General features: G+C 30.1%; 2 protein-coding genes across 5 annotated transcripts; one reads left to right on the top strand and one right to left on the bottom strand.

Annotated features, from left to right (window-relative positions):
* Positions 1-18,163: 18,163 nt before the first annotated feature.
* Positions 18,164-19,731, top strand: LOC139843703 (GLABROUS1 enhancer-binding protein-like). The gene has a single exon (XM_071833845.1). The coding sequence runs from the start codon at positions 18,232-18,234 to the stop codon at positions 19,420-19,422; it is 1,191 nt and encodes a 396-aa protein (XP_071689946.1). The 5' UTR covers positions 18,164-18,231; the 3' UTR covers positions 19,423-19,731.
* Positions 19,732-21,803: 2,072 nt separating this feature from the next.
* Positions 21,804-27,140, bottom strand: LOC139843701 (2-oxoisovalerate dehydrogenase subunit alpha 2, mitochondrial-like). 4 transcript variants are annotated; one of them, XM_071833841.1, is made up of 9 exons: positions 26,802-27,140; positions 24,952-25,116; positions 24,686-24,868; positions 24,433-24,590; positions 23,916-24,015; positions 23,711-23,834; positions 22,785-22,924; positions 22,492-22,677; positions 21,804-22,154 (listed from the first exon to the last, which is right to left on the bottom strand). In XM_071833841.1, the coding sequence occupies exons 1-9, from the start codon at positions 27,030-27,032 to the stop codon at positions 21,987-21,989; spliced, it is 1,455 nt and encodes a 484-aa protein (XP_071689942.1). In that variant the 5' UTR covers positions 27,033-27,140; the 3' UTR covers positions 21,804-21,986. The 4 variants fall into 4 exon arrangements, with proteins under 4 accessions (XP_071689942.1, XP_071689944.1, XP_071689943.1 ...); XM_071833843.1 differs by having other exon boundaries at positions 23,738-23,834; XM_071833842.1 differs by having other exon boundaries at positions 23,711-23,822.
* Positions 27,141-72,089: the final 44,949 nt, after the last annotated feature.

Raw genomic sequence — 72,089 nt, 5'->3', positions numbered from 1 at the left:
CCGAGTGTGTGGGCCATATCTTGACAAATTTGTTATTGTTTTCATCGATGACATACTCATTTACTCAAAGAATGATCAAGAGCACGAAGAATATTTGAGAAAAGTGCTAGAATTATTGAGGAAGGAACAACTGTACGCAAAATATTCAAAGTGTGCATTTTGGTTGGAAGAAGTTCAATTCCTCGGTCACATAGTGAACAAAGAAGGTATTCAAGTAGATCCGGCAAAGATTGAAACCGTTGAAAAGTGGGAAACCCCGAAAACTCCGAAGCATATACGCCAATTTTTAGGACTGGCTGGTTACTACAGAAGTTTCATCCAAGAATTTTCCAAAATAGCAAAACCCTTGACTACATTAACGCATAAAGGGAAGAAATTTGAATGGAAGGATGAGCAGGAGAAAGCGTTTCAATTGTTGAAGAAAAGGTTAACTACGGCACCTATATTGTCATTGCCTGAAGGGAACGATGATTTTGTGATATATTGTGATGCCTCAAAGCAAAGCCTCGGTTGTGTATTAATGCAACGAACGAAGGTAATTGCTTATGAGTCTAGATAATTGAAGATTCACGAGCAGAATTATACGACACACGATTTGAAATTGGGCGCTGTTGTTTTTGCATTAAAGACTTGGACGCACTACTTATATGGGGTCAAAAGTATTATATATACCGACCACAAAAGTCTACAACATATATTTAATCAGAAACAACTGAACATGAGGCAGCGTAGGTGAATTGAGTTATTGAATGATTATGATTTCGAGATTCGTTACCACCCGGGGAAGGCGAATGTGGTAGCCGACGCTTTGAGTAGAAAGGACAGAGAACCTATACGGGTAAAAGCTATGAATATAATTATTCGTACTAACCTTACTACTCAAATAAATGAGGCGCAACAAGGAGTTTTAAAAGAAGGAAATTTGAAGAATGAAATACCGAAGGGATCGGAGAAACATCTTAATATTCGGGAAGACGGAACCCGGTATAGGGATGAAAGAATTTGGGTACCAAAGTTTGGAGATGTAAGAGAAATGGTACTTAGGGAAGCACATAAAACCAGATACTCAATACATCCCGGAGCGGGAAAGATGTACAAAGATCTCAAGAAACACTTTGGGTGGCCGAGTATGAAAGCCGATATTGCTAGATACATAGGAGAATGTTTAACGTGTTCTAAGGTTAAAGCTGAACATCAGAAACCATCAGGTCTACTTCAACAACCCGAAATCCCAGAATGGAAATGGGAAAACATTACCATAGATTTCATTACTAAATTGTCAAGGACTGCAAGTGGTTATGATACTATTTGGGTAATAGTCAATCGTCTCACCAAGTCAGTACACTTTCTGCCAATGAGAGAAGATGATAAAATGGAAAAATTGGCACGTTTATACTTGAAGGAAGTTGTCTCCAGACATGGAATACCAGTCTCTAATATCTCTGATAGGGATGGCAGATTTGTTTCAAGATTTTGGCAGACGTTACAGCAAGCATTGGGAACTCGTCTAGACGTCACAGCAAGCATTGGGAACTCGTCTAGATCAAATGAAAATGAAATACCCGCACCTATTTCCAGAAGATACGTCAATACCTCCAACTGCTTATAAATTTCGGGACGAAATTTATTTAACGGGTAGGTACTGTAGTGACCCGAACTTTTTCATGTTTATATATATTAAATGAAGTTGATATTTACATGATTAAATGTTTCCAACATGTTAAGTAATTAAACTTGTTAAGACTTGATTAATTGAAATAGGTTTCACGTAGACAATTGACCACCCAAGTTGACCGACGATTCTCGAACGTTAAAACTTGTAAAAACTATATGATATATATATATATATATATATATATATATATATATATATATATATATGGATAAGTATATAGCTAACATGATATTATGAAAAGTAAGTATCTCACTAGGTATATTAACAATGAGTTATAAACATAAAATGAGACTATTGAATTATGAAACTCGAAACGATATATATAACGATTATCGTTATAGCAACGCCTTACTTGTGATGACCCGGGAATTTCCGACCAAATTTAAACTTGATCTTTATATGAATTCGACATGATAAGAAAAGTCTATTTAATTGAATCTCAAAGTCTTTGAACTGTTTACATAGATATACTTAAACCTTTGACCGATCGCCGACGATTCACGAACCTTTAATTAGAAATAGAAATGTACACATAAATAATTATATATGTAAATACTTATAGTATAAATTCAATATACTAATGAACTGTATAAATTTTAATTATTATGAAAAATAACTTAGGATAATTAAAATTGTTATTTAAAGATGTTAATTAAATAAAGTATATTAAAAATAAATATTAAATTGAAATAATATACGATTTAGTTGATTGAGATAAATACGTAAAATAATATAAGGTATAATGAGACTTATTATTAAGATAAATCTATATATATACAAGTATATAGATATGGCTTTGAAGATTGGTAACACTCAATTGTAAATCGATTAATATTAAACGAAGTTAAATAAATAAATACTTGTATTACAATATTATAAATTTTAATGAAAAATATAATGTTATATGTATAGATAATATATAGTCATATTAACTGAAAACGTTATGTGATATAATAAATTCTATTACTTAAACGATTTTAAATCACAAACTTTGAAATAAAAGTTATTTTGGAAAACTAAATATTATATTACTAAATAAATATTACTAATATCTATAAAAACTTATAGTTCTAAATGAATATATATATATATATATATATATATATATATATATATATATATATATATATATATATATATATACATAAAGTATATGGAACATAACTATTAATTAATTTTAACACTCGTTTGTCACCTCCTAAGATATTAAACAAGTTAATAACAATAAATTATAAATTAATGTATACAGATTATATATGTAATTTATGTATAAAATTATAATAAGTAGATTGTAAATCTTTTAGGTAAACATTTATAATATCTATTTTATTTATTATTCAGTTAAAAATAATAATAATTATTATTAATATTATTATTATTAATGAAATTATTATTATTATTATTATTATTATTATTATTATTATTATTATTATTATTATTATTATTATTATTATTATTATATTATATAATAGATATTATATAACTTGAAAGGATATGTAATTATCTGTACCACTTTAACTTCTTGTTCTTCCTTCTATTAAACTCATGAGAGCAATCAACCTCCACTTTCACTATAAGACACGATAAAAATCAATTCATCTGAGCTGCCACTTCTTTGAGTATTATTAATACGCTGTATATACATATATGCTGAAAATTGTGGAGTTGAAACAGAAAGAAGGAAGAACAAACCGGTAACCTCTGTTCGTGTTCTATTTAAAAAAAAATAATCGACAGCCAATCTCTGATCAATCTTCAAATTCTGTAAATGCTGAAGTGTTTTGAATTGCATCGTGATTATTTCTTCAAATTATCAAGTTTTAATTCGCTAAATCATACTCGAATTCGAAGAGTCAAACCTTTATTTTCAAAAGTCAAACGAGCGTTCTTAGATCAAATTGGAGTTTTAGATGTTGTTTCTGTTGAAATTAAGGATTCAAAAAGTTTTTATTGATGATATAGAACATGTTTCATGTTATAATTATTTTGTAAAACGTCCTTGAAATTGAAATCATTTTTTTTTGTTCATACAGCGACGAGGCTGCAGTAGGTATTTTTTTTATTTTTTTTCGTGTTTTCTTTTTTCTGATAAATCAAAACACTACATATGCTTCGTTCTTATTTTCATTTATAAACCCAAGTTCCTAATGGGTAGCTATGGTTAATTAATGGGTTGCCCGATTGGTTTGAAGAAGAAGGAAGTAAAAGCACAGAAAGGCTGGTTAAATAAGTTTAAATATGAATTAATTTCGAAAAGAACAGACGGATTGATGGTAGAGGGTGTTAGCAGGTATCCAAGAGGTCTTGGGTTCGATCCTTGCTTGGTGCCTTTTTTTTTAAAGGGGGGGCTCCTAAGGTAGTACACTTGTATTATTTTTGTTATTTTTATTATTATTATTATTATTATTATTATTATTATTATTATTATTATTATTATTATTATTATTATTATTATTATTATTATTATTATTGTTAATTGTTAATACTAACTACTACTATTAGTAATGTTGTTGATATGATAGGTGTTAATATTATTAGTATTATTATTATTATTATGATTATTATTATTAATAATAGCATAGTTATTGTTATGGTTATTATTGTTAGGATTATATTAGTGTTAAAAAATTATTTTATTATTACTACTATATGAATAAGTATTATAGTCATTATTATTAATATCATTATTATTATAAATACTAAAAATTTCAATTCAAAAACTTATTAGTATTATCAATACCAATATTATTATTGTTAGTATTAATATTACTGTTATCATTATTGGTATTATAAGATTTATCATTAGTATTAATATTAGAAAAAGTTAGGAGTTATTATTATTATTAGTAAAAGAATCAATATTAAGATTATCACTAGTAATAAGATGGTTATAATTATTACTATTAAGTATTTTGTACTAACAACAAAAATTATTATTTTCACTACCATTATTACTAAATTATTCATTTTATCAAAAATTACTTATATTATCATTAGGAGAACTATAATCAAAAACTATCATCAATATTATTAATAACAAAATTATTAACTTTAATATTTTTATTAGTAACATTAGGTATTGTCATTATTATCAATTTTTTTTTTTTTTTTTTTTGGTATTATTATAACTACTAAGTTAACAAACAAAAGAAATATATATATTTAATACATATAACGTAACTAAATTTATATTTTTATATATATAATAATGAATATACATTAATAACAAAACATATAAGTTACTAATAAAAATTATATCATTAACAATAATGAAAATATAATTGTTCGACTACAAGGATATGTATTAATATATATACAAATGATATAGGTTCGTGAATCCGAGGCCAAGCCCTGCACTGTTCAGTTATTCAATGTCGTTATATGTATTTTTACTACAAAATACAATAGGTGAGTTTCATTACTCCCTTTTTAAATGCTTTTGCAATATATATTTTTGGGACTGAGAATATATGCGCTGCTTTTATAAATGTTTTACGAAATAGACACAAGTAAACGAAACTACATTATATGGTTGAATTATCGAAATCGAATATGCCCCTTTTTATTAAGTCTGGTAATCTAAGAATTAGGGAACAGACACCCTAAATGACGCGAATCCTAAAGATAGATATATCGGGCCCAACAAGCCCCATCCAAAGTACCGGATGCTTTAGTACTTTGAAATTTATATCATGTCTGAAGGAGGATCCCGAAATGATGGGGATATTCTTATATGCATATTGTGAATGTCGGTTACCAGGTGTTCAATCCATATGAATGATTATTTTTGTCTCTATGCATGGGGCGTATGTTTATGAGAAATGGAAAATTTGAAATCTTGTGGTCTATTAAAATGATGGAAATGATTATTTATGTTAAACTATTGAACTCACTAACCTTTTGGTTGACACTTTAAAGCATGTTTATTCTCAGGTATGAAAGAAATCTTCCACTGTGCATTTTCTCATTTTAGGGATATTACTTGGAGTCATTCATGACATATTTCAAAAGAAGTTGCATTCGAGTAGTTGAGTTCATCAAGATTATTATTAAGTCAATTATAGTTGGATATATTATGAAATGGTATGCATGCCGTCAACTTTTGATGTAATGAAAGTCTGTCTTTTAAAAACGAATGCAATGTTTGTAAAATGTATCATATAGAGGTCAAGTACCTCGCGATGTAACCAAATGTAATGTATTCGTCCAGATGCATTAGGACGGGTCCCTTCAGTTGGTATCAGAGCGGTGGTCTTAGTGAACCAGGTCTTGTATAGGTGTGTCTAACTGATAGTTATTTAGATGCATTAGTGAGTCTGGACTTCGACCGTGTCTGCATGTCAAAAGTTTTGCTTATCATTTAGTGTCGAAAAATTATTTGCTTATCATCCTTAAAGTCTAGACATGTCTTACTGCCTCTATTGCATAGACAGTGTATAGAAAAATTCATATCTTAGCGTATCTGCTAATTCATATCTTAGTGTATCTGCTAATTCATATCTTAGCGTATCTGTTATTGTTACTTTTGCCTGACAGATTTCGTAGATTCCTCCGTAACTTATGGGATTTTAGTATTATATATGCATATGTAAATTATGTATTGCAGGGTACTAATCTACATCCTATAATCTATTTCTTATCGAAAAATCCTTCATCTGATTGTACTAGATGAATCCCTCAACCAGTTCGAATTCCTCGAATTCCGACAACTATTCCGATATGAAGTTTCACCTAAGCTCCGAAAGCAGTGTCCTAGAATGAATCAACCAATTCATTGGATGGGTTCGTAGCCTACTAAATCATTGGAGACGAAAAGAAGGCGATCTTTTTCATCAACCAAATTCACGTTTTGACGAAGAACCTGAAGCATTCACCGGCGAACCAATCCGAAACACTATGTTCGCCCTCATTACCCGAATATATCGCCGTGATTATATACTATCTCAAATCCAAAACCTTATTCATTCGCTCGTTTCGACTGACAATCATCCCGGAATAATATAAGAAGTCAACGAGTTTCGCGCCCGAGTTGTAGCCTTGGAAAATATGGTGCAAAACATACCAGCTTCAGCAACATCACCGACACCAACAGTACCATCAATAACGGCACCAGTACCATCAACAATCCTTGCCTCAATATCTCATTCTGTACCAGGAGCATAATCATCGTTCTACGTATCGTTCCATCTATTTTATCTTCATTCGACATGGCGATTATGTAATCTCTAATGTTTTATAGATTATGTATCTTAGTTCTAACGGTAAATCAAATGAGATTAATACTATATTAACTCATTAAATCTATAATTACATCTGAAGAAAATATATATTTAAGTATTTTTTCATAAAGATTGTAATTAAAAATTCTTTTGTACAAACTGTTAATGGTGAAAATATTTTAACGGGTTGGTAATACCCGAGGAATATTTAGATTTCACATTAATAAGTTACATTGTACATTCTTCAAATCTGCTTCAACAGTCATTTACTATCCTACTTTCATCCACATATATACGTCTCCGTTCACAACAGAATAACCATTTTCATTCAAATACATATTTGAATTTTGACCTATCAGAATCCAACAAGTGGTATAAAGAAGAAAACATTTGACAAAATAAAATTTGTTAGAAACAAACAAATTAACTATGAGAAAATGTTGTTAAGAATCTACGCTAATTGTTCCTAGCTAACTGATTACATTTTATTTATCGTAATTTAATTATCGCAATTTACATTCTCGCAATTTTATTTATTGTCATTTAATTTCTGTTATTTACTTTACGCACTTTATTTATCGTCATTTAATTTATGTTATTTATTTTTACGCACTTTAAATATCGAGACACGTATACACGGTTTTGACATATCATATCGACGCATATATATATATATATATATATATATATATATATATATATATATATATATATATATATATATATATTATTTGGAATAACCATAGATACTCTATATGCAGTAATGATTGAGTTCTCTATACAGGGTTGAGGTTGAATCTACAATAATATATATACTTTGAGTTGTGATCGAGTCTGAGACATGTATACGGGTCACGATACGTATTAATTAATTTGAATATTATATATTAAGCTATATACGAAATATTGGACTATCAACTGTGGACTGCCGATATTGGACAATTAAAATGAATTAAAATATTGATTATAACATATGAAACTAAATAATTCTTCAAGTTTGTCACTTGATTTCATCTTAAACCTCATTGTATCTTGACGATTACAATCTGCGTTCAAACTCTTCATGATTCTTGAAAAATATCTCAATCGAGAGGATAAATCAACCGCACTTCATTTACGGAAGGAAAGATTTATGCATATAGTATGCACCTGAAAAACACTCAGAACCCGAGTAAACGTATAACACATATCTGTGCTAGCTCCTTTGGCATTGTTATTATCGAAAATAACTTTGCAATCCCTTTCCAAATTAGCCAATTTTGTCACAGCTTCAGCAAGTCAACTTCGACTTTTCGTTCGAAACAACAATATTATAACCTTGATATTTATATGCGTACTCTTTTATTGTTACCGGGGAACCTTTTATATTCCATCATATTACCAGCAGACGTACCAGCAACCTCGTTGCTCCTTGGTTTAAATCTCTCCGACAAATCACTATATTTATCTATTGAAGTCTCGTCATGTACTCATCCGCATCTTGTAACTAGAATTGCCGTACCAAATACCGAGAATCAGCAATCAGTATTTTGAAATCTCGCAGCATGTCTATATCAACAGTTATATGTAAACATATAACATTTATCTCTTAGAATTATGATCTTCCATTCTGAAATGCTGAAAAGCACCCAGTCTACAAATCAATACTACAAATTCTGAAAAACCTGAATACAGCAGCACAAACTGTACACGACCTTAACTGTCGAAAGTTTGATGATAAAGAATAGAGTATTGGAAACACTCAATAGAAAATTTAGTACCGAAAAGCGGATTATGCGAAACTATGAAGGAAGCCGTGGACAAATCACAAAGAAAAAGTTTGACTTCAAAGAATTCAAATGATTCTGTTTTTGATGAAATCTTTAGCGAATACCTTGCCTCCGAATCTAAACCCTTACGGATAAGTCTTCTTCATCATCCATCGATATTAGAAATTCCAAGATAGCATCATATCTTTCATTATAAATATCCTCCATATTTCTGAAGATATTTTCATAACTATTTTTATCTGAATCCATTAATCTCTTCGTGCTATCAGTGTACATCATATAGAAACTGTTAGTTTCTATATTCTGAAAACTTTTGAGATTAAAATATGAACGTTATTGAAGTAATGTTGGGAACTGATGCATGAGTTAGTAAAATATAATGACACTTGATCAACGTGATTATATTACAGTAAGTCATGTTGAGCTTCTAAATGGAACATGATGATTCACAGATTATAACGTCAACATGTGTCATGTTACATAACTCTTTCATTCTGATTAATTTCCAAACATATCAAGAAAATATATTCTTGATAGTCCCATCTTTTCCTTGAATTCTGGTAAGTTGACAAGTCAAATTGTGCTATTACCGTTTCTTTCTTAGAACATTAACAATGTTCATTCTGAAACTTATATCTGCGAATTCTGGACCATTACAAGAGATGCCCAATCGCAAGAAGAAGAAACGAAGGGACAAAGCTCCGAAACGGAAATTGGAGTATAAACCGCAGCAAATAGGGGGAAGTATTAACTGGGGATGACAATGATTATAGAAAACAGAAGCAAGGACTTCGAAGTATAAGGGAAGATATAAAGCCCGATAACAACACATAAATTACAAACCGTGGATATTAATACGAATAGCAATATAAAGACACGGTAGAATTAAGAATAGTATCACCCCAAGGTAATAGTAGAAGTAACCAGATTCTTCTGGTGGAAGATTAAAAAGAAGGATGATAGAAATGATAATTAAGAAAATATCAAGGAGTAGGACTGGATGAAGCATTTTCCCAATCTTTTAAAAGTAAGAATTAAGAATGAAAGAATAGGAATGATGAAAATAAGGGAACGGAAGAAGTTCATTTATAGTGGAGATACCAGACAAAGCAATCGATATAGATCATCGCATTTAATTATAGAGATCTTTATTTCCTTACTCGCCGAAGAATCAAATCTTTTAGATTTCGAAGATTTCCTTTAAATCTCTTGAATTCCGGAATTCAAACGTGACCACGTCAAAAGTTAAGACGCACCCTATTTCTAAATTCATCCATGACTACGTCAAAAATTATGACGCACCTTATTTTTCTAAATTCAACCCTGTTTACGTCAAAAGCTAAGGAAAATCTTATTTTTCTTCAATTCACTCTTTTGCGATAGCTTCATTCATATCCTTAGAATAATCGAATTATTTGATCATTATGATGATAAACCTCTAATTATCAACTCATATTGGTCATGAAAACATTTTTATTGTTAGCCATTACCGCCTCACTCAAATTTCGGGACGAAATTTCTTTAACGGATAGGTACTGTGATGACCCGGGAATTTCCGACCAAATTTAAACTTGATCTTTATATGAATTCGACACGATAAGAAAAGTCTATTTAATTGAATCTCAAAGTCTTTGAACTGTTTACATAGATATACTTAAACCTTTGACCGATCGCCGACGATTCACGAACCTTTAATTAGAAATAGAAATGTACACATAAATAATTATATATGTAAATACTTATAGTATAAATTCAATATACTAATGAACTGTATAAATTTTAATTATTATGAAAAATAACTTAGGATAATTAAAATTGTTATTTAAAGATGTTAATTAAATAAAGTATATTAAAAATAAATATTAAATTGAAATAATATACGATTTAGTTGATTGAGATAAATATGTAAAATAATATAAGGTATAATGAGACTTATTATTAAGATAAATCTATATATATACAAGTATATAGATATGGCTTTGAATATTGGTAACACTCAATTGTAAATCGATTAATATTAAACGAAGTTAAATAAATAAATACTTGTATTACAATATTATAAATTTTAATGTAAAATATAATGTTATATGTATAGATAATATATAGTCATATTAACTGAAAACGTTATGTGATATAATAAATATTATTACTTAAACGATTTTAAATCAAAAACTTTGAAATAAAAGTTATTTTGGAAAACTAAATATTATATTACTAAATAAATATTACTAATATCTATAAAAACTTATAGTTTTAAATGAATATATATATATATATATATATATATATATATATATATATATATATATATATATATATATATATATATATATATATATATATATATATATATTTTAACACTCGTTTGTCACCTCCTAAGATATTAAACAAGTTAATAACAATAAATTATAAATTAATGTATACAGATTATATATGTAATTTATGTATAAAATTATAATATGTAGATTGTAAATCTTTTAGGTAAACATTTATAATATCTATTTTATTTATTATTCAGTTAAAAATAATAATAATTATTATTAATATTATTATTATTAATGAAATTATTATTATTATTATTATTATTATTATTATTATTATTATTATTATTATTATTATTATTATTATATTATATAATAGATATTATATTAATTGAAAGGATCTGTAATTATCTGTACCACTTTAACTTCTTGTTCTTCCTTCTATTAAACTCGTTAGAGCAATCAACCTCCACTTTCACTATAAGACACGATAAAAATCAATTCATCTGAGCTGCCACTTCTTTGAGTATTATTAATACACTGTATATACATATATACTGAAAATTGTGGAGTTGAAATAGAAAGAAGGAAGAACAAACCGGTAACCTCTGTTCGTGTTCTATTTTAAAAAAAAAAATTGACAGCCAATCTCTGATCAATCTTCAAATTCTGTAAATGCTGAAGTGTTTTAAATTGCATCGTGATTATTTCTTCAAATTATCAAGTTTTAATTCGCTAAATCAAACCCGAATTCGAAGAGTCAAACCTTATTTTCAAAAGTCAAACGAGCGTTCTTAGATCAAATTGGAGTTTTAGAAGTTATTTCTGTTGAAATTAAGGATTCAAAAAGTTTTTATTGATGATATAGAACATGTTTCATGTTATAATTATTTTGTAAAACGTCCTTGAAATTGAAATCATTTTTTTTTTGTTCATTCAGCGACGAGGCTGCAGTAGGTATTTTTTTTTTTCGTGTTTTCTTTTTTCTGATAAATCAAAACACCACATATGCTTCGTTCTTATTTTCATTTATAAACCCAAGTTCCTAATGCGTAGCTATGGTTAATTAATGGGTTGCCCGATTGGTTTGAAGAAGAAGGAAGTAAAAGCACAGAAAGGCTGGTTAAATAAGTTTAAATATGAATTAATTCCGAAAAGAACAGACGGATTGATGGTAGAGGGTGTTAGCGGGTATCCAAGAGGTATTGGGTTCGATCCTTGCTTGGTGCGTTTTTTTTTTAAAGGGGGGGCTCCTAAGGTAGTACACTTGTATTATTTTTGTTATTTTTATTATTATTATTATTATTATTATTATTATTATTATTATTATTATTATTATTATTAATATTAATATTATTATTATTATTATTATTATTATTATTATTATTATTATTATTATTATTATTATTATTATTATTATTATTATTATTGTTAATTGTTAATACTAACTACTACTATTAGTAATGTTGTTGATATGATAGGTGTTAATATTATTAGTATTATTATTATTATGATTATTATTATTAATAGCATAGTTATTGTTATGGTTATTATTGTTAGGATTATATTAGTGTTAAAAAATTATTTTATTATTACTACTATATGAATAAGTATTATAGTCATTATTATTAATATCATTATTATTATAAATACTAAAAATTTCAATTCAAAAACTTATTAGTATTATCAATACCAATATTATTATTGTTAGTATTAATATTACTGTTATCATTACTGGTATTATAAGATTTATCATTAGTATTAATATTAGAAAAAGTTAGGAGTTATTATTATTATTAGTAAAAGAATCAATATTAAGATTATCACTAGTAATAAGATGGTTTTAATTATTGCTATTAAGTATTTTGTACTAACAACAAAAATTATTATTTTCACTACCATTATTACTAAATTATTCATTTTATCAAAAATTACTAATATTATCATTAGGAGAACTATAATCAAAAACTATCATCAATATTATTAATAACAAAATTATTAACTTTAATATTTTTATTAGTAACATTAGGTATTTTCATTATTATCAATTTTTTTATTATTTTTTTTTTGTATTATTATAACTACTAAGTTAACAAACAAATGAAATATATATATTTAATACATATAACGTAACTAAATTTATATTTTTATATATATAATAATGAATATACATTAATAACAAAACATATAAGTTACTAATAAAAATTATATCATTAACAATAATGAAAATATAATTGTTCGACTACAAGGATATGTATTAATATATATACAAATGATATAGGTTCGTGAATCCGAGGCCAAACCCTGCACTGTTCAGTTGTTCAATGTCGTTATATGTATTTTTACTACAAAATACAATAGGTGAGTTTCATTACTCCCTTTTTTAAATGCTTTTGCAATATATATTTTTGTGACTGAGAATACATGCGCTGCTTTTATAAATGTTTTACGAAATAGACACAAGTAAACGAAACTACATTATATGGTTGAATTATCGAAATCGAATATGCCCCTTTTTATTAAGTCTGGTAATCTAAGAATTAGGGAACAGACACCCTAATTGACGCGAATACTAAAGATAGATCTATCGGGCCCAACAAGCCCCATCCAAAGTACCGGATGCTTTAGTACTTGGAAATTTATATCATGTCCGAAGGAGGATCCCGGAATGATGGGGATATTCTTATATGCATATTGTGAATGTCGGTTACCAGGTGTTCAATCCATATGAATGATTATTTTTGTCTCTATGCATGGGGCGCATGTTTATGAGAAATGGAAAATTTGAAATCTTGTGGTCTATTAAAATGATGGAAATGATTATTTATGTTAAACTAATGAACTCACCAACCTTTTGGTTGACACTATTTGCTCATTTTAGGGATATTACTTGGAGTCATTCATGACATATTTCAAAAGAAGTTGCATTCGAGTAGTTGAGTTCATCAAGATTATTATTAAGTCAATTATAGTTGGATATATTATGAAATGGTATGCATGCCGTCAACTTTTGATGTAATGAAAGTTTGTCTTTTAAAAACAAATGCAATGTTTGTAAAATGTATCATATAGAGGTCAAGTACCTCGCGATGTAACCAAATGTAATGTATTCGTCCAGATGGATTAGGACGGGTCCCTTCATTACTAAATACATATGTATCATATTATGATATATTCATTGTTGGTGATTTGTGTCACCAATATGATTTAAGTGTAATGGGATTAATTTGTTAACCAAAATAACCTTGATAAATATCGAACAAGTTTGGAAAAGTGTGGAGTGCACACTTGTTTGAACTTATCTTGATTATGACGGGGGTTTGGGGGCAGCGCCCCTGACAGCAGGGTCCAAGGGGTGGCAACCCTTGGCGGGGTCCAAGGGGCAGAGGCCCTGGCTGGGATCGAGCTGTCAGGTCAGCTCGAAGATTTTTTTGTTTGGGTTAATATCGCATTATTAAAAATGTGTTAAAATTTGATTTAAAGCTTTCAACAACATTAAATGAGATCGTTAACTTAAAGCTTTCAAAAACAACACTTACATGTAACAACTAACAATGACTTAACGACTAAGTTAAAATGAATATACATGTAGTGTATTAAGATGTATTAGTACACTTTTGAAAGACTTCAAGACACATATCAAAGTACTTCTACTTAGCAAAAATGCTTACAATTACATTTCCATTCATTCTCATCAACAATTCTACTCGTAGTCATTCAGTATTCGTACCCGTATTATACATAGCTTCTAGACGTACTTACTATGAGTATATACCAATAGGAACTAGAATGAAATTTCACTCTTGATTATGTCATGCATGACTAATCAAATTTAACTTCTACCATAAACTAGTCAACTAACTAGAGCTCCTTTTAACCCCACTCACCACTCATCATTCACCACTCACCAATCAATCCATTTCACTTCCAATTCTCTTTCTAATTCTCTCTAAACACACATACACACACACACACTCTCTTAGGAACGAAATTTCCAGTAAACTAATCATCATCTTCATCAAAAATTACTTCAAGAATCAAGCTATAATCATCATAGGAAGAACACTTCACGAACACTTCACGAACACTTCGAAAATCCTTTCAAGTTTGCTAGTTTACTTTCAATCTTGCAAATCCATTTCAAGTAATCATCTAAGATCAAGAAACCTTTGTTAATTACAGTAGGTTATCTTTCTTATTCAAGGTAGTATTCATATTCAAACTTTGATTCGATTTCTATAACTATAAACTATCTTAATTCGAGTAAAAATCTTACTTGAACTTGTTTTTGTATCATGATCCTACTTCAAGAACTTTCAAGCCTTCCAAGATCCTTTGAAGCTAAATCATTTCTTGTCACTTCCAGTAGGTTTACCTACTAAACTTGAGGTAGTAATGATGTTCATAACATCATTCGATGCATATATATATAACTATCTTATTCGAAGATTTAAACTTGTAATCACTAGAACATAGTTTAGTATATTTTAAACTTGTTCGCAAACAAAAGTTAATCCTTCTAACTTGACTTTTAAAATCAAGTAGACACATGTTCTATATCTATATGATATGCTAACTTAATGATTTAAAACTTGAAAACACGAAGAACACCGTAAAACCGGATATACGCCGTCGTAGTAAAACCGGGGGCTGTTTTGGTTTGGATAATTAAAAAATATTATAAACTTTGATTTAAAATCTATTCTTCTGGGAAAATGATTTTTCTTATGAACATGAAACTATATCAAAAAATCATGGTTAAACTCAAAGTGAAAGTATGTTTTTCCAAAATGGTCATCTAGACGTCGTTCTTTCGACTGAAATGACTACCTTTACAAAAACAACTTGTAACCTGTATTTCCGACAATAAACTTATAATTTTTCTGTTTAGATTCATAAACTTAAGTTCAATATGAAACCATAGCAACTTGAATCACTCAAAACGGATTTAAAACGAAGAAGTTATGGGTAAAACAAGATTGGATAATTTTGCTTGTTGTAGCTACGTAAAATTTGTAACAAATTTATACAAATCATAACTAACTAACTTATATTGTATTATACATGTATTCTAACATATATTATGTAATCTGGGGATACCATAGACATGAATACAATGTTTTGACATATCATATCGACCCATCTATATATATATTTCGGAACAACCATAGACACTCTATATGCAGTAATGTTGGAGTTAGCTATACATGGTTGAGGTTGATTTCAAAATATTATATATACTTTGAGTTGTGATCTAGCCTCAGACTTGTATACACGAGGTCGTGGATTGATTCGAGATAATATATATTTCTTTATTTCTGTACATCTAACTGTGGACAACTAGTTGTAGGTTACTAACGAGGACTGCTGACTTAACAAACTCAAATCATTAAAACGTAATAAAAAATGTTGTAATTATATTTCGATCATACTTTGATACATATGTACATATTTGTTATAGGTTCGTGAATCGACCAGTGGCCAAGTCTTATTTCCGTCAAAGTAAAAATCCGTGAAAGTGAGTTATAGTCCCACTTTTAAATCTAATATTTTTGAGATGGGAATACATGCAGTTTTGTAAATGTTTTACAAAATAGACACAAGCACTTGAAATTACATTCTATGTTGTATTATGAATACCGAATATCACCCTTTTAGCTTGGTAGCCTAAGAATTAGGGAACAGACACCCTAATTGACGCAAATCCTAAAGGTATATCTACGGGCACTAACTCTCCCCATACTGAAAAATGGTATGCTTTAGTACTTCGAGTTATTAATACAGATGGATTTATGTTTTGGGGATATTCTATATGCATTTTGTTAATGTCGGTTACCAGGTTTTCAACATATGAATGATTTTTATACAGATTGTATGTTATTGAAAGATGAAATCTTTTTGTCTATTATTACGATTTGATATATATATATATATATATATATATATATATATATATATATATATGTTAAACCTATAACTCACCAACATTTTTGTTGACGTTTAAAGCAGTTTATTCTCAGGTGATTATTAAGAGCTTCCGCTGTTGCATGCTAATTTATGGACAAGAGTTGGAGTCAGCATGCTTGTATAATAATGTTTAAAAACTGCATTCGAAGATTTAAATTGATGTGTAATATTATTGTAATCCATTATGTAATAATCGTGTGAAAACGCTATATTTTAGATTATCATTATTTGATAATCATCGTAATATTTTTAAATCTTTATTGATAAAATAAAGGTTATGGTTTGTTTAAAAATCGAATGCAGTCTTTGAAAAACGTCTCATATAGAGGTCAAAACCTCGCAACGAAATCAATTAATATGGAACGTTTATAATCGATATGAACGGGACATTTCATGTGGCAATGGCAAGCAAGTAACAACGGTTTATATACGTCAAAAGCTCTCTCTGATTTGGTAAATGATAAACTATTATGCGCAGGTACACACGAAACATTGCGTAATAATTTGGTACCAAAAAAGGTTGAAGTTTTTGTATGGCGTGGAAGGAAAAAACGTTTGCCGGCGCTAGTGGAATTGGATAAAAGAGGTATCGATCTCCACTCAACGCGTTGCCCAATTTGTGATGACAATGTTGAGTCGGTCGATCACTCTCTTTTCCTTTGTAAACTAGCTCGTGATATTTGGCTCAAGGTACGTAATTGGTGGGGTATTGGTGGAATTACAACAAATATAGATGACTTCTTTCATGGAAAATCGAGATCAAAATGTCGGGTTTGGGGGAAAAAATTTGGCAAGCAGTGGAGTGGTCGTGTGGTTACCTCATTTGGAAGAATCGTAACCAAAAAGTCTTTAAAAACAAGTGTTGGAATTCCCCAGTTGTATTGGATGAGATACAAATCAAAAGTTTCGAGAGGATCGCAAGAAGATGGCAAAACGAAGTCGATTGATTGGCATACGTGGTTGCATAATCCTCAAGCTCTACTCTCCTAGTGTTGTTTATTTGTTAGGTTGCTACCTTGACATCGTAGCAAATTGACTCATTGTAATGTCGTGTAATTTGTAAATTTTTAGTTTTCTTGTGATCTGCATGGGCTACATCTTGCTGTGCAGAATTTGCTTGTATGTACCAAGTTTTCCTATGATGATTAATAAAAGTTCGGATGCCTTTCGGAAAAAAAAAAAAAAACAGCAGAGAATTTTAAAATAATCAATCTATTAAAAAAAGTCCTTATATACTTGCTACCAAACTATAACAACCTATCGCTCAATACCTACCGCAGCAGCACTTTTATTCCCTAAAAAACTTTACAAACCCTAGTTTCGAAAAGAAAAAAAATTCAATGGCGCACAAACGCCAACCTGAATCAAACCCATCATCATCCGATGAAGAAGAAGAAGCTTCCGGTTCAGAAGAAGAACAATTCTCCGGTTCAGAAGATGAACAATCCTCCGGTTCAGAAGATGAACAAAAACATGAGAAAGCCCCAGTTACACCATCACAGGCACCACAATCCATCAATAAGTCTCAAGATCAAGATCAATCATCGGAAAACGAAGATTCTGGTTCCGAAACCGATTCCGATTCTGATTCACCACCGGCAAAATCTGCCGTTGCCGATCCTAAAATTAAACCTATCTCTTCAAAACCTATGGTACGTGATGAAAAACCTAAAACTGACTTTAAAAACCCGAATAAGTCTAAAACTGGATCCGTTACCGCATCAAAAAATATCACAACGGCCGTTCCGGCGAAGCGTGCAGCACCTGTGATTGAAAAAGAAGCGAAGAAGGCGAAGAGTAATGCAGTAACGGATGATGATTCGAAGAAGCAACTGTTTCAGAGGTTATGGAGTGAAGATGATGAGATTGCGATATTGCAAGGTATGATTGATTATAAGAATGAGAATGGTGAAAGTCCTGTTAATGATATGGGTGCTTTTCATGAGTATATTAAGAAATCGTTGCATGTTGATGTTAGTAGAGCTCAATTGGTTGATAAAGTTAGGAGGTTAAAGAAAAAGTATGTGAATAATGCTAGTAGAGAAAAGAGTAGTAGAGAAAAGAACGGTAAAGATAGAAGCTTTTCCAAAAGTCATGAGCAGAAAGGTTATGAATTGTCGAAATTGGTATGGGGTGGTAGTGGTGGTGATAGTAGTAGTGGTGTTGAAACTAAAAAGATTCAGAGTCAAAAGAATGGTAATAATATTAAGGGTAATGCAGCTGCTGCTGCTGCTAGTGCCAGCACTGTTGCAAAATCGAATGGGGTGGTAGTTAAGGAAGAGTCGGTTACGAAAGATATTGATATTAATCGGTTTGTTCAGTATGGGAAGAACAACAACGGTAGTGCGGTTTTGGAGGAGGAGATTATGAAGGGTGGGATGGAGTTAGTTGAGGGTTCGAAAAGGGAGGAGTTGGAGAACAAGTGGAAGGAGTTGAAAAAGCAGGAGCTGCAGCTTTATGTGAAGCGAGTTGATTTGCTTAAACAGCAAGCGCAAGCTGTTTTGGAGGCTGTTAATTCATCTGATAATTAAAGGTTATCAATGGTTTTCTGTTGATGATGATGATGATGCTAGTGGCTGGGGAGTATCAGATATGTTTTTCAATAACATGTGGTTATTTCAGATATATGTGGTTGCTAATTTTTTTCCCCCCTATTTATTGCTTGATATTATGAACTTGATATTTTAGCTTATTTAAAACAAATAAACATGGTTCCTTGTGTTTGGTTGATTTTGTTTTGGTTTAACAGCAGCAGACAGTTTTTAGAATTCGTATGATGCGTTGGTGGGTGGCGGTTTGCTGTACTTGTTTCTGTTGCTTTATTTATATTGCTTAGATTATCTTGCTTCTGGTATCTTGCTTTGAGTATCTTGCTTTTGGTATCTTGCTATAGAAGTAGTATCTAATAGTAATTCTTAGCTGCTTTGATATGATTAGGTGATTTTCGTTGACGACAACTATAGGATGATTAGTAAATCTCATCCAACTAGGCCGACGACGACTACTTCCTGACTAGTTGAAATTTAAGGACTTGCGAGTTATTGTTAACAAATTTGTATATAAATCTAATACCTACTTTCTCCTTCCATCTTTTTTCTATATCAGGCTTTCTTAAGCTGTAAGCAATTGTATCTTCGAATGAAACATTAGGTCAAATCCAGTTTGGATCACAGTTTTCAGGGTTAAGCTGACCTTTCCCATGCATTTTCTTTTCTTTTCCCATGCATTTCTTAGGGCAGTAACACGATAGTGAATGTTGCAATGTACCCGCAAGTTTTCTGAATTTCGCAGAAAAACAGAGTTTTCTGAAAAACGCTTTGCTATCTAGTGAAGATTGCAATGGTAGATGGCCCTTGTAGCCAAGCTTTCCGGTCCCTATATTTTGCACACACATGCAACAAATAATTGCCATCAAAAGCTAATTACAAATATAACTTTAAACTGTTATATTTGCACGGGTCAAATGGCTGAAATCAAAATAACCAGAAAATGGTTGACATGTCGTAAGTTGTTACATGCCAGAAGGTTTTCTTTGTTGCTACCTGCGAAAAGTATACTTTAATATACGAGACCTAATTGGTAATCGTGTTATGCGAAAAGTATACTTTACTCTAATATACGAGACCTAATTGGTAATCGGGTTATTTCGTGATTATCTCTGACTCTTTTTCTAACGCTTTTAGTGATGTTTGAACTGTATTGAATGAGATAAATTATTATTCCGTGTAATTAATATACTCCGTATTAGATCATGAAGTAAATAATACAAATCGTGATTTCTACATAATCTTGCTAAGTTTACCACATTAGTATCTGACATCAGAATCGTGCCCTTTATGGCTAGTCATTCCGAAGAACACTTGCCCCCTCGTCCCCGTCTTACCGCGACTGTTGACACGGAGTTAGCGAGGGCTTCTTCCTCTGGTCATAATTGTGCACCCGAAAAAAGAACCTAATAAGCATCATTGCCCTTTCTCACTCATGTGATATCCCTTTTGGCTTGCCTTTTCTTCAATCATGTGATATCCCTTTGGCTATATAATCTTGTGGTTTTTGGGAATTTAAAAACCGATTTCCTCCCTAAATTCTCTGATCTATATGGTAGGGAAGTTCATTTTCTTTTTGGAGTGGTGATAAATAACTACGGAGTAAAATAGAATGAAGGAAATAATACAAATCCTGATCTGCTACATAATCTTGCATACCACATTAGTATCAGACATCAGAATAGATCATAAATGCCTTGTTTGAACTGTATCACAGTAAATGTGATAAAAATTACTCCCTCTGTGTTTGACTTTTTGTCGGATTTAAGATATAGTTATGAATTGTCTAATTTGCCCTTCCTTAATGTAGTTATAAAAAGTATCTAATAAATTAATTAATATATTTAAAGTTGAATTTCTAAAATTAAAAGGGACACAATTGAAACTTTACTGATATTTAATGATTATTTAAAGTAATGGACAAAATTTTTGGGATAAATCAATATAGAAAGGTGGACAGTTTTTTTGGGACGAAAGGAGTACACATTTATTAGAAAACGAATGAAATAATACAAATAGTGATGTTTAAAGTATATTGCATGTGATAAATAATTACTCGTAATTCATTAGAAAACGGATAAAATAATACAATATAGTAATGTTTGATCTGTATTGAATGTGATAGTAATTACGTAGTATTTTATTAGGAATTTTCAAAAGGTAGAAGGATTTTTTTGTTCAGGCTACCGGGACGGCGAGTAATCTGATCCGTACGCCGCCTAGTAGGAGCTGTTTCCAACCCATCTTGTTAATATTGTGATTAGGAAATGATAGAATAATACAAATCGTGATTAGCTACCTAATCTTGCTAAGTTTACTTCACTAGTACTCCTCAAACATCACAATGAATCAAAGTTCTTGTTTGTACCTTCAAAAATCCAAGTCATCCAGTAGTTAAATATAACGGACATTTGTTGTGGACTTGTGGTAATGTTTTGGCATTTTCTTCACCAATTGCAAAGTAGACTTCTATTTATTTTTGTACATTGGTTGTCTTTTAAGGAAATGACACATACCATAGTTCCATTCACTAATAAATAAAGATTGTTTTACAGTGGAACATCAGAGGGAAAATCCTGTACATGTTTCTTGACGGTTTTCCTTAACAAAGCCTCTTGCGCAGTGAGGTTCTTAGGGGGGACATCGTATACATCGTTGAACATGTCTGCAACCGGAGGTTTTTCTATCCTTTCTGCAACCTGAATCGCTTGTGCTAGCTGCACAAACATGATCAAGAACTTAATGAATATCATCAACTCCGCAAAAAGATACGCTCTCCGTCCCTAATTTATTTTGTCCACTATTCCTTTATGACATTTCAAATTGATTGTCCACGTCCATAAATAGATAAGATATTATGCTCTTACTATATATATAAAAGACAAACAAATTAGTAAAAAGTAAGAGGTTAAACTGTAAACACGATACAAAGTACGATGTAATAATAATCTCTCTTAAAATGTGTGTTTTTTTTTTTTTAATTGAGGACAATAAAATTGGGATGGAAGGAGTAAATTATATAAAAAAGGTCATACATAAAGTCAAATCTTTTACCTGCTTCCTTATACTGCTATAATGTTGGGATTCAGCTTCATCAGTCCACCAGCCTTTGCTTTCAATCCATTTCCTAAATCTTTTTACCGGGTTTTGATCATCTCGCCACCGTTGTATTTCCTCAACTGGACGATATCTCGTAGAATCATCTGATGTCGTATGGTGTCCTGCTCTATATGTGAGCGCCTATCAGTTAAAATAAACCATTGCTGCGTTAGAAATTTCATACCAAATTTGCATCCGAATATATACAATAAAGTGTTTGACCTCAAAATAAAGTTAAACGTACAAACCTCGATTAAGACAGGGGTTTGTTCGGTAATAGCCATTTTACGTGCCTCAGAAACAGCATTATAGATTGCAAGAGCATCATTACCATCTACTCTAATGCTAGGAACTCCGTATGCCTTCCCTTTAACAGCAACACCATCACCTACCATTGACCGTTTTGACCCAAAAATCAGTTATTGAAGCTATATGGAAGTTGAAAATCAAATGAAATGGATATATATATATATAGGGGCAGGATCAATGGGGAAGTAACCAATCGGGGGGAAGCGGGGGAAGCAAAAATTTATTTTTTTTTCGTTTTTTTTTTGAAATTTTTTTTTTCCGGCATTAAGATCACACAAAAATATGAACATTATGAACATTTAGAAGAGACACTTCGCGATGAATGTTATTATTTAGGCGGGAAAACGATCGACAAAAATAACATTCAAGATAATATTGTTCGTGAAGATTGTGAACGTTTTTTTTTTCATGTTTTGTGAAGTAAAAATTAATAAACCCAAAACACCAAACCCTAAACCCTAAACCCTAAACTCTAAACCGTTCGTGTTAAAAACTCAATCTAAATCCTAAATCTAAACCCTAAATCTAAACCCTAAACCCTAAATTTCTAAACCCTAATATCTAAACCCTAATATCTAAACCCCAATAGCTAAAATCTCAAAATACGCTCGAAAAACACGATAATTGTTATATATCACTTCTTCGAGCGTTTTCCCGCCAAAATAAAAACATTTATCACAAAGTGTCTCTACTAAATGTTCATATTTTCATCTCATCTATAATGTTCGTGAACAAAGTTTTTTCAAAAAACGAAAAAAAAAAAAAAAAAGTTTTTGCTTCCCCCGAATGGTTACTTCCCTCTTGATCCTACCACTATATATATATATATATATATATATATATATATATATATATATATATATACTTCGAAATTGTTGATCGACTGGCGTACTAATGGCCCATCCATTGTTTCGACAGAAGAAAATTACTGGGACCTCCATAACCGCTGCAAAGTTCATAGCACCATGGAAATCTCCCTGTGGTTTACATTTAAAATTGGGATAATTAAATTTTGAACTTCAGTAAGTGTATAATTAAAATATGAGGAGGATACTATATTGTGCATTCACCTCACTAGTGCCTCCATCACCGAAATACGTGATTGAGCATGAATCTTGTTTTTCCATTTTTAGAGAATATGCAGCACCAACTGCATGTGGGATTTGTGTTCTGAGTAGTACACCAAGATTGAATAGTGGTTAATTGTCAAACTAATACTTGAATGAATGTAAACTATTTATTCAATGTGAGGGCCAGGTGGATTCAGTAAGTGCAACGGGTTAAATGGGTAAAAATTTTATACAAGTCAAAATGGGTGACCAAAATACAGTTTGTCCATATATCTTCACTTCTATTGATAATGATAAATGATAAATACTGTCTCAATACTTCAGAAATGTTTACCAAAACATGTGGTATTTCAGTAATAACCCAGGAGGTTTTATGTACAAATAAAAAATCCAGTTTTGACCCATTTGTCCGGGATTCTTTAAAATAACCAGAATCAACCCATTCACAAGTAAAAGGTCCAAATTGACACAACTTCATTCTTACAGCACAAAATGGAAAGTAAAGTCGATAACTTACGCAACTGTTGATGCCACGGTTATGTAATTAAGCTTTTTAGACCCGTAATGAATAGGCATCTGCCTTCCTTTACCATAATCATATTTGTTTCCAAACAACTGATGTGCAAACTCTTGTAAACTAAATCCTCTCCACAAAAGAACACCAGGTTCCCTATACTGCATTATTTATTTATACAATACAAAACCTAATTATCATTTCATGATTGGTTGCACGTGCAAATTTTAACGGAGCTTTAAAAAGAATTATAAACCTGTGGGAAGACAAAATCGTTGTTATTAAGAGCTGCTGCCGATGCAATGTTGATTGCTTCTTCGCCTGTTGTGGTTGCATAAAACGATATCCGTCCTTGTCTTTGTGCTTCATAGAAGATAGTATCCATAACTTCAAGTGTTAACATGTTTGTATACAATTTGACTGCAAGTTCTTTGTTTATCTGTATATTCAAAAATATATAAATATTATTAGTTTTAAGGTTTCGTCATGCGAAGGTAATGAAAGATTGTTTTGGTGGCTTACACCAAGTGAATCACTATCGGTCAACATTTGACCATTGTCATCAAGTACGCGATAACAATGGACCCGTTCTTTGGTAGCACCGGATGCGAATGTCAGTTTGGGTGTAAATTTGACTTTTCCACCTGGAAAATCTAGCACCTGCTGTAAAGGAGCTTCAGCAGGCAACTGCATAAAAAAATAGACATATTCATAAGCATGTAAATTAGTGACATTTCGATGAAGTTTGACTTTGATAGTCTAAAAAGTCAATTATTAAACCTGAGACCTCTTGTAAAATTTTACAGAGATTTCACAAACTGATGTAGCATCATTCATGGTCAATTCATATTATTTAAAACTATTTCTATTACTTTCATCAGTTTGTGAATATTTTATAAAAATTGTGTGAACATATTTCTTATCATTCTAATGTAGGCATAATAAAATATAAGACCATTCCTAACCGTGGCGATGATATCACGGGCAGTTTGGCCAAAAAGTGCAAAAAAAGGTGCAAACTGACTGTGATTAGGCAATGCCATTTTTTAACCGTTGTGTCAGTTTTTCTTTGTTAAATATTGGGTATGGTGATGTGGTAAAATCTGATTGGAAATGGGTTTGAAAAAAAAATATATAATTAATGAAATATTGTGATTGGTTGGGACAACACAAACACACCTTCCCATTTGTGTCACTTTGGTGACTGACTGACGGATATTGAACTAACTAATGCCCTGTTAGGGGGCGTCAGTTTTCGTTAGTTGTCAATCATCTGACGGGGTAGGAGTGACACCGCTAGGAATGGTCTAACTTCCATAAAATGGGTCATATGTTATGACAAAAAGGATGAATCAAAAGGATCTTTGTAAAGTATATTGCAACTATACTAAAATTTAGTCAACAATAAAAATGCACTCTCCGTCCCTAATTTTGTCCGGTATTCTATTTTGGAATGTTCCAAATTAATTGTCCACTTTGATAAATAGAAAAGAATAACTTATATCCTTAATTTATGTGGATATGATTAAAAGGAGAATGAAAAATTAAGAGTAAAACTGGAAAGTTAGAAAGTCAAACTTTGGGTGTTTTTGTCTGGGACAATGGTATTAAATTGGGATGGAGGGAGTATTTAGCAAGGTTGCAAAAGACGCGAGACGGGGTCGAGACGGCCGGGTCCTAAAAGGGTCGAAGGGTCGAGACGGTCGAGACGGAGGTCTAGACGGATGTTGACTAACGTTGACTTTTTAAATTAAAATGTTATATATATATATATATATATATATATATATATATATATATATATATATATATATATATATATATATTGTACATTACATTATTCCAAACATAAGCATTTCACACATGTTTAAATACTTCAACATTTCAAACATAAAAAAGAAACCTTAAGTAATAGCACAGGGTTTAAATTTTTAAAAAAAAAAAAAAAAAAAAACTTGAAAAAAAAAAAAAAAACCCGTTTTTCCCCGTCTCGGACCGTGTTTGACCGTCTTTTGACCGTTTTTGGCCGATTTCCGTTTTTTCAAACGTTTTATGTATAAACGGGACGGGGCACTCCAAAATCCGTCTACACCCCGTCTACACCCCCGTTTTTTCCGCTTTTTACAACAGTGGTATTTAGGGATACTGGTTCCCATCTCACAAGTCAAACATTGACCAAAAACTAGTTGACTTGAAAGTCAAATCTTTATCAATACCTCAAATCAGAACATATAAGATCTATTTTTTTTTTTATCACCTAATAAAGTAATAATCCACACAAATTAACTTAATTTGAACAACACAAAAACTAATAAGAAGTCAAACTTAATTTAATAATAATGCAAATAACAAATGATGTAAAAAGTACAAACCTCATCAACACTGGTAGTAGAATGCAATCGCCTCGAAACATAGATCGATTTGAAAGAATGATTGAATACAATAGAGACATTTTTATGTGAGTAATATGCATGTTCTGAAACCGGCAATGGTGAAGATGAGACATTATTATGAATGTAAGAAGTACGATTAGTTGAAGTTTTATTTGATTTGAGAGTTTGGATTATAAAGCTTCTGGATTTTGTTAAGCAGAAAGAAGCCATGAGAGAGATTATAAGAACAAGACGTGAAAGTGTAGTGTTTGGTGTTGTTTCATGTTTTGGTCAGTGTCTTCTAGCTACACTTGTTGATTAGGAGTATTACTGTATATGGCTAGGATACCAAATCTGTAGATACATCTGACATGTATTATTTATTATTCACCGATTAAATTTAATATATACATTTAATTTTTGTTGTGGCCTTCCTTCTATTTCTCGATTTTATTGTCTCCTTTTTGAAGATTAAGACATTTGTAAAGTTTTTATTTTTTTACGAAAATAAATATATAATATAGTTAAAGACAATAAACACTTGAATGTGAATTCAATCTATGAGTGATTTGAAATGATCGATTCATATAATAATTGAAAAGTTAAATGATGGGCAGATAATAAACCTTATAATATTAATGTAATCAAGAAATGGGTCATAATCAAGAGGGAATCACTTTTTTGGGAGAAAGTAATATTTTTCATTTTTTTGAATTTTTGTTCAGCATCAAGTTTAGGTGAAAATATGATCATTTAATAAAGACACTTTGTAATGAATGTTATTATTTTGGCGGTAAAACACTCGAAGAAAAAATGAAAACATTCAATGCATTGGATGTTTTGATTCTGAGTTTATTTGCATCGTTTTGTTTTCATGTTGTGTGAAGTTTTATTTTCAAAATTTAGCCGATTTAGAGTTTAGGGTTTAGGGTTTAGTGTTTTGGGTTTGGTCCATAAACCTAAAACCCTAAACTCTAAACCGTTCGTGTTAAAATATTTAATCTAAACCCTAATTTCTAAACCCTAAACCCTAATTTCTAAAACCAAAACGCTAATTTCTAAACCCTAATAGTTAAACCCTAATTTTTAACCCCCTAATATCTAAACCCTAATTTCTAACCCCTTAAAAAAAAAAAAAAACTCAGAATCAAAACATTCAATGCATTGAATGTTTTCATTTTTTTCTTCGAGCGTTTTACCGCCAAAATAATGACATTCATCACAAAGTGTCTTTTTTAAATCTTCATATTTCAATAGTAAATTTTATGTTTTGACCCGTCAAAATCGCTATTGACGCAATACGTTATTCACCGGTTTCATTACGAGGTATTGACCTCTATATGATACGTTTTGTAAACATTACATTCTTTTGTAAAGGCACACCATAAATGAATATCTAAATTCAAGGTTTTCGACATCTGATGATTTCTACATATAGACAATCACCGTAAATAATAGTTTACAATAATACGTCAGTTGACAATGCAATCAAAATAAGATACATGGTGATGATTTTGTGAAAGCAAAGTTTTCTCGAATAAAGCATGTATGACTCCATGCACTTAGCTTGTATAACGTATAAGCAAACAGCGGAAGACTTCTATGGACCTGAGAATAAACATGCTAAAAAGTGTCAACACAAAGGTTGGTGAGTTCATAATTTTAATATTGCTCATAATCTGTATATAAAGGTGGACAACAAGATTTCAGTAGTTTAATCCAAAATATTTATCAAAATATTCTACGAAATTGAGCACTCTGGTAACTAATGTGACGACCCGAAAATTTCCGACCAAATTTAAACTTTAATCTTTATATTATTCAGACACGATAAGCAAAGTTTGTCAAGTTAAATCTCAAGAATTTTAAAATGTGTTCATACATTCATTATAACCTCGACCAAATTCCGACGATTCACGAACCGTTATATATAAATAGATATGTATATGTATATATATATTATAACTTGAGAATATTAATAAAGTATTAAACGTATAATACTTTACACGAACGTATTTGTTTCAATATGATTTTCGACGAAAAAAATATATTAAATGATTGAATTATCAGAAACATTGAATTATGATTACAAGTCTCTGTTGAGAGGTCCACTATGATTTGAGAAAATCTATTCCTCTTAACGATATTCAGAATAATTTGTAAAGCTATTTATAAATAAAAACAAAAAGTGTCATTTACGAAAGTTAGACAAAAGTTAGTGGAGAATTGGTTTCCATAATATTCTATTAATCTATTTTCAAACGTACAAAGACGTTTTCAGTTTAAAAAGAACTTTATTATTAAAACGTATATAACTTTTATAAATATCTAGAATCACTTTTGACAACTCATTACTTAACCAGTATAATAAATATAACGATATTTATATTTTATTTCATTAAATATATATAACGATTTAAATTAATATTATATATATTTATACGCGTATTATACATACATAGTTTTTTATACTTTTACTATACTTTAACTTTACCTTTACTTTACTTTTACTTTACTTTAACTTTAATAATTCATACTTTAATAATTCACTTTAATAATTCATACTTTAATAATTCACTTTTATAATTCAAAAATCTATTATAAATAGAATTCAATAGGTTTCATTATTTCATAGAAACTTGAAAATATATTTCTCTAAATTGATATATATATATATATATATATATATATATATATATATATATATTTGCTCTGTATTATTTCAAGATATTATTAGTATACATAAAATATTACGACGGAGTGCTGTCCGAGTGATTTCAAAATAGTTTTTTTGAATGAGTCGAAGCTAAGGAAATTATGGGTTATAGCTATGGAGGTGATGGGTATGGTTTATGGGTATGCTCGTGAGGTCAATCTAGTGTTTATCATCTCCGTTGCGTCTACGTACTTTCCTGCAATATTGAATCTCAATATTGATACGTTCGTGAATTCGAGGCCAACCTTGCACTTATTAAATGACGTTATATGTATTTTTACTACGAAATATAGTATTGTGAGTTTCATTTGCTCCCTTTTATATATATTTTTGGGACTGAGAATACATGCGCTGTTTTTATAAATGTTTTACGAAATAGGCACAAGTACTAAAACTAATTCTACGTGGGTTTAAACCAGAAATATACCCTTAGCTTGGTAACATCAAACTACTTGTCTATGTACGGTAGGCGCGAATCCTAAAGATAGATCTATTGGGCCTGACAAACCCCATCCTGACTATGGGATGCTTTAGTACTTCGAGGTTATTTTAAACACACCTGATCTGGTGTACTTCAGAGGGTAAAACATGAACGTTAAGGCTTGTTACCGGGTGCCTACAACTTATAGAATACTTTTATACACTTGCGAGTGTATATATATTTATAAACGGAAATCTTGTGGTCTATTAATATATTGAAATGATTGTTATGATAAACCTGTGAACTCACCAACCTTTTAGTTGACACTTTAAAGCATGTTTATTCTCAGGTATTAAAGAAATCTTCCGCTGTGCATTAGCTCATTTTAAGGATATTACTTGGAGTCATTCATGGCATATTTTGAAAGACGTTGCATTCAAGTCATTGAGTTCATCAAGATTATTATTAAGCCAATTATAGTTGGATGTATTATGAAATGGTGTGCATGCCGTCAACTTTCGTTGTAAAGAAAGTTTGTCTTTTAAAAACGAATGCAATGTTTGTAAAATGTATCATATAGAGGTCAAATACCTCGCGATGTAATCAACTATTGTGAATCGTTTATAATGTATATGAACGGGTCCTTTCAGTTGGTATCAGAGCGGTGGTCTTAGCGAACCGGGTCTGCATTAGTGTGTCTAACTGATAGTCTTTAGGATGCATTAGTGAGTCTGGACTTCGACCGTGTCTGCATATCAAAAGTTTTGCTCATCATTCTTGTCGGAAATTACCTGCTTATCATTCTTAGTCTAGACACATCTTATTGCATTGATTGCATGAATAGTGTATAGACAAAATTCATATCTTAGCGTATCTGCTAATTCATATCTTAGCGTATCTGTTACTGTAAACTTTGCCTGACATATTCCGTAAATTCCTCCGTAATCTACGAAACCTTTTGCTCTATATAATTAGAATACCACCCGATAGCCGGAAAATCATTTCATAACGAAAAATTCTTTATTCAATCGTACGAAATGGAATTCGTCATTAGTTCAAGTCCCTCGGATTCTGAAATGGAATCCCACTCAAGTTCCGAAAGCAGTGTGACCGGAATGGATCAACCAATTAGTCATCATCTATTCTGGATGAATTGAGGATGGGTTCGTAGCCTCCTTAATCATTGGAGATAAGAAGAAGGTGATCCCTTCCATCCACCACATTGCCCTCTTAGCGAAGAACCTGAAGCACTTACCGGCGAACCTATCTGAAACACCATTTTCTCTCTTATTTATAGAGTATCTCGTCACGATTACATACTACACCAAATTCTAGATTTTATTTATCCGCTCGTCCGAACCGACAATCACCCCGGTGTAATAGAAGAAGTCAACGAGCTTCGCGCTCGGGTAGTGGCTTTGGAGAATATGGTGCAAAGGTTACAAACACCAGCAGCAGCACCAGCAGCATAAACAGTACCACCATCAGCAACACCAACAGTACCATCACCACCACCAACAACAACATCCACATCCCACACCGCAACATCACAATATGTATCTCAAACATCAACGTCATACGCCCTGTAAATATCCAGGAATATCAACAACAACAAACGATGAAGTATTAATTCATAAACTTCATTGAAGAGATATCTCTGCGGCAGTTATGTAATCTCCAAAATCTTAGAGATTATTTAATTCTGACCGTAAATCGGATGAGTGAACGGAGATGGTAGAGTAGAAACTTTGATCAAAAATGGTGTACGATTTACAAGCTAGAATTGTTTTACCAACAACATCAACAGGACCGTAGCATCATCAACACAGTCAGTGCCGTCAGTATCGTCAGAATCAACAGCACCTGTAACATCACAAACTCTGTCAGTTCAAGAATCATTGTGGACATCATTACGAATCAACAACAAATATATTGTATCAACGAGTTATGAAGTATTAACTCATTTCCAATCGAAAGATTTATATGTATATTTTATATGTATAAATTTTTAAACCATAATAAATCTTCCCGTACTAAGCTATTATGTGTGAATCTTAACTACTCAGTTAATTCATATTACAAATATGCAATGATGTACGTCCTTCGTCCGCAACTTAACCATCGTTAATTACAATCTCTGTCTCAATTCAATAAAAAATCCAATTTATAATAAATCAAGTGTATTATTCGAATATATGTTTGATTTTACGCTTTCATCATCGATGTACTCGAAACTTTTCAAATAACATCATTCGTACCTTGCGAAGTTCACAAGAATTTCACGAAAACCAACAAATAACAAAGTAATGATTCATAATTTCAATATTATTGAAGAAATACTTATGCAATTTATAAAGTTTTAGGGATTACTCAATTCTAGTTCCAACCATAAAACAAATGAGTTTAATTTAATATTAACTCATTAAATCTATATTACATCTAAAGAAAATATACACATATATTTTCATAAAGACTGTAATAAACTTCTTTTGTACAAAATATTAATTGTGAAATTTTTTTTAACGGGTAGGTAATACCCGAGAGATATATAAATTCACAATTAATATATTACATTTTTCGAAACTGATTCAGCAATCATCAACTATACTCCCTACTTTCACAACAATATCCATTCTTTCATATAAATCAAAACAATCATACTCATTCAAATTCAATTACATATTCTGATTTTGAAATCGCATAATTCAATTCGAAATATAACCAGTATCATCACTCTTAGATTCCTATATCTTTCAAAGCTATACTTTGACTTCAAAACTGTGTTAGAACATCATATGTATTAACGATTACAATATGTGCTCAAACCCTTCGAAATTCCTGAAGACACTTCAACTAAGGAACAATCGAGATGATGATCCAACCACATGTTACCCACAGTTATACACCTGAAAAACTCTCAAAACCTAAGTCATAGTTCGACACGTATCCGTGTTAGACCCTTTGGCATTTACTAGCTAAAATAACTTTTCAATTCCGTTTCAAAATAGACAGTTTTGTCACAGCTCCAGCAAGTCATCTTCGACTTCTCAATCAAAACAGTCTTATTATAACCTCGATAGATACGTTGCCCTTTCGCCAACGTTACCGGGGAATCGTTTATATTCACCACATTAGCAATAAACTTACCAACAACTTCATTGATCTTTGACTTTCCAAAAAAAAAAAATCATTATAATTATCGAAACCCTATCATATACTCATTCGTACCTTATAATAAGAATTGCCATACCAATTATTGAGAATCAGCAATCAGTATTTTGAAACCTCGCAGCATGTCTACATCAACAATTACATATACACACAACGTCTACCTCCAAGACTTACATTCTTTGAATGAGAAATTTCTGAAAAACACCCTAAACTGCGAAACCAGTTCTCGAAATTTTGAAAAATGCTGATGAAGCAGCAAAAACTGTAAACGACCTTAACAGTAAAAAGTTGGATGATAAAGGATAGTATATTGGCAAAGCTCAGAAAAAGAGAAGCTTTGGAACTGTAAAACGGATTGAGCAAAGTATGAATGAGGCTGTGGACAAATCACAAAGGCTGAACCTGCCTTCAAAAGAATCCAAATGATTCAGTACTTGCTGAAGTCATTAACGAATACCTTGCTCCTGACTCTAAACCCTTGCGGACAATATCCTTCATCATCCTCTGATATTAGACATTCTAAGATATCATCGTATCTTTCATTATAAATATCATCCATACTTCTGAAGATATTTTTATAATTATTCTTATCTGAAATCATTTACCTTTTCGCGCTATCTGTATTATATCATAAAAGAAACTATTTTAGTTTCTAAATTCTGAAACATTCGAGTTTAAAATAGGAATATTCTTGAAGAAGTGTTGGGAGCTGAAGCATGAGTTAGTATAATATAATGACACTTGATCAACGTGATTATATTACAGTAATTCATGCTGAGTTTCTAAATGAAACATGATGATTCACAGATCATAACGTCATCATGTGCTATGTTACACGACTCTTGTATTCTCTTTGATCTCTAAATATCAAGAAAATATTTCTTGATGATTCGGCCTTTTCCGAGGTATTCTGATAATTTGACAAGTCAAGATCGTGTCATTACAATTTCCTTCCTAGAACATTAACAATGTTCATTCTAAAATTTATATCTGCGAATTCTGGACCATTACAAGCGGTGCTTAATCGCAAGAAGAAGAAACGGAAGGACAAAGCTCCGAACTAGAAATGGGAGTATAAATCATAGAAAATAGAAGAGAGCATTAACTGTGGATGACAATGATTATAGAAGAAGCAAGGACTTTGAAATATAAGGGACGATATAAAACCCAACAACAACCCAGAAATCACAAACCGTATATATCAATGCATATAGCAATATAAAGACACGGGAGAACTAAAAACACTATAAAACCAAGAGTATAGTAGAAGTAAATAGATTCTTCTGGAGGCAGATGAAAAAGAAGAGCGACAGATATGAAAGTGAGGAGTATATCAAGAATCAGCACTGGATGAAGCATATTGACAAATACTTTAAAATATGAGTTGAGAAGGTGTGAGTTGTAAGAAAACAAATGAGGTGGATTTATAGTGAAATATCCGACAGAGAAATCAAAATGGATTATCGCATTAATTCGAAGAGGATCATAATTTCCTTAATCGCCGAATAATCAAATCCAATATAGATTACAAAGATTTTCTTTTCGGAGATAAATCGTGATGACGTCAAAAGATACGACGAATCACTATTATCTTATTTCATTCATTTACGATAACTTCACTCATACGCTTCGAGTAATCGAATTATTTTATCCATTCTTCTTGAACATGATAAAACTCTATAATCGTTATAATAACATTCTCATTGTTAGTCATGACGACCTCTATCAAATTTCGGGGACGAAATTTCTTTAACGGGTAGGTACTGTGACGACCCGGAAATTTCCGACCAAATTTAAACTTTAATCTTTATATTATTCAGACACGATAAGCAAAGTTTGTTAAGTTAAATCTCAAGAATTTTAAACTGTGTTCATACATTCATTATAACCTCGACCAAATTCTGACGATTCACGAACCGTTATATATAAATAGATATGTATATGTATATATATATTATAACTTGAGAATATTAATAAAGTATTAAACGTATAATACTTTACACGAACGTATTTGTTTCAATATGATTTTCGACGAAAAAAAATATATTAAATGATTGAATTATCAGAAACATTGAATTATGATTACAAGTCTCTGTTGAGAGGTCCACTATGATTTGAGAAAATCTATTCCTCTTAACGATATTCAGAATAATTTGTAAAGCTATTTATAAATAAAAACAAAAAGTGTCATTTACGAAAGTTAGACAAAAGTTAGTGGAGAATTGGTTTCCATAATATTCTATTAATCTATTTTCAAACGTACAAAGACGTTTTCAGTTTAAAAAGAACTTTATTATTAAAACGTATATAACTTTTATAAATATCTAGAATCACTTTTGACAACTCATTACTTAACCAGTATAATAAATATAACGATATTTATATTTTATTTCATTAAATATATATAACGATTTAAATTAATATTATATATATTTATACTCGTATTATACATACATAGTTTTTTATACTTTTACTATACTTTAACTTTACATTTACTTTACTTTTACTTTACTTTAACTTTAATAATTCATACTTTAATAATTCACTTTAATAATTCATACTTTAATAATTCACTTTTATAATTCAAAAATCTATTATAAATAGAATTCAATAGGTTTCATTATTTCATAGAAACTTGAAAATATATTTCTCTAAATTGATATATATATATATATATATATATATATATATATATATATATATATATATATATATATATATATATATATTTGCTCTGTATTATTTCAAGATATTATTAGTATACATAAAATATTACGACGGAGTGCTGTCCGAGTGATTTCAAAATAGTTTTTTTGAATGAGTCGAAGCTAAGGAAATTATGGGTTATAGCTATGGAGGTGATGGGTATGGTTTATGGGTATGCTCGTGAGGTCAATCTAGTGTTTATCATCTCCGTTGCGTCTACGTACTTTCCTGCAATATTGAATCTCAATATTGATACGTTCGTGAATTCGAGGCCAACCTTGCACTTATTAAATGACGTTATATGTATTTTTACTACGAAATATAGTATTGTGAGTTTCATTTGCTCCCTTTTATATATATTTTTGGGACTGAGAATACATGCGCTGTTTTTATAAATGTTTTACGAAATAGGCACAAGTACTAAAACTAATTCTACGTGGGTTTAAACCAGAAATATACCCTTAGCTTGGTAACATCAAACTACTTGTCTATGTACGGTAGGCGCGAATCCTAAAGATAGATCTATTGGGCCTGACAAACCCCATCCTGACTATGGGATGCTTTAGTACTTCGAGGTTATTTTAAACACACCTGATCTGGTGTACTTCAGAGGGTAAAACATGAACGTTAAGGCTTGTTACCGGGTGCCTACAACTTATAGAATACTTTTATACACTTGCGAGTGTACATATATTTATAAACGGAAATCTTGTGGTCTATTAATATATTGAAATGATTGTTATGATAAACCTGTGAACTCACCAACCTTTTAGTTGACACTTTAAAGCATGTTTATTCTCAGGTATTAAAGAAATCTTCCGCTGTGCATTAGCTCATTTTAAGGATATTACTTGGAGTCATTCATGGCATATTTTGAAAGACGTTGCATTCGAGTCATTGAGTTCATCAAGATTATTATTAAGCCAATTATAGTTGGATGTATTATGAAATGGTGTGCATGCCGTCAACTTTCGTTGTAAAGAAAGTTTGTCTTTTAAAAACGAATGCAATGTTTGTAAAATGTATCATATAGAGGTCAAATACCTCGCGATGTAATCAACTATTGTGAATCGTTTATAATGTATATGAACGGGTCCTTTCAACTAAACTCAACGTATATATAATAAGTACACCTGTTTTAACATACATGCAACCAAAATTTACAATACACGCAAATCAACGTGTACTAAACTCAAATAGCATACGTCCGCTTTATAGTTCAGGCTAGGGTCTCTATACCTGGAACGGACGGGGATGTCAAGCCCTATGGATCCATATACAACTACTCGCGCTCACCAGTTCTTCTAACCGGCAGTTACTAGTTACGAAAGCTAAGGGATTTTCGGTTCAAACTCAGTGTAGAATTTAGTATGTACTTGTGTCCATTGCGTTTAAAATAAAGTGCATGTATTCTCAGCCCAAAATTAAAGATTGAAAAAGCAATTAAAAAGGGATCTATAAACTCACATTCTATATTGTGGTTCAATATTGTAGGCAAAATATGTAGATGCAATGACAACGACGAATGCATGGTTGGTCTCGGATTCAAGAACAATACCCCCGAACTATACTCATAATTTCCTTAGCTAAAATCCACTTGAAACTTGTTTTGAAAATCACTCGAGCATAACTCCGTCGTAGTATTTTATGTATACTACTAATACTTAATTTGAATATTACACTAGAATTATTACGGAATAAAAATATATGAAATAAATATATATGAAAATATATGTGTGTGTGTTTTTCTCCGATCGATCGATCGTTCGATATATATATATATATATATATATATATATATATAATAAATATAATATTATAATAATATAATAAAGTAATAATATAATAATAAAATAATAATATAATAATAAAAGGAATCAAACGTGTGAATTAACTTAGCTGCCTCTATTTTGTTAGTTTATGCCGACAGTTTTTCACAGACCCGTATTTCGCGCTCTATTGCTAATAATTGACGGGTAAAAGTATAAATAAAAAAATTCCACTTTTTATAATTGAATACATATATTTATTTTGGTCTTAAGCTTTAGAAATATAGTTGTAAAAAGGTCCATTTATTTATAAAATTACTATATACGTTCGATATAGAGTGTACGTACTAGTCTGCTGATCATTCCGTGCCACCGTAAATCACGGAATTCATTTAATTCAATCGAATGAATGAATTTTAATATATTAGAAAATCATATTTATTAAATACTTCAGGGGTATTTTATGTAACTTATAATTAATAATTTCTATCATGTCGCTTTCATGCATTGTTGTAAACGGCGTCCGTTGCGACGCCCGTTGCGGCATTTTGGTGAATAAACCGTTTCGACCCCGTCCCGTTTTCTTATAAGCTAGTCAACGGTCAAAAGTCAGGTAAATGCAGGAAAAATTGGGTCAACGCAGGTCAAAAGTCAGAAATTCTGGTAAAATCGGTCATAAGTCCGTCAAATCAATCAAAATTGACTTAGTTTAGTATTCCAATTTGTATTAGATTAACGCTAATAGCAATTATAGGTACAAACTTGCCAACGAAGGTTTTTTAGCTCTAATATATGTGTAAATATATATTTATATATATAAAAGTCAACATTAGTCAACATCCGTTTCGACCCCGTCTCGGCCCCTTTTTTTTGTTGCGACGTTTTGAGGTCGCTACCGTTTCGGCCCCGTCTCGCGTCTTTTTCAACCTTAATTTCGTTTCATTTACTATTCACATGAATAGTAAATGAATTAATTTCAATTCAACTATTTAAGTTACGTTGTTATACGTTGTGATTTACAACTTGTACATCTTTGATTTAACTTCGTGTCTTCTTAAAAATTAAAAAAATACATCATAAAAATGAAATGATTTAATACGTAAATTTTTTTTTTTGAAATTGCATCATTCAATAGTAAATTTTTATCATTTCGTATATAAATATTATTCCGTATATATTAAAAACTCTTATGTTTATTAAAATATGTATATAATACTTTGTGAAATGATTAATAAGATATTAAATTCTTATGTTTTCAAGTTGGATGTATATATATATATATATATATATATATATATATATATATATATATATATATATATATATATTACATGTTATGACGTTCGTGAATCGTCGGACAAACAGGGTGGTCAACCGTTATATAAAAACTCATTTTCAAAAGTTTTAAAACTTGTTAAAATTCATTGCTTATCATGTCGGAATAGTGTTATATTGTGAAGATTAATTTTAAATTTGGTCAGAAATTTCCGGGTCGCCACAGTACCTACCCATTAAAGAAATTTCGTCCCAAAATTTGATTGAGATCGTCATGGTTGACAATAAGTATGTTTTCATGACGAATACGAGTTGAAAATTAGAGTTTTATCATTGGTGATTAATATGGATAAAACAATTTAATTATGTGAAGAGTACGAGTGAAGCTATTGCATAAGAGTGGAATGAAGGAAATAAAGATTCATCATAACTTTTAACGTCATCACGGTTGATCTCCGGATTAAAGAAAATCTTCGTAATCTATATAAGATTTGATTCTTCGGTAATTAAGGAAATTAGGATCCTCTTTGATTAAATGCGATAATCTGTCTCGATTGCTCTGTCTGATATTTCACTATAAATCTACCCCCTTCGTTTCCTTATTTCCACAACTCTCATCTTCTATATTTTCTTCCTCAATTCGTATTTCTAAAACATCCGTCAATATGCTTCATCCAGTTCTGATTCTTGATATACTCCTAACTTTCATATCTATCGTTCTTCTTTTTCATCTGCCGCCGGAAGAATCTGTTTACTTCTACTATGCTCTTGGATTTATAGTGTTTTTAGTTCTCCCGTGTCTTTATATTGCTATACGCATTGATATACATGGTTTGTAATTTCTGTGTTGTTGTTGTGCTTATATTTTCCCTTATATTTCGGAGCTCCATGCTTCTGTTTTTCCATAATCATTGACATCCACGGTTAATGCTTTCTCCTATTTGCTGTGATTTATACTCCTATTGTTTCCTCTTCTCGGCTTTAAGTACAGTAAGTAATGGTCCAGAATTCATAGTTATGAATTTTAGAATGAACATAGCTAATGTTTTAAGAAAGAAATTGAAATAGCACGATCTGATTTGTCAAATTACCAGAAGTCACGGGAAAAGATAGAACTATCAAGAAATATTTCTTGATATGTTTAGAGATTTTGTAGAATGCAAGAGTCGTGTAACATGGTACATGATGACGGTGTGATATGTGAATCATCACATTTCATTAGAAACTCAGCATGACTTACTGTAATATAACCACGTTGATCAGACGTCATTATATTATACTAACTCATGCTTCAATTCTCAACACTACTTCAAAAACATTCATAATTTGAATTTGAATTTTTCAGAAATTTAGAAACTAAAACAGTTTCTTTTATGTTATAACACAGATAGCGCGAAGAGATAAATAATTTTGGACTAGAATAGTTATGAAGATATCTTCAGAAATATCGAGGATATTTATAATAAAAGATACGATGATATCTTAGAATTTTTTTTAAAAATATCTAAGATCAGAAGTGAAATGCCCCGTCCTAATTCATCTGGACGAATACATTACATTTGGTTACTTCGCGAGGTACTTGACCTCTATATTATACATTTTGCAAACATTGCATTCGTTTTTTAAAAGACAAACTTTCATTACATCGAAAGTTGACGGCATGCAAACCATTTCATAATATATCCAACTATAATTGACTTAATAATAATCTTGATGAACTCAACGACTCTAATGCAACGTCTTTTGAAATATGTCATGAATGACTCCAAGTAATATCTCTAAATGAGTAAATGCACAGCGGAAGATTTCTTTCATACCTGAGAATAAACTTGCTTTAAAGTGTCAACCAAAAGGTTGGTGAGTTCATTAGTTTATCATAATCGATCAATTTCAACATTATAATAGACCACAAGATTTTCATTTCTCATAAATATACGTCCCATGCATAGAGACAAAAATCATTCATATGGTGAACACCTGGTAACCGACCTTAACAAGATGCATATAGAATATCCCCATCATTCCGGGACTCCCTTCGGACATGATAAATTCGAAGTACTAAAGCATCCGGTACTTTGGATGGGGCTTGTTGGGCCCAATAGATCTATCTTTAGGATTCGCGTTAATTAGGGTGTCTGTTCCCTAATTCTTAGATTACCAGATTAAAAAGGAGCATATTCGGTTTAATAATCCAGCCATAGAATGTAGTTTCATTTACTTGTGTCTATTTCATAAAAAAGTTATAAAAGTAGAGCATGTATTCTCAGTCCCAAAAATATATATTGCAAAAGCATTTAAAATGGGAGCAAATGAAACTCACTCTACAATATTTTGTAGTAAAAATATTCATACGACGACACTGAACAATGCAGGGTTGGCCTCGGATTCACGAACCTATATCATTTATATATTAACACATATAATTGTAATCGAACCAAATTAGGTATTATTATTAATTGTTATTTTAGTAACTTGTATGTTTCATTAATAACTAAATTAACTATATTTATTTTTATATACATTAAATAGATAATTAATATTTATTACAAACATATTAATATAGTTATGTTTTATGTAAATAATATATTTTTATATAGAAAATCTTTATTTGATATATTAATAATACTAATAATAATAATGATAAAAATAATAATATTAGTGTTAGAAATAATAAAAATGATAATAAAAATAATAATGATAAAAATAATGATAATTTTAATAATAATAATAATGATAGTTCTAATAATAAAAATGGTAATTTTTATAAAAAATTAGTTTCAATAATAATATCACTTACATTAAAAATTATAATAATAATAAAAATAATAAAAATGAGTAATAAGTAAACTACCTCAAAGGAGTAGTCCTAAAAAAATTTCCCAAGTCCGGGTTTGAACCCGCGACGTCCCGCTAACCCGATAACATCAAACTTAAATTGTTTTTAACCTTTACTTCTGTATCCTTCTTCTTCTTTTTCTAAAAAAAAGCCCGAGTCAAGGCTCGAACTCGTGACCTCTTGAATAAGCCATGCACCACTTAACCATTCCTCCATTAGCCAGTTTTTGTATCAATCATCCCATTAAATTACTTTAACCCAAAATTCTCTATTGTCCTTTTCTTTTTAAACCCATTTAACATCATCATCTAATTATCTTCCTAATCTAAATCATCATCATCATAGTTATCATCTAATCATTATCAACCTCAATAGCATTATATCGTTCATTAAACTCATATCAAACGGCCCTCATCATTCTTAATTCATTTCAATAAGGTCTTGGCCCAACAAGTGTAGAGATTTATATGGCCCTATAGCAAACTAGAAGCTCATGGCTCAATCATAAAATCAATACCGCACGTCATAAAACACAACCCGTCATAACAGTTTTTATATGTGATTATACTTAAAGGAATTCTAGGCGTACGAGATTCGGTATCCTTTTTCTCTTTTTGTCCACGGTTCAAGACAATAACGGGCCCAACAATCATACTCAACTCTTGTAACTTGTCTGTAAAATATACTTGAAAACCTCCTTTTGAGTTGTGGCTAAATTAAAGGTATGGGGTCAACAATTCTCCTAGTTTCTTACGAGCATATTAAAAAGATTTTCAACAGAACTATAACCTTCTTTTTCTTGTGTGCTACTTAAAATACATAAAAGAGAGGTCCTACAAGTCACCATTTTGTTTGACAAATTAACAATAATGTACGCAAGAGTATAAGTAATATAATTTCATCACCTTAACAATCGTTAAATATAAATAGAAACGGGAATACAGCTGCAGTTAAGTGAAACTGAAATCAAATGATGGCCTCAGTTTGATGATGGTTTTGGTTTACGACTTAAAAAAGAGGAGAGAGAGAGAGAGAGAGAGAGAGAGATATAGAGAGAGAGAGAAGTGAGAATATGGTTATCCAAGAAAAACAGAATCGATATATATAGCAGCTGCAGTGATTTGATCAGATCAAATGGGTGTTTGGTCTCGGTTGTAACAGATTAACAGAAGGAGAAAGATTAGTAGCGTATGCTGTAGTCTTTAAGGATTTGGTGGTGGTGGTTTCTAAAGGTGGTGAAGTGGTTATGGTCATTAGTGGTGATGATTATAGTGGTTTTGGTGATCAAAGAAAATAGAAGAAAGAATCAAGGATATAGTGATTGCCCGGTGATGATGAACATTAACTATAAATAGAATAGTTGCAGCCGTGGCTTACATGATGGTTTGCAATGGTTGTTTGCTCGAAAGAAAAACATAAACATAAAGAGTGCAGTAGTAGGATCAGTTAAGTAATAGCGTAGCAACAGCTCACGATGGGTGTTTTGTTTGGGTCTTGATAAAATTTTCGAGTGTGGGTTCATAAAGAAGAGAAACTGTAATGACCCGGAATTTTCTGACCAAATTATACTTATGAGATTAATATTTACATAAATTAAACCATACCAACATGATAAGCAATCCAAATTGTTGAGACTTGTGTTTTTGAAAAGAGTTTTACACAACGTTTGACCGTCCAATATGACCGATGATATCACGAACTATATAACATACGATAATTATACGTTTGTGTATATATATGTATTTATATATATTTAACATGATCTAAGGATGGTTTAACATCTCATTGTGTACTAATGACAATGAGTTATAAGTATATTTTGAAACTACTAACTTAAGTTTTCAAAACGATAACTATACGTAACATTCTTTGATATATATACTTATAATCTATAATGCTTATACATGTATCGTATATATAATGTATTTAATCACTTTTTAAGGACTTAAATACATAAAACAATATAAGTATATTCACAAAATATAGCTATATTTGAATTCTCATTCCGTTTCCTCAAGATTTCTATACGTATATCTAGGGTATATGTACCCGTATCATACCCAGCTTCTATACGTATTTACTATTGGTATATACACATCAAATCAACATCCTAATCAACATTATTACTGCCCTAGATATGAGGTAACTAGAATTTGTCAAGTAGTATGAATTATTAGTAAGAAAACAAAATTAGGAATCCTTTTCTTTCTTTATAAACTAAAAACGTTTTTATAAATGAACACCATTTCTTCACTCCATTTTCTCATACCTACACCCTCATTTCTCTCTCAAAATACTCCTAACTTCATACTTGATCATCTCCAAGCATTTTCCCCATCATTTAGCTTCAATTACATGCCTTAAACACCATAAGAAAACTCTTTCAAGAACATATTAAAATAACCACCCATTTGAAGAAGTTTACTTCCAACCTTTTGATCTAACTCCACCACTCTTTGATTCCAAGATTATTTCTTATCTTTTGTAGTAACTTTGTCCAAGTAACTTGAGGTAGTAACCTTGTTCATAATCTTATTCAATTCATATTCATATAGCTATCTTATTTTGTGGTATAAAATTTTAACAACAAGAACATAGTTTGAATGGTTTCAAACTTGTTCGCAAACTAAATAGATCCTTCTAACTTGACTTTTAAAACACTTCAAGACCTGTAATATATCATAATTATATGCTAACCTAACAAGATATAACTTGGTTTTACAAAGAACATCTTAAAAACTGAATCTACGTCGTCGGAGTGCAACCGGGGGCTGTTTTGGGTTGGATAATTAAAAACTATCTTGAACTTTGAATTGGAAGTTTATGTTCTGGAAAAATGATATTTCTTATGAATATGTTAACACATAAAAATTTCATGGTTTAACTCAAAGTGTAAGTATTTTTAGAAAAATAATCATTAAATGTTGTTTTTATGATGGAAAATGATCACTTTCATAAGTTTCACCAAAGTTTGACCCATAACCTATGATTTCGAATACAAACTAAGGTATTTTCAGTTCATATTCTTAAAATTTGACTCGATCCAAGGAAGTGGCAAGTTGAACCAACAAAAACGGAGTTGTAATGAAGAAACTACGACTAAAACAAGATTGGGTATCCGAAGCTAGTTTAGCTACGAAAATATTTGGAGAAAAAGTAAATTAATCATATCTTTTCTAATTAATATGATATTTTATATATAATTACTTATGATTTGATTTTATATATTTCAGGACCACCCGTAAACAACACGAGAAGATTAATCATAAGACCTCATGATTGTACGCAACACGTCATTTGACAACACGGTACTTTATGTACAAAACACGTCATTTGACAACATGGTACCATGGGTCGAGATTAATTCTGATCAATACGAATACGATGGGGTCTTTATTTATTTTATTTAAGCAACTAATTGTGGACCACTAACATCGGACTGCTAACTACGGACTAAGAAAATATTAAAAGTATTAAAAGTATATATATATGTAACAATTACTTAAAAAGAAAATATGTTGATATATTATATATATGGTTAGGTTCGTGATATCTATCGGAGACCAAGTCGAATTAAATACCTTCAAGGCAAAAGTGAGTTTCATTTGCTCCCTTTTTAATTGCTTTTGCAATATATATTTTTGGGCTGAGAATACATGCGCTGCTTTTATAAATGTTTACAAAATAGACACAAGTACTTAAAAATATATTCTACGTTGAGTTGTACCACTGGCATATTTCCCTGTAGCTTGGTAACTACTATTTACATGGGTATTGTAAACGCGAATCCTGTTGATAGATCTATCGGGCCTGACAACCCCAACCGGACTGGACGACCAGTATTCAACGGTTGCACAGTACTTCGTTTTGGTGACTACACTTGGTACAATGTAGTGAGATTTCATAATAAAGGGAATATGTGACGTTGATTAAATGTTAAGTATGGTTACCAAGTGCTCAACCACTTAGAATGCTTTAAATACACTTGCGAGTGTATTATGTTTATGATTATGAAATCTTGTGGTCTATTAACATATTGAAATGATTGTTATGATAAACCTATGAACTCACCAACCATTTGGTTGACACTTTAAAGCATGTTTATTCTCAGGTACGAATTAAGTCTTCCGCTGTGCATTTGCTCAATATAAGGACATTACTTGGAGCCGATCATCATAATGGGACCAAATGTTGATGACTTCGTCCAGGTGGATTAGGACGGGTCCTTTCAGTTGGTATCAGAGCGGTGGTCATAGCGAACCAGGTCTTGCATTAATGTGTCTAACTAGTAGTTGTTAGGATGCATTAATGAGTCTGGACTTCGACCGTGTCTACATGTCAAAAGTTTTGCTTATCATTTCTAGTCGTAAATCATCTGCTTATCATCCTTAGGAAATTACCTGCTTATCATTCATAAGTCTAGACACGTTTTACTACATTTACTGCATTGATAGTGTATAGACGAATTCTTATCTTAGCATATCTGTTATTGCGAACTTTGACTGATATCTTTTCAAAGATTTTTCGTAATTTACGGGATTTTGGTATTATATATACATATGTAAATTATGTATTGAAGAGTACCAAATCTAACTCCTATAATCTATTCCATACCAAAAATTCATTTTCCCCATTATACAAGATGGATTCTGCATCTAGTTCGAATTCTTCAGATTTCGACAGTTATGCCGATATGGATTTCCATTCGGGCTCCGAAAGCAGCGTCACTGGAATGGATCAACCAATTTCCCATCATCTATTCTGGATGAATTGGGGATGGGTTCGTAATATACTAAATCACTGGAGACAAGAAGAAGGTGATCCATTCCATCCACCAAATTGCCCTCTTTGTGACAACCCGGAAATTTCCAATCAAATTTAAACTTTATCTTTATATTATTCCGACACGATAAGCAAAGTTTGTTAAGTTAAATCTCAAGAATTTTAAACTGTGTTCATACATTCATTATAACCTCGACCAAATTTCGACGATTCATGAACCGTTATATATAAATAGATATGTATATATATGTATATATATATATATTATAACTTGAGAATATTAATAAAGTATTAAACGTATATTACTTTACACGAACGTATTTATTTCAATATGTTTATCGATGGAATTAGAAGATAATATCAAATGATTGATTTATCAGATACATTGTGATATGATTACGGGTCTATGTTATGAGGTCCACTGTGATTTAAGAAATCTATTCTTTTTGACAACATTCAGAAAATGGTAAAGTGATTTATAAGTAAGAACGTGGAGTGTAAATAAGTTAGATGTTGGATATCAACAAGTTAAGTAACTCGACATTTTTCATACGTTTATTTAACCTTTGGACTTTATCCCATGCTTCACCAACAGACCGTAATTTAAAAACTTGAAACCTATTATGAATATATATGATTCTACTTTTCTAAAACATTTTATGATATAACGATTTCCATTATTTTAACCTTTTAACAAAATGATTCTTAAATATATTTAGTTTTGGAAAACAAAATTATCATATTTATTTGATTTATTTTCAAACGTACAAAAACGTTTTTAGTTTAAAAAGAACTTTATTATTAAAACGTATATAACTTTTATAAATATCTAGAACCACTTTTGACACCTCATTACTTAACCAGTATGATAAAGATAACGATATTTATATTTTATTTTATTAAATATAAATAATGATTTAAATTAATTTATATATATTTATACGCGTATTATACGTACATAGTTTTATACTTTTACTATACTTTAACTTTACCTTTACTTTACTTTTACTTTACTTTAACTTTAATAATTTACTTTAATAATTCATACTTTAATAATTCACTTTAATAATTCATACTTTAATAATTCACTTTAATAATTCATACTTTAATAATTCAAAAATCTATTATAAATAGAATTCAATAGGTTTCATTATTTCATAGAAACTTGAAATATATTTCTCTAAACTCTCTCAATCGACTTACATATATATATATATTTACTCAGTATTATTTCAAGATATTATTAGTATACATAAAATACTACGACGAGGTCATGAGCGTATTATTTCAAAATGGATTTTTCGAGCGGGATAGAGCTAAGGAAAACATGGGTTATAGCTATGGAGGTGATGGGTATGGTTTATGGGTATGCTCGTGGGGTCAATATAGTGTTTATCATTTCCGTTGCGTCTACGTACCTTTCCTGCAATACTGAATCTCAATATTGATACGTGAGTACTAATAATTTAACTTTTACATACTAATAGTGTATCCCTGACTAGTGCTCGAGTATTTAGGATTATGCATGCTTGTACTTTTGATATTGCCCTTAGACAGGTTAGGTTGAATCTTGAATTAATTACACTTGCGGTTGAGATAAGGTATAAGATATGCATGTCCTTGGAAAGCTAGCGAAAAATTAAGAACTTTTCCTTTAGATATCGAATGGTTTCGATGAACGGATTAGAAGTTATAATCAATTGAATTTTCGATATTTTTATTAAAAATGATTATTATTATCGTCGTTTTTATCGTCGTTCTAGTTTTATCTTATTATTATCATTATTATTATCTTTATCAATAAAAGGGATTTATCATTAAATTGTTATTTTTTTATTTATTACTATCATTATTATCGTTAAAGTTATAATTAGTATTATTATTATTATCCAATTATTATTATTATTATTATTATTAGTATTATTATTATTATTATTATTAGTATTATTATTATTGTTATTATTATTATTATTATTATTATTATTATTATTATTATTATCATTATTAATATATATATCATTATTTAAAAATGGTTATTGTTATTGTTATTATTATTATTACTATATTATCATTAGGATAATTATTAGTATTATCGTTAGTAATGCTATAGTAACTATCATTATTAATATTAGTGTAATTAAAACAAATATTTGTAACACCTAATTATTTTGATTACTATTATTATCATTATTATGAACACGATATAAATGACGATTAAAAGCTATTAAACGAAACGATTAGGAATAAATGAGTAAGAGTATCATGATGAAATTAAAATATTATAAGATATTGATTTAGATAAAATTATCGTTCTTATTATTTTTTATCATTACTATTATTATTAAAAGTATCGTTAGTATTAAAACTATCATTTTAAAAAAAATTATCATTTTAATAGAAATATCATTGTTACTATAAAATATCATTATTGTTATTATTTTAAATAGAATTATTATTTTTAAAGATAATATTAAAAATTATCGTAAATATTAAAGTTATCATAATTAGAATTATCGTTTTATCATAATGTCATCTTAGTAATTATAAATATTGATATTTTTATAATAAGAATTATTATTACAAAATAATACAACTTTTACTTACTATCATTATAGATATTATTTTATCAAATAAATATGTGATACAAACATGTTTTACTACGTGTAATAACTTACTTTAATAATATCTATCATATTATCTTTATGATATTAAATGAACCCTATAAATTTTATTACTTAATATATATAAAAGTATATTTTATTATATAAATTTAATATAAAATTTTATTTATTAATAAATAAATTATATTATTTACTCTAATAAATTTTTTAAAAATATTTAAAAATATAAAACGACGATATTTAAACTATATATTAATCATGTATAGATTTTTGGAAATTATTTTGAGACAAATTTACTTTTGTTGACTTTTGCATATTAGTCTCGAGCATTAGGATTGTGGTACACTATGACTTGACCTAATTTGTTTGACAAATATTGACCAACACATAAATATATATAATTAATTTGGGTTCGTGAATCCGAGGCCAACCTTGCACTTGTTCAATGACGTTATATGTATTTTTACTACGAAATACAGTTTGGTGAGTTTCATTTGCCTTTTTACCCTTTATATTTTTGGGCTGAGAATACATGCGCAATTTTTATAAATGATTTACAAAATAGACACAAGTACGTGAAACTACATTCTATGGTTGAATTATCGAAATCGAATATGCCCCTTTTTATTAAGTCTGGTAATCTAAGAATTAGGGAACAGATACCCTAATTGACGCGAATCCTAAAGATAGATCTATTGGGCCTAACAAACCCCATCCAAAGTACCGGATGCTTTAGTACTTCGAAATTTATATCATGTCCGAAGGAGGATCCCGGAATGATGGGGATATTCTTATATGTATCTAGTTAATGTCGGTTACCAGGTGTTCACCATATGAATGATTATTTTTGTCTCTATGCATGGGACGTATATTTATGAGAACTGGAAATGAAATTCTTGTGGTCTATTAAAATGATGGAAATAAATGATTATGATAAACTAATGAACTCACCAACCTTTTGGTTGACACTTTAAAGCATGTTTATTCTCAGGTGTTAAAGAAATCTTCCGCTGTGCATTTGCTCATTTTAAAGATATTACTTGGAGTCTTTCATAGCATATTTCGAAGAACGTTGCATTCGAGTCATTGAGTTCATCAAAGATTATTATTAAATCAATTTATAGTTGGATAGTGGATATTATGAAATGGTATGCATGCCTGTCAATTTTCGATGTAAAGAAAGTTTGTCTTTTAAAAACGAATGCAATGTTTGTAAAATGTATCATATAGAGGTCAACTACCTCGCAATGTAATCAACTATTGTGAATCGTTTATAATGTATATGAACGGGTCCTTTCAGTTGGTATCAGAGCGGTGGTCTTAGTGAACCAGGTCTGCATTAGTGTGTCTAACTGATAAGTTGTTAGGATGCATTAGTGAGTCTGGACTTCGACCGTGTCTACATGTCAAAAGTTTTGCTTATCATTTCTAGTCGGAAATCATCTGCTTATCATCCTTAGGAAATTACTTGCTTATCATTATTAGTCTAAACATGTCTTGCTACATTAATTGCATGAGTAGTGTATAGACAAAATTTATATCTTAGCGTATCTGCTAAATCATATCTTATCGTATCTGTTACTTTAAACTTTGTCTGACATATTTCGTAAATTCCTCCGTAATCTATGAAATCTTTTGCTCTATATATATATAGATATTCTATGTAATTAGAATACCATTCGATAGCCGGAAAATCATTTCATATCGAAAAATCCTTTATTCAATCGTACTAAATGGAATTCGTCATTAGTTCAAGTTCCTCAGATTATGAAATGGAATCCCACTCAAGCTCCGAAAGCAGTGTGACCGGAATGGATCAACCAATCAGTCAACACCTATTCTGGATGAATTGGGGATGGGTTCGTAGTCTCCTCAATCATTGGAGACAAGAAGAAGGCGATCATTTCCATCCACCACATTGCCCTCTTGACGAAGAACCTGAAGCACTTACCGGCGAACCTGTCCGAAACACCATTTTCTCTCTCATTTCCAGAGTATCTCGTCACGATTATATACTCCATCAAATTCTAGATTTTATTTATCCACTCGTCCAAACCGACAATCACCCCGGTGTAATAGAAGAAGTCAACGAGCTTCACGCTCGGGTAGTGGCTTTGGAGAATATGGTGCAGAAATTACAAACACCAGTAGCAGCACCAGCAGCATAACCAGTACCACCATCATCAACGCCAACAGTACCATTACCACCTCCAACCACAACCGCGTCGTAAACCTCAACTTCACAATCTGTCCCACGAGCATCAACGTCATACGCACCATATATATCAAGGAATACCAGCAACAATAACCGACGATGTATTAATTCATAACTTCATTGGAGAAACATTCCACGGAGATTATGTAATCTCTAAAGTCTTAGAGATTATCTAATCTAGCCCTAACCATAAATCAGTTAAGCGAACCAAAATGATAGAAGGAAGAGTAGAAACCCTGACAAAAATGGTGTGTGATTAACAAGCTAAACTTGTTTTACCAACAGCATCAACAGTACCGTCAGCGTCACCAGCATCGTCAGTACAGTCAACATCAGAATCAACAACACCTATAACATCACAAACTCCGTCAGTTCAAGAATCACTGTGGACATCATTACGAATCAATAACGCGTATATTGTATCAAGGAGTTATGAAGAGTTAACTCATTCCCTCTGAAGAAATTATATGTATATTTTATATATACATATTTTGAAATAAAAATAAATCTTTCCGTGCTAAGCTATTGTGTGTGAATCTTAACTACTCGGTTAATTTATCTTACAAATATGCAATAATGTACGTCCTTTACCCGCAACTTAACCATCGTTAACTACAATCTCTGTCTCAATTCAACAAATTCCAATTCATAATAAATCAAGTATATATTTGATTTTACACTTTCATCATCGATGTAACCGAAACTTCTCAGATACCATCACTCGTACTTTGCGAAGTTCACAAGAATTTAACAAAAATCAACATCACGCCTCAACAAATAACGAAGTATTGATTCGTAATTTCAATATTATTGAAGAAATACTTATGTAATCTCTAAAGCCTTCAAGGGATTATTCAATTCTAGTTTCAACCGTAAATCGAATGAGTTTAATTTAGTATTAACTCATTAAAATTTATGTTATATCTGAGGAGAATATATACATATATATTTTCACAAAGACTGTAATAAAATTCTTATGTACAAAATATTAATTGTGAAATTTTTTAACGGGTAGGTAATACCCGAGAGATATATATATTCACAATTAATATATTACATTCTTCGAATCTGATCAAGCAAATTATCAACTATACTTCCTACTTTCACAATAATATACATTCTTTCATAGAGATCAAAACAACCATACTCATTCAAACCCAATTACAAATTTTGATTTTGAAACCTCAGAATTCAATTCGAGATATAACCGGTATCATCACTTTTAGATTCCTACATCTTTCAAAGCTATACTTTGACTTTAAAACTGTGTTAGAACATCAAATGTATATTAATGATTACAATCTGTGTTCAAACCCTTCGAAAATATCTGAAGACACTTCAAATAATGAGCAATCGAGATGATGATCCAACCACATATTACCCACAGTTAGGTACTTAAAAAGCACTCGAAACCAAAGTCATAATTCCACACATATCTGTGTCAGATTCTTTGGCATTTATTAGCAAAAATAACTTTGCAATTCCTTTTCAAAGTAGCCAGTTTTGTCACAGCTCCAGCAAGTCAACTTCGACTTTTCAGTCAGACTAACCTTATTATAACCTTGAGATATACACCATCGTTACCAGACAACCTTTTACATCCCACCACATTATTTGCAGATGTACCAACAACTTCATTACCCTTTGACTTTAACCTCTTCAAAAAGTCATTATAGTTATTCATTGAAACCCCACCATTTACTCATTCGCATCTTGTAACAAGAATTGCCATACGAATCATCGAGAATTAGCAATCATTAATTTGAAATCTCGCAGCATGTCTACGCCAACAGTTATATGTGTACGTACAATGTCTATCTCCTGGACTTACATACTTTGAATGTGAAGTTTCTGAAAAACACCTTGAACTGCGAACTAGTTCTTGAAATGCTGACGAAGCAGCAACAACTGTAAACGATCTTAACAATAAAAAGTTTGATGATAAAGAATAGTGTATTGGCAAAGCTCAGAAAAAGAGAAGTTTTGGAACTGGAAAACGGATTGAGCAAAGTATGAAAGAGGCTGTGGACAAATCACAAGGGCGAAACATGCCTTCAAAGAATCTAAATGATTCAGTACCTGCTGAAGTCATTAAAGGAATACCTTGCTCTTGACTCTAAACCCCTGCGGACAATATTCTTCATCATCCTCTGATATTAGAAATTCTAAGATATCATCAAATCTTTCATTATAAATATCCTCCATATTTCTGAAGATATTTTCTTAATTATTCTTATCCGAAATCATTTACCTCTTCGCGCTATCTATATAACATCATAAAAGAAACTATTTTAGTTTCTAAATTCTGAAACATTCGAGTTTAAAATAGGAATATTTTTTTTTTGAAGTAGTGTTGGGAGCTGAAGCATGAGTTAGTATAATATAATGACACTTGATCAACGTGATTATATTATAGTAATTCATGCTGAGTTTCTAAATGGAACGTGATGATTCACAGATCATAACGTCATCATGTGCCATGTTACACGACTCCTATATTCTATTTAATCTCTAAAATATCAAGAAAATATTTCTTGATGATTCGGTCTTTTCTAGGGTATTCTGGTAATTTAACAAATCAAGATCGTGCCATTACAATTTCCTTCTTAGAACATTAACTATGTTCATTCAGAAATTCATATCTACGAATTCTGGACCATTACTTACGGTACTTAATCTCAAGAAGAGGAAACGAAAGAATGAAGCTCCGAAATAGAAATAGGAGTATAAATCGCAGCAAATAGAAGGGAGCATTAACTGTGGATGACAATAATTATAGAAGACAGAAGCAGGGACTTCGAAATATAAAGGAGGATATAAAGCCCAACGACGACCCAGAAATTATAAACCATAAATATCGATGCATATAGTAATATAAAGACACGGGAGAACTAAAAACACTATAAAACTAAGAGTATAGTAAAAGTAAATAGATTCTTCCGGTGGCAGATGAAAGAAAAGAATGACAGATATGAAAGTTAGGAGTATATCAAGAATCAGAACTGGATGGAGCATATTAGTGAATAAAAGGTGTGAGTTGTGAAAATAAGGAAACGAAGGGGGTGGATATATAGTAAAATATCCGACAGAGCAATCAAAACATATTATCGCATTTAATCAAAGCTGATCTTAACTTGCTTAATTTCCGAAGAACCAAATCTTATTACGAAGATTTTCTCTAGATTCCTTGAATTTCGGAAATCAACCGTGACTATGTCATTGGTTAAAAAGAACGTGCATTTACTCATTTCATTCTTTTGTGATAACTTCACTCGTACCCTTCACAAAAATCAAATTGCTTTATCTATATTACTTGATGATAATAAAACTCTAATTTTCAACTCGTATACGTCATGAAAACATACTTATTGTTAGCCATGACCATTCCATTCAAATTTTGGGACGAAATTTCTTTAACGGGTAGGTACTGTGACAACCCGGAAATTTCCAATCAAATTTAAACTTTATCTTTATATTATTCCGACACGATAAGCAAAGTTTGTTAAGTTAAATCTCAAGAATTTTAAACTGTGTTCATACATTCATTATAACCTCGACCAAATTCCGATGATTCATGAACCGTTATATATAAATAGATATGTATATATATGTATATATATATATATTATAACTTGAGAATATTAATAAAGTATTAAACGTATATTACTTTACACGAACGTATTTATTTCAATATGTTTATCGATGGAATTAGAAGATAATATCAAATGATTGATTTATCAGATACATTGTGATATGATTACGGGTCTATGTTATGAGGTCCACTGTGATTTAAGAAATCTATTCTTTTTGACAACATTCGAAAAATGGTAAAGTGATTTATAAGTAAGAACGTGGAGTGTAAATAACTTAGATGTTGGATATCGACAAGTTAAGTAACTCGACATTTTTAATACGTTTATTTAACCTTTGGACTTTATCCCATGCTTCACCAACAGACCGTAATTTAAAAACTTGAAACCTATTATGAATATATATGATTCTACTTTTCTAAAACGTTTTATGATATAACGATTTCCATTATTTTAACCTTTTAACAAAATGATTCTTAAATATATTTAGTTTTGGAAAACAAAATTATCATATTTATTTGATTTATTTTCAAACGTACAAAAACGTTTTTAGTTTAAAAAGAACTTTATTATTAAAACGTATATAACTTTTATAAATATCTAGAACCACTTTTGACAACTCATTACTTAACCAGTATGATAAAGATAACGATATTTATATTTTATTTTATTAAATATAAATAACGATTTAAATTAATTTATATATATTTATACGCGTATTATACGTACATAGTTTTATACTTTTACTATACTTTAACTTTACCTTTACTTTACTTTTACTTTACTTTAACTTTAATAATTTACTTTAATAATTCATACTTTAATAATTCACTTTAATAATTCATACTTTAATAATTCACTTTAATAATTCATACTTTAATAATTTACTTTAATAATTCATACTTTAATAATTCACTTTAATAATTCATACTTTAATAATTCACTTTAATAATTCAAAAATCTATTATAAATAGAATTCAATAGGTTTCATTATTTCATAGAAACTTGAAATATATTTCTCTAAACTCTCTCAATCGACTTACATATATATATATATATATATATATATATATATATATATATATATTTACTCAGTATTATTTCAAGATATTATTAGTATACATAAAATACTACGACGAGGTCATGAGCGTATTATTTCAAAATGGATTTTTTGAGCGGGATAGAGCTAAGGAAAACATGGGTTATAGCTATGGAGGTGATGGGTATGGTTCATGGGTATGCTCGTGAGGTCAATATAGTGTTTATCATTTCCGTTGCGTCTACGTACCTTTCCTGCAATATTGAATCTCAATATTGATACGTGAGTACTCATAATTTAACTTTTACATACTAATAGTGTATCCCTGACTAGTGCTCGAGTATTTAGGATTATGCATGCTTGTACTTTTGATATTGTCCTTAGACATGTTAGGTTGAATCTTGAATTAGTTACACTTGCGGTTGAGATAAGGTATAAGATATGCATGTCCTTGGAAAGCTAGCGAAAAATTAAGAACTTTTCCTTTAGATATCGAATGGTTTCGATGAACGGATTAGAAGTTATAATCAATTGAATTTTCGATATTTTTATTAAAAATGATTATTATTATCGTCGTTTTTATCGTCGTTCTAGTTTTATCTTATTATTATCATTATTATTATCTTTATCAATAAAAGGGATTTATCATTAAATTGTTATTTTTTTTTTATTTATTACTATCGTTATTATCGTTAAAGTTATAATTAGTATTATTATTATTATCCAATTATTATTATTATTATTATTATTAGTATTATTATTATTATTATTATTATTATTATTATTATTATTATTATTATTATTATTATTATCATTATTAATATATATATCATTATTTAAAAATGGTTATTGTTATTGTTATTAATATTATTATTACTATATTATCATTAGGATAATTATTAGTATTATCGTTAGTAATGTTATAGTAACTATCATTATTAATATTAGTGAAATTAAAACAAATATTTGTAACACCTAATTATTTTGATTACTATTATTATCATTATTATGAACACGATATAAAAGACGATTAAAAGCTATTAAATGAAACGATTAGGAATAAATGAGTAAGAGTATCATGATGAAATTAAAATATTATAAGATATTGATTTAGATAAAATTATCGTTCTTATTATTTTTTATCATTACTATTATTATTAAAAGTATCGTTAGTATTAAAACTATCATTTTAACAAAAATTATCATTTTAATAGAAATATCATTGTTACTATAAAATATCATTATTGTTATTATTTTAAATAGAATTATTATTTTTAAAGATAATATTAAAAATTATCGTAAATATTAAAGTTATCATAATTAGAATTATCGTTTTATCATAATGTCATCTTAGTAATTATAAATATTGATATTTTTATAATAAGAATTATTATTACAAAATAATACAACTTTTACTTACTATCATTATAGATATTATTTTATCAAATAAATATGTGATACAAACATATTTTACTACGTGTAATAACTTACTTTAATAATATCTATTATATTATCTTTATGATATTAAATGAACCCTATAAATTTTATTACTTAATATATATAAAAGTATATTTTATTATATAAATTTAATATAAAATTTTATTTATTAATAAATAAATTATATTATTTACTCTAATAAATTTTTTAAAAATATTTAAAAATATAAAACGACGATATTTAAACTATATATTAATCATGTATAGATTTTTGGAAATTATTTTGAGACAAATTTACTTTTGTTGACGTTTGCATATTAGTCTCGAGCATTAGGATTGTGGTACACTATGACTTGACCTAATTTGTTAGACAAATATTGACCAACACATAAATATATATAATTAATTTGGGTTCATGAATCCGAGGCCAACCTTGCACTTGTTCAATGACGTTATATGTATTTTTACTACGAAATACAGTATGGTGAGTTTCATTTGCCTTTTTACCCTTTATATTTTTGGGCTGAGAATACATGCACAATTTTTATAAATGATTTACAAAATAGACACAAGTACGTGAAACTACATTCTATGGTTGAATTATCGAAATCGAATATGCCCATTTTTATTAAGTCTGGTAATCTAAGAATTAGGGAACAGACACCCTAATTGACGCGAATCCTAAAGATAGATCTATTGGGCCTAACAAGCCCCATCCAAAGTACCGGATGCTTTAGTACTTCGAAATTTATATCTTGTCCGAAGGAGGATCCCGGAATGATGGGGATATTCTTATATTTATCTAGTTAATGTCGGTTACCAGGTGTTCACCATATGAATGATTATTTTTGTCTCTATGCATGGGACGTATATTTATGAGAACTGGAAATGAAATTCTTGTGGTCTATTAAAATGATTAAAAATAAATGATTATTATAAACTAATGAAATCACCAACCTTTTGGTTGACACTTTAAAGCATGTTTATTCTCAGGAGTTAAAGAAATCTTCCGCTGTGCATTTGCTCATTTTAAAGATATTACTTGGAGTCTTTCATAGCATATTTCGAAGAACGTTGCATTCGAGTCATTGAGTTCATCAAAGATTATTATTAAATCAATTTATAGTTGGATAGTGGATATTATGAAATGGTATGCATGCCTGTCAATTTTCGATGTAAAGAAAGTTTGTCTTTTAAAAACGAATGCAATGTTTGTAAAATGTATCATATAGAGGTCAAATACCTCGCAATGTAATCAACTATTGTGAATCGTTTATAATGTATATGAACGGGTCCTTTCACTCTTGGTGATGAACCTGAAGCACTTACCGGTGAACCTATTCGAAACACCATTTTCTCTCTCATTTCTAGAGTATCTCGTCACGATTATATACTATCCCATATTATAAATCTTGTTCATTCGCTCGCTCCAACCGCCAATCATCCCGGTGTACTAGCAGAAGTTAACGAACTTCGCGCTCGCGTGACGGCTTTGGAGAACATGGTGCGAAGGTTGCAAACACCAGCAGTAGCACCAGCAGCATAATCAGCACCACCATCAATAACATCAACAATACCATCATCACCACTAACAAAAAACATCCGCATCACACGTCTCGACATCATAATCTGTCCCACAAACATCAACATCATACACACCATAGATACCAAGGAGTACCGACAATAATGAACGATGAAGTATTGATCCATAACTTCATTGATATTTTGCGAAGAATATGTGGTTTCAAAAAGTTTTAGAGATTTCTTATTCTAGCTCAAACCGAAAAGCAAATGAGATTAATATCATATTAACTCATTAAATTCATGATTTCATCTGAAGAAAATATATATGTATATATGTTTTCATAAAGATTGTAATTAAAAGTTCTTTTGTACAAAACATTAATGGTGAAATTTTTTTTAACGGATAGGTAATAACCGATGAATAATTAGATTTCATCTTAATAAGTTACATTGTACATTCGTTGAAGCTGATTCAACAGTCATTTACTATCCTACTTACAACCACCGATATACGTATCCGTTCACCGCAGAATAACCATTTTCATTCAATTTCATATTTGGATTTTGACTTCCCAGAATCCAACAAGTGGCATATGAAGAAAACATATGACAAAATAAAATCTGTTAGAAACAAACAAATTAACTATGAAAATTTTTGTTAAGAATCCACGCTAACTGTTCCAGCTAACTGTTCCTAGCTAACTGATTACATTTTATTTATCGCAGTTTATTTATCGCAATTTAATTATCGCACTTTTATTTATCGTCATTTAATTTCTGTAATTATTTTACGCACTTTAAATATCGGGACACGTATACAATGTTTTGACATATCATATCGACGCATCTATATATATTATTTGGAATCACCATAGACACTCTATATGCAGTAATGATCGAGTTCTCTATACAGGGTTGAGGTTGATTCTACAATAATATATATAGTTTGAGTTGTGATCGAGTCTGAGAGGTATACGGGTCACGACACGTATTAATTAATTCGTATATTATATATTAAACTATATATGAATTATTGGACTGTTACTGTGGACTATCGACTGTGGACTAATGACATTGGACAATTAAAATGAATTAAAATATTGATTATAACATATGAAACTAAACATTTCTTCAAGATTTCCACTTGATTTCATCTTAAACCTCATTGTGTCTAGACGATTACAATCAGCGTTCAAATCTTTCATGATTCTTAAAAACACCTCAATCGAGAGGATAAACCAACCGCACTTCATCTATAGAAGAAAAGATTGATGCATATAGTTATTCACCTGAAAAACCCTCGGAAACTGAGTAAACGTTTGACACATATCTGTTCTAGTTCCTTTGACATTGTTATTACCGAAGATCGTTTTGCAATCCCTTTCCAAAGTAGCTAATTTTGTCACAGCTCCAGCAAGTCAACTCTGACTTTTCATCCGAAACAACTTTATTATAACCGCGATATATATGCGTACTCTTTATTGTTACTGGGGAACCTTTTATATTCCACAACATTACCATCAGCGATTAATCATTCTAAAAACACAATTCTCCTGAAACTACCTCGGTTTGATAACCGATGACCCAGATCAGTTAACTTTGAAAATGCTGACGAAGCAGCATGTTGTAGATGATCTTAATGGCCAAAAGTTTGATGATAAAGAAAGGAGTGTTAGGAACGCTCGATAGAAAATTTAGTACCGAAAAGCGGATTATGTGAAACTATGAAGAAAGCCGTGTACAAATCACAAAGAATAAGTTTGCCTTCAAAGAATCCAAATGATTCTGTGCCTGCTGAAATCGTTAGCAAACATCTTATTTCTCATTCTAAACCTTCACAGACAAATCTTCTTCATCATCCATTGATATTAGAAATTCTAAGATATTCTCGTATGTTCTATTATAAATATCCTCCATATTTCTGGCGATATTTTCACAACTATTCTTATCTGAGATCATTTATCTCTCTGTAATATCTGCAACATAAAAGAAACTGTGTTAGTTTCTAAATTCTGAAACCTTCGAGTTTAAAATATGAATGTTTTGAAGTAGTGTTGGGAACTGAAGCATGGATTAGTATAATATAATGACACTTGATCAACGTCATTATATTACAGTAAGTCATGCTGAGTTTCTAATGAAGCATGATGATTCACAGTACCGTCATCATGTGCCATTTACACGACTCTTACATTCTATCTAATCTCTAAACATATCAAGAGAATACTTTTCTGGATGACTCGGTCTTCTCCAGGGTATTCTGGTAATTTAACAAATCAAAATCGTTCTATTACCATTTTCTTCTTAGAGCATTAGCTATGTTCATTCTGAATTTCATATCTACGAATTCCGGACCATTACTCGCTTGACTCGAAGTCGGGAAGAGAAAACGAAAGCATGAAGCTTCGAAAAATAATGAAGAATATAAACTCCGATAATAACCCCGAAATTACAAACTGTGTATATCGATGCAGATAGCAATATAGAGACACGGGAGAATTAGAAACACTATAAACACAAGAGTATAGTAGAAGTAAATAGATTCTTCTGGTGGTAGATGAAAAAGAAGAATGACAGATATAAAAGTTAGGAGTATATCAAGAATCAGGACTGGATGGAGCATATTGATGAATGCTTTAAAGTAAGAATTAAGGGAGAAAGAATAAAAGGTGTGAGTCATGGAAAATAAGGAAACGAAGGGGTAAATTTATAGTGAAATATCCGACAGAGTAATTAAAACAGATTATTAGATATAATCAAAGAAGATCCTGATTTCCTTAATCACCAAAGAACCAAATCTTATTACGTAAGATTCTCTTTAAATCCCTTAAATCCCAGAAATCAATCATAACTACGTCATCGGTTAAGACGAATATATTTTACTCATCTCACTCTTTTACGATAGTCTCATTTATATTCTTCGCATAATCGAATCGTTTTATCTACATTACTCAATGATGATAAAACTCCATTATCACCTTATATTTGTCATGAAAACCTTCTTATTGTTATCCATAACAACCTCTATCAAATTTCGGGGACGAAATTTCTTTAACGGGTAGGTACTGTAATGACCCATAATTTTCCGACCAAATTATACTTATGAGATTAATATTTACATAAATTAAATCATACCAACATGATAAGCAATCAAAATTGTTGAGACTTGTGTTTTTGAAAAGAGTTTTACACAACGTTTGACCGTCCAATATGACCGATGATATCACGAACTATATAACATACGATAATTATACCTTTGTGTACATATATGTATTTATATATATTTAACATGATCTAAGGATGGTTTAACATCTCATTGTGTACTAATGACAATGAGTTATAAGTATATTTTGAAACTACTAACTTAAGTTTTCAAAACGATAACTATACGTAACATTCTTTGATATATATACTTATAATCTATAATGCTTATACATGTATCGTATATATAATGTATTTAATCACTTTTTAAGGACTTAAATACATATAACAATATAAGTATATTCACAAAAGATAGCTATATTTGAATTCTCGTTCCGTTTCCTCAAGATTTCTATACGTATATCTAGGGTATATGTACCCGTATCATACCCAGCTTCTATACGTATTTACTATTGGTATATACACATCAAATCAACATCCTAATCAACATTATTACTTCCCTAGATATGAGGTAACTAGAATTTGTCAAGTAGTATGAATTATTAGTAAGAAAACAAAATTAGGAATCCTTTTCTTTCTTTATAAACTAAAAACGTTTTTATAAATGAACACCATTTCTTCACTCCATTTTCTCATACCTACACCATCATTTCTCTCTCAAAATACTCCTAACTTCATACTTGATCATCTCCAAGCATTTTCCCCATCATTTAGCTTCAATTACAAGCCTTAAACACCATAAGAAAACTCTTTCAAGAACATATCAAAATAACCACCCATTTGAAGAAGTTTACTTCCAACCTTTTGATCTAACTCCACCACTCTTTGATTCCAAGATTATTTCTTATCTTTTGCAGTAACTTTGTCCAAGTAACTTGAGGTAGTAACCTTGTTCATAATCTTATTCAATTCATATTCATATAGCTATCTTATTTTGTGGTATAAAATTTTAACAACAAGAACATAGTTTGAATGATTTCAAACTTATTCGCAAACTAAATAGATCCTTCTAACTTGACTTTTAAAACACTTCAAGACTTGTAATATATCATAATGATATGCTAACCTAACAAGATATAACTTGGTTTTACAAAGAACATCTTAAAAACTGAATCTACGTCGTCGGAGTGCAACCGGGGGCTGTTTTGGGTTGGATAATTAAAAACTATCTTGAAATTTGAATTGGAAGTTTATGTTCTGGAAAAATGATATTTCTTATGAATATGTTAACACATAAAAATTTCATGGTTTAACTCAAAGTGTAAGTATTTTTAGAAAAATGATCATTAAATGTTGTTTTTATGATGGAAAATGATCACTTTCATAAGTTTCACCAAAGTTTTACCCATAACCTATGATTTCGAATACAAACTAAGGTATTTTTAGTTCATATTCTTAAAATTTGACTCGATCCAAGGAAGTGGCAAGTTGAACCAACAAAAACGGAGTTGTAATGAAGAAACTACGACTAAAACAAGATTGGGTATCCGAAGCTAGTTTAGCTACGAAAATATTTGGAGAAAAAGTAAATTAATCATATCTTTTCTAATTAATATGATATTTTATATATAATTACTTATGATTTGATTTTATATATTTCAGGACCACCCGTAAACAACACGAGAAGATTAATCATAAGACCTCATGATTGTACGCAACACGTCATTTGACAACACGGTACTTTATGTACGCAACACGTCATTTGACAACATGGTACCATGGGTCGAGATTAATTTTGATCAATACGAATACGATGGGGTCTTTATTTATTTTATTTAAGCAACTAATTGTGGACCACTAACATTGGACTGCTAACTACGGACTAAGAAAATATTAAAAGTATTAAAAGTATATATATATGTAACGATTACTTAAAAAGAAAATATGTTGATATATTATATATATGGTTAGGTTCGTGATATCTATCGGAGACCAAGTTGAATTAAATACCTTCAAGGCAAAAGTGAGTTTCATTTGCTCTCTTTTTAATTGCTTTTGCAATATATATTTTTGGGCTGAGAATACATGCACTGCTTTTATAAATGTTTACAAAATAGACACAAGTACTTAAAAATATATTCTACGTTGAGTTGTACCACTGGCATATTTCCCTGTAGCTTGGTAACTACTATTTACATGGGTATTGTAAACGCAAATCCTGTTGATAGATCTATCGGGCCTGACAACCCCAACCGGACTGGACGACCAGTATTCAACGGTTGCACAGTACTTCGTTTTGGTGACTACACTTGGTACTGTGTAGTGAGATTTCATAATAAAGGGAAAATGCGACGTTGATTAAATGTTAAGTATGGTTACCAAGTTCTCAACCACTTAGAATGCTTTACATACACTTGCGAGTGTATTATGTTTATGATTATGAAATCTTGTGGTCTATTAACATATTGAAATGATTGTTATGATAAACCTATGAACTCACCAACCTTTTGGTTGACACTTTAAAGCATGTTTATTCTCAGGTACGAATTAAGTCTTCCGCTATGCATTTGCTCAATATAAGGACATTACTTGGAGCCGATCATCGTAATGGGACCAAATGTTGATGACTTCGTCCAGGTAGATTAGGACGGGTCCTTTCAGAAACAGAAGCAGTAAAACGATGGTGGTGGATGGTTGTGATGGAAGGAGGGTTTAAGGTGGTGCATGGTGATCGAATGGTGATCATGATGGAACCTATGATGGTTTCGGTGTTGGGCAACAATAGAAGCAAGATGACGAGTTGTGGTTGTTGATCATAGTTCCCGAAAGAGAAATCAAGAAAGAAGAAGTGAGAGAGATAAGTGGTTGTGTGTGTTTCTAAATCCTAAATCATGTAAATGTACAAATAGATAGTTACATAGAGATAAATTCTCAATCCAACCAGAAATTGGTTGATTTCCACAATCATTCTGGACCCAGCTTCAATAGATATTAATTCTTTACTTATCGACAATTAAACACGGGTAAATAATAAAAGCAACTTGATTGTGATGATTAATAGACTTGACTAATTCAAACAAAAAGAAAAAATAAAGATGATGTTGAAATGAAACAGATTTCGTTCGTATCTGTATTATTAGGTTTAGTATCATTAATTATAATTATAAATATAATAATTTTAAAAATAATAGAATTAATAATATTACTAATAATAGAAATTTCGAAATGATACTAATAATAATAAGAGGGAAAAAATGATAAAGGTAATAAAAATAATGATAATAATAAAATAAAAAAATGATTATTTTTAGTAATAATAATAACAATTGATCATATACATGGCATTGTATATGTATATTTTATTTGCTAAAAGCCAAAGGCAGAACTACGCGAAATATAAGGCAAAGCTATACAATATTCGCTGAAAATAAGTACAGCGGTTATGTTTTAACATTAATGCAAGACCGCGGTTTAATCCGCTGAGTTTCCGCGGATAGTTAATTAACTCGCAGACCGCGGATATTTCGATTCCTATAAATAGGGAGCTTGGCCTCTCATTTATGGGTTGTTGATTCTCTGCCATTTTGCTTAAGCCATTGTAATTTCCACTTGTGATCTTGCCCAAGGGATTTTTACATCGCGTAAAAGGTGAATTAAGCTAATTAACAATCAAGACAGGGTTGGGGTGGTTGATCACTTGATAGTTAAAGTGAAAGACGATCATCGGGGCCCAAAATAATGTCAAAACCCGTCCTAATCCATCCGGACGAAGTCCATATCAATTACAAACGATTCACAACAGTTGATTACATCGCGAGGTAATTGACCTCTATATGATAAATTTTACAAACATTGCATTCATTTTTAAAAGACAAACTTTCGTTACATCGACAGTTGACAGGCATGTAAAGCATTTCATAATATATCTAAATATAATTGACTTAATAATAATCTTGATGAACTCAACGACTCGAATGCAACATCTTTTGAAATATGTCATGAATGACTCCAAGTAATATCTCTAATATGAGCAAATGCACAGCGGAAGATTTCTTTCGTACCTGAGAATAAACATGCTTTAAAGTGTCAACCAAAAGGTTGGTGAGTTCATTAGTTTAACATAAATAATTATTTCATAATTTTAATAGACCACAAGATTTCATATTTCCATTTCTCATAAACATATGTCTCATGCATAGAGACAAAAATATCATTCATATGGATTGAACACCTCGTAACCGACATTCACAATATGCATATAAGAATGTCCCCATCATTCCGGGATCCTCCTTCGGACATGATATAAATTTCGAAGTACTAAAGCATCCGGTACTTTGGATGGGGCTTGTTGGGCCCAATAGATCTATCTTTAGAGTTCGCGTCAATTAGGGTGTCTGTTCCCTAATTCTCAGATTACCAGACTTAATAAAAAGGGGCATATTCAGTTTCGATCATTCAACCATAGAACGTAATTTCGATTACTTGTGTCTATTTCGTAAAAAAGTTATAAAAGTTGCGCATGTATTCTCAGCCCAAAAATATAAAGAGTAAAAAGGGCAAATGAAACTCACCTAATGTATTTTGTAGTAAAAATACATAGAACGACATTGAACAAGTATAGAGTTGGCCTCGGATTCACGAACCTATATCATTTGTATATTTATTAATATAATTATTATCGAACAAATATATTATTATTAGTGGTGTAATTTATTTATATAGTTCATTAACAAGTTTCATTATATTTATATTTTCATTTTATATATAGATTTATTAATATAGTTAGGTTACGTGTATTAAATATACATTTATATATAAAATCTTTATTTTTATACTTGTAACTTTAATAACGTCATTAAAACTATTATTTTTCATAATCATAACTATAATATTGATATAGATAATACTGATAACGATAATAATGATAGTTTTGGTGAAAACAATACTTTTAATAATGATGGTAATTTTTAATAGTTTAAATACAAATTTCAATAATCATACAGTATTATTAATATTAAAGTTTAATGGATAGGTCTATTAATAATAGTTTGTAATATTAATAATAATAATGATAATACTACTAATAATACTTATGTTACTGATAAATAATACTAAAAATTATAAAATGATACAAGTACTAATGAAAATGATAATACTTTGTATCATTTTCATAATAATAATATAAATTATCACAATCATAATGATAATAATACTTATTTTTAATAATACAGATAAATCTAAAGTCTTGGTAAAAATACTGTTATTGATATTGATACGGATAACAATGATAATAATAACACTATTAATGGTAATATAATAATAATAATAATCTTAGTCATAATAATAATAATAATAATAATAATAATAATAATAATAATAATAATAATAATAATAATAATAACAATAATAATAATAATACTAAATGTTAATACTTTGTAATGACAACAATATTAGTAATCATAACATTGATAATAATTCACTTTCTTAAATCCTAATAATAATAGTAAGTATTAATTTATACTACTAATAATTATAATACTAATAATAATAATAATAATAATAATAATAATAATAATAATAATAATAATAATAATAATAATAATAATAATAATAATAATAATAATAATAATAATAATAATGAAAAAGTTGGAAAACTACCTCAAAGGCCTTTTAAAAAAAATTATGCCATTCCCGGGACTCGAACCCGCGATCTCCTGCTCCCCGACAAACACCCATGACCATTCGGCTATTGCCAATTTTCTGGTTTAATACCGTATCTGTTTATATATAACCCATTTTATTTGGAATTCATCTTCTCCCCATATAAACTGAACCACGACCAGTGCAATAATCATAATAGAAATTTTACAAATTTGATTTGGGTTTAAAGTTGAAACAGAAACATCCAGAGTATTGGTATTATTGCTCGACAGAAAAGGGAAGAAATAAATTAAATAACAGAAAAAAAAAGTACACGAGGATCTCATGTGAACTCTAATGGTGATTTTAAAATCCATACATTTTTAGGCCGTGACTTCTTCATGAGATATGTCCTAAATTACTCTTATAAAGTTTCTAAGTCATCAATTTAATTTAAAACATAAAGACCAATTCGAATTTCGCAAGATCAGACAGTTTGACTTTATTATTCTCGAAACTTTGACTCAAGAATTGAAGCTCGATAATAAGAATTGGAATACAAGATTTTTCAGAAAGATTGCTTTGAAGATTTCTAACGAAACTGCATTTACACATTTTGGAATTTCTTTCAAAATCGAAGTTTAAAAAAAAATAAAAATAAAACAGAGGTAGCGAGCTGTGTAAAAAAAATAAATATTTATGTTTTGAATTGGTTAGATAAAAAAACAAAAGGGATTGTAATTGATAAGGATAATAGAAGACTTGAATGATTTCCTTTTACAATACAATTCAATTGCTTATTATAAGCCAAAATGGCTCGACATCAATCAGACAGGAGGAAAAAAAATAAACATTAAATAAATAAAAGTTGATGTAGATTGCAAATGGATTTTAACTTCATCTGTGGTGGAGTCCAGATCATAAAAATAATTGAGAGGCAAGAAACAAAAATTAAAACAGTAAGGAAATGATGCCAAACAGAATTTCGATTCTGCATATAATTTTTATTTAAAAATAATGTTAATATTAATAATTGGTAAATTTAAATATATTAATGATAATAATATTATCAATATTATTAGAAATACAAAAAAATACTGATAATTATAACAATAGAAATAATAATAATAATATTATTAATTAATATAATACTAATAATGATAATAGAAATAATATTATTGTTAGTGTAATTATTATTAGAAATTATAAATATTATGATTATTATGATTAGTTATTAATGTTATAATTATGATTATAATTACTAGTGTTATTAGTGTTATCATTATTATGATCCTTACTATTAGTGTTATTATTACTAATAATAATAATAATAATAATAATAACATTTATAGTATTAATTGTTAGTAACAATGTTAATTAATGATGATATCAATAAATTGTATTACTTTTATAATAATATTAATAATAATCTATCATAATAATAATAATTTTATATATGTTAATATTTAGTAATGTTAGTAATAATAAGTTGTTGGTTTCAATTTCTACATCTGTATATTATATATTATATTAATACTACTAATATTGATAATGATTCTAATAAGTAATAATAGCAATATTAATATAACAATTATAATTTAACTTGTAATTAGATTTAATATACTAACCTTACATTTCTTTAATTATGTATTATTTATTATATATAACAACCTTATTTGACTATTTATATATATACATATTACAATATACATATAATATTAATTATTTATATAAGTCATACATATTTATAGCTTAATTACTTTGTATAATACTTACATTCCTAATTCAAATAGTTATTTCATATTTTCATTAACTCAAATTAATATATACACCTATTTTTATATATATATACATTTCTATTTACGATAAAATGGTTCGTGAATCGTTGGGCATGGTCAAAGGTTTAAATATATACATGAACACAGTTTAAAGTTTTCGAGACTCAACATTACAGACTTTACTTATCGTGTCGGATTCATATAAAGACCAAGTTTAAATTTGGTCAAAAATTCCCGGGTCGTCACAGTACCTACCCGTTAAAGAAATTTCGTCCCGAAATTTGAGTAAGGTCGTCATGGTTAACCATAAAAATGTTTTCATGACGAGTATGAGTTGATAAATAGAGTTTTATCATTATTGATTAATATAGATAAAATAAACGATTATGTGAAGCGTACGAGTGAAGTTTTCACAAAAGATTGGAATAGAAAAAGTAAAGATTCGTCTTAACTTTTGACAGAGTCAGGGTTGAATTCTGGAATTCAAGGGATTTAAAGAAAATTTTCGAAATCTAAAAGATTTGATTCTTCGGCGAGTAAGAAAATTAAGATCTGTATAATTAAATACGGTGATCTGCCTCGATTTCTCCGTCTGATATTTCCCTTATAAATTTACCTTTTCCATTCCATTAGTTTCCACCACTTCTATGCTTTCTTTCTCAGTTCATATATCCAAAAGATTATAATAATGCTTAATCCGGTTCTGATCCTTGTCCTCATCCTTATTATCGCAGCAATTATTCTTCTTTTCCAACTTCCACAAGAGGAATCTGCTTACTTCTACTTTGCCCTTGGGGTTATAGTACTTATAATTCTCCCGTGTCTTTATGTTACGATAAACATTGATATACACGGTTTGTAATTTAGGTGTTGTTATCGGGCTTTACATCTTTCCTTATATTTCAATGTCCCTATATCTGTTTTCTATAATCATTGTCATCCACAGTTAATACTCCTTCCTCTTTGCTGCGATTTTTACTCTAATTTCCATTTCTTTTGGAGCTTTGTCCCTTCGTTTCTTATTTTTACGATTGGACACCTCTTGTAATGGTCTAAAATTCGTAAGTATGGAGTTTTGAATGAATATAATGTTCTAAACATGAAAGAACGTAATAACACGATTTGATTTGTCAAATTACCAGAATCACTGAGAATAGAACTATCAAGAATACATTTTCTTGATATGTTCAGAAGTTAATCAGTATGAAAGAGTTATGTAACATGTCACATGATGACATTATAATCTGTGAATCATCATATTCCATTTAGAAGCTCAGCATGACTTACTGTAATATAATCATGTTGATCAAGTGTCATTATATTATACTAACTCATGCATCAGTTCCCAACATTACTTCAATATCATTCATATTTTAAGTTCGAAAGTTTACAGAATATAGAAACTAACAGTTTCTATATGATGTAATACTGATAGCACGAAGAGATTAATAACTTCAGATAAGATTATTTATGAAAATATATTCAGAAATATCGAGGATATTTATAATGAAAGATACTATAATATCTCGGAATATCTAAGATCAGAGGATGATAGAAACTATTGTCCGCAAGGATTTAGAGTAAAGAGCAAGATATTCGCTAAAGACTTTAGCAGGTATTGAATCCTTTAGATTCTTTGAAGTCAAACTTATTCTTTGTGATTTGTCCACGGCTTTCTTCATAGTTTCGCATAATCTGCTTTTCGGTACTAAAATTTCTATTGAATGTTTCCAATATAATGATACACAGGAAGCACGAAGAGGTATATAATTTTGGACGAAAATATTTATGAAAATATCCTCAGAAATATCGAAGATATTTATGATGATATTTTGGAATATCTAAGTTCGATAGTTGATGGATAAAGATTTTTCCGTAAGATTTTAACATGACTTCGGAGCAAGATATTCTCTAAAGATTTCAACGGATCTAGATTTATCTGGGTTCTATGAATTTAGGGTATGTTACTTGTATTTCTCCTTGGTTTCCTTTATGGTTAACTCAATCCGTTTTCCAGTTCCAACTTTTCTGAGCTTTTCCAATATACTAATCTTTATCATCAAACTTTCGATGATTATGATCGTTTACGATTATCTACAGTTTCTGCTGCTTTATTCAGCTTTTTCAACATTCAGAGTATTGATTTGTGACTGAGTGCTTTTCAGAATTTCAGAGTGAGAGATCATAATTCTAAGAGATAGATGTCATATATATAACTGTTGATGTAGATATGCTGTGAGTTTTCAAAGTACTGATTGCTGATTCCCGGTAATTGTTATGGCAATTATTGTTACAGTGTGTAGATGAATACAAGATGGGGTTTCAATGAATAAATATAATGATTCTTCGGAGAAATTAAGTCGATGAGTAATGAAGTTGCTGATAAGTTTATGTTAATGTGGTGAAATATAAACAGTTCCCCGGTATCGATGACGAAAAGTGGGCTTATAATTCAAGTTATAATAAGTTTAATCCGAATGAAAATCAAGGTTGATTTGCTGGAGCTATGACAAAATTGGCTAATTGGGAAAGGAATTGTAAAGTTATTTTCGGTAGTAACAATGCCAAAGGAGCTAGCACAGATACGTGTTAAACGTTTACTCATGTTCTGAGTGTTTCCAGGTGCATAACTATATGCATCAATCTTTTCTTTCGTTGATGAAGTGC

The sequence above is a fragment of the Rutidosis leptorrhynchoides genome, chromosome 4 (assembly GCF_046630445.1).
Source record: "Rutidosis leptorrhynchoides isolate AG116_Rl617_1_P2 chromosome 4, CSIRO_AGI_Rlap_v1, whole genome shotgun sequence".
In the NCBI taxonomy this organism is placed as follows: domain Eukaryota; kingdom Viridiplantae; phylum Streptophyta; class Magnoliopsida; order Asterales; family Asteraceae; genus Rutidosis; species Rutidosis leptorrhynchoides.
This window is presented reverse-complemented; position numbering and strand designations above follow the sequence as displayed.

Bases quoted from the DNA above. Each gene is read 5' to 3' on its own strand.
- LOC139843703 (XM_071833845.1), top strand. From the start codon at position 18,232: ATGGCGCACAAACGCCAACCTGAATCAAACCCATCATCATCCGATGAA.
- LOC139843701 (XM_071833841.1), bottom strand. From the start codon at position 27,032: ATGGCTTCTTTCTGCTTAACAAAATCCAGAAGCTTTATAATCCAAACT. The intron at 24,869-24,951 runs GTAAGCCACCAA...TTGAATATACAG, and splicing joins CCGATAGTGATTCACTTGGT to ATAAACAAAGAACTTGCAGT. The intron at 23,835-23,915 runs GTGAATGCACAA...CCCAATTTTAAA, and splicing joins GTGATGGAGGCACTAGTGAG to TGTAAACCACAGGGAGATTT.